The sequence below is a fragment of the Toxorhynchites rutilus genome, chromosome 2 (genome assembly GCF_029784135.1).
Source record: "Toxorhynchites rutilus septentrionalis strain SRP chromosome 2, ASM2978413v1, whole genome shotgun sequence".
Lineage (NCBI taxonomy): Eukaryota > Metazoa > Arthropoda > Insecta > Diptera > Culicidae > Toxorhynchites > Toxorhynchites rutilus.
Genome location: NC_073745.1, coordinates 186,311,388 through 186,383,340, shown reverse-complemented (window position 1 = coordinate 186,383,340; position 71,953 = coordinate 186,311,388). Strand labels below are relative to the sequence as shown.

Below are 71,953 nucleotides of genomic sequence, written 5' to 3'. Positions count from 1 at the left end.
GCTGTTTATCGGGCGGGAGACGACAGCAAAATAAAATCGACACGAGACTGAGTCAGCCACTCACTGCGGTCTGTGCAATAGAGAATTAAAAATCCCTCGATGAGTGTCGTAAGATTTCAGTTGATCGTCTCTTGTTACACTTTCCGATCAAGAACTCATCATCCGCTCTATGGAATGGGATTAATCGTTTGTGGCTTGCACTCACGATAAAAATTGAGTAGTAGAAGTAATGCCTCGAGAGTGCAAGCAGTGGGGATTCCGCTCTCATATTGCTTTTTTGAGATCTTGGTAGCTCACCGTTCCAAGTATTCTCTCTGTGTACATATGAAGAATAAAAGAGACTCGCCTGCTGGGGGTGATTTAAAAACATCCGACTAGAGGGATATACTTATTCATTGATCGTTGAATGTGATTTTTTACCATCCCTGCTGGCGAATGAGCACTCTCCGAAACACAGATGAAATGTTTGGTTGTCAGCGCCGTTCTTATACCCAGTTTTAAGCTGAGTTTTACACTGAAAGGGCCTGGCCGGGTAAGGAAGTAAAAAGTGCCCCCAAACCAAATCACTAGCCGTATGGCAAATATTGTAAAGGATATTAAATAAGAAATTTTGGCGGTTTATTTGAACCCCTATCTGGTTTGACGTAGGATCTATAGTGAAAAACGTACTTTTCGTTAATTTCACGCCATCCTCAAAAGATCCGAGATAAAAATTTGAAAAAAATACTGAATGTGCATCTTACTACGATGTATCAAAAAAAATTATCAAAAAAAAATTTCATCAAAAATTTTAGTACTAAAAAAAATAATGAAATCTTGAAAATTTTTTTTTTGGGATTTAGAGATTCAGTACTACTCTAATTCATATTTTAATGTGTTTCTACGGCTTTTCTAGATATGTGTGATTTTTTTCAGATTTTTTTCAGTGTTGCGCGGTATCAAAAAATTTTTTTTTTATGTTTCCAAAGAGTGGTTAGGTAAGGGAGTAAAAAGTGCCCCCAAACCAAATCACTAGCTGTATGGCAAATATTGTAAAGGATGTTAAATAAGAAATTTTGGTGGTTTATTTGAACCCCTATGTGGTTTGACGTAGGATCTATAGTGAAAAACGTACTTTTTCGTTTATTTCACGCCATCCTCAATAGATCTGAGATAAAAATTTGAAAAAAATACTGAATGTACATCCTACCATGGTGTATCAAGAAAAATTATCAAAAAAAATTTCATCAAAAATTTTTGTACTAAAAAAATATTAAAATTTTGAAAATTTTTTTTTTGGATTTAGAGATTCAGTACTACTCTAATTCATATTCAAATGTACTCTTACGGCTTTTCTAGATTTATAAATATCTTCAAACTGTTTTTTTTTTCAAATATCTAATACTAAAAATAAAATGAAAAAAAATACACAGTACAAAAAAATGTTATAGATTTTCTGGCATTTCGAAATTTTGAAAAAAAAAATATAACTTTGAGACCCACTCCTGCTCAAATTTTTATTTAAATGCGTTCGTATGTGTCTTTTTTCTACATGTGGCGTAATTTTTCCTGAATTTTTAAGAGCATTGTGTGACACAAAATAATTTTCTTCATCGTCTGCATTATTATTTTTATTTTTTTGAAATCGATTATTTTATTGTATTCGTGGTTTTCAATTGAAAGATTAAAATAAAAAAACAAATCGAATTTGTGGTCTCAAAGTTATATTTTTTTTCAAAATTTCGAAATGCCAGAAAATCTATAACATTTTTTTGTACTGTGTATTTTTCTTTTTTATTATTTTATTTTTATTATTAGATATTTAAAAAAAAACAGCTTGACGATATTTATCAATCTAGAAAAGCCGTAAGAGCACATTTAAATATGAATTAGAGTAGTATTGAATCTCTAAATCCCAAAAAAAAATTTTCAAATTTTCATAATTTTTTTTTAATACTAAAATTTTTGATGAATTATTTTTTTGATAATTTTTCTTGATACACCGTGGTAAGATGCACATTCAGTATTTTTTTCAAATTTTTATCTCGGATCTATTGAGGATGGCGTGAAATGCACGAAAAAGTACGTTTGTCACTATAGATCCTACGTCAAACCACATAGGGGTTCAAATAAACCGCCAAAATTTCTTATTTAATATCCTTTACAATATTTGCCATACAGCTAGTGATTTGGTTTGGGGGCACTTTTTACTCCCTTACCTAACCACTCTTTGGAAACATAAAAAAAAAATTTTTTGATACCGCGCAACACTGAAAAAAATCTGAAAAAAATCACACATATCTAGAAAAGCCGTAGAAACACATTAAAATATGAATTAGAGTAGTACTGAATCTCTAAATCCCAAAAAAAAAATTTTCAAGATTTCATTATTTTTTTTAGTACTAAAATTTTTGATGAAATTTTTTTTTGATAATTTTTTTTGATACATCGTAGTAAGATGCACATTCAGTATTTTTTTCAAATTTTTATCTCGGATCTTTTGAGGATGGCGTGAAATTAACGAAAAGTACGTTTTTCACTATAGATCCTACGTCAAACCACATAGGGGTTCAAATAAACCACCAAAATTTCTTATTTAATATCCTTTACTATATTTGCCATACAGCTAGTGATTTGGTTTGGGGGCACTTTTTACTCCCTTACCCGGCCAGGCCCTTTGCTCCGTACTTGCGCCGTATTTCTATACTGCGCGTTTGAATCTGGATTGCTCTCTCTGTTGAGGTATTTTGACGTAGGACTACGTCTTTCATTTCTATACGGGGGTGTAAAATCAAAGTTTCGAAAACGAAAGCGTTACGCCGAAGACCAAGATTTTGAGCGTTAATAGCTCTTAAACAACTGAACGAAATGGAATGATAAACACTTCATTCGAAAGATAAAATGTCTACGCGTCATATACTTGTTACTTTTTCATCCAAAAACTTGTTTCAATAGTCTTAAAATTGCTTTCAAAACAGGCTATTGAAATCACCAATCGGTATATAAGCGAGCGCCGCTCGTAAACCCATTCAGTTATAATTGAACAGCGATTGGAGCATGTTGTCGCTGTTGTGGTGAAGCTAATTTCGTTTATCATGAAAGCGCTGATGAACGGTGTCACCAAGAGCCTGTTTGTGCACCTTAGGCCAGAAGGAAATCCATCAGGAGGAGAGTGATGCCACGGTTCCACTTGAGACATCGGAGCAGCCGCCACACACACACATACACGCACGGAACTCTCGTTGCTATCATCGTTGCTGAAAAATAATCTGCCAGTTTCCCTGGGAATTGAAAAATACATTCATGCGAAAGAGTTTATTTTAATGTTTTCTATCCATATAACACTGCAACCAAATACATTTGGTTTTGTGATTTTTTAATGAAGCGCAATTAACAGGAAAGCTTCTGAATATTTTTTTCCCCATCAGTGGAAAATTTTCGTATCCAATATTGGATGTATAACATGAAAAACGAAAAATGTTTCACATCGTGAAAATCAAGTCATTTTCGAGCGATTATTTGCTTTCTACTCATATAATGCTGCGACGTTTCGTTTTGGATTTTTTCAATCAAGTGCGATCAACGTTGGACCACGTCTTTCGGCAATTTATTAGAGGTGCAATGAATCTTTAGGAATTCCCGCTCTATGCGCGCTGGCAAACAATGTTTACTCAACAATTTCTCAAACGAGAAATGGGTGTTGTGAGAAAGGATTAGCGAACGCGATAACGACAAACGGGAGAAAAAGATGTTTGGAGGTTGAATGAAATTAGCAGAAAACTTATTCATTCTATCATTGGAATAATGCTATTCATACCACTTCGTTTTGCCAGAAAAAGATTATTAATGCTCAAAGGAGGAATCGAGCGCAAATTAGAGTCGACTATCCTGAAACCTGAAAAGGGCCGTTGATTATATGCTAAGCTAATATAGCACGTTCCCCTCGGATACGATGGGCCAGCTGGATGTCCTTGGGCATGATGTGACGCGTTTTGCATGGATAGCACACAAATTGGTATCTTCGCCTCCTGCAGCGTCATAACCCCGGAACTTTGGAAGCGCATGTCGGTTTTGAAGTCCTGAGCAATTCCACGTACCAAATGCTGCAAAGGTAGCTTGCGGATCAGCAATTCGGTCGACTTCTGATAGCGACGAATTTCATGCGAAGTTCCCGGTCGATAGCGATGTGGCTTCTTCACGCTTCCTGCTGCTGGTGCGCTTATCCGAGCTGCTTTCGTGTGCCTTACCACCGAAAGACTAACGAGCTGTTTGCTTAGTCCTGATGAAACGAGTCCTCACGGTGCGAGAGTAGAGTAAGAAATGAACGAAAGCATGGGAAGCGTAATTTTATAAAACATAAAAGTATCGAATGTAAACCCCACCCTCTTTTTATATAAGCTTACTGTATACTTACTTCGATGTTATTCGTTTCTCCCTCAGGGTAAGCTACGAATATAATAAGGGTGGGGTTTAGATTCTATACTTTTATGGTTTATAAAATGACGCTTCCTTTGCTTTCGTTCATTTCTTACTCTACTCTCGCACCGTGAGGACTCGTTTGTTTGGGACCAAGCAGATACCTCGTTAGTCTTTCGGTGGTAAGGCACACGAAAGCAGCTCGGATAAGCGCACCAGTCGCAGGATAGGTGAAGAAGCCACATCGCTATCGACCGAGAACTTTGCGTGAAATTCGTCGCTATCAGAAGTCGACCGAATTGCTGATCCGCAAGCTACCTTTGCAGCATTTGGATCGTGGAATTGCTCAGGACTTCAAAACCGACTTGCGCTTCCAAAGTTCCGCGGTTATGACGCTGCAGGAGGCTTATTCGAAGATACCAATTTGGGTGCTATCCATGCAAAACGCGTCACATCATGCCCAAGGACATCCAGCTGGCCCATCGTATCCGAGGGGAGCGTGTTATATTAGCTTAGCATATAATCAACGGCCCTTTTCAGGGCTCCAAATTTGATGGATTAGAGTTCAGAAAAGTTTTTTACAGGCCGAACTGAAAGGAGCATTTAGCGAAAATCGTGGTGTCGATGATAATTCGATACCGATAGGTGCCATGGATATGGATTTCATAATAAAGAATATGAAATATATGACATGATGTAGTGAACATATCCCCATATCGAAGAAATCACTTTGATGAAACTGTTTATCGTTTGTCGTTTTCAATTGTTGGGAAAGGGCATTTTTTTTGCTGAGTTAATTCCAAAAAAATCCATTTCTTCTTTAAGCGTGATTCATTATGCTTCAGATCAATGGAACAGTATGATAATCATTTCATACAAAAGATAAAATGTCCAAGAGTTATATGATTGCTATTTATTGAGTCGAAAAATTGTTTCAATAGCTTAATGATAGCTTCGAAAACAGGTTATTGAATTCATTCGTATCCGTATGTAGCGCGCCCACTTGGAAACCCATTAATCTTATTGGAATGTGAGATGGGGAAGCTCATACTTACGTCTGCATTATGCTGTACTCTTCAATTAGAGCCCCCGCACACTACAGACTTTTTTTCAGCCGACAGTTTGGTCGGATCGGCCTACTGGTGCAAAAACCGACCCAACTGAATCGGTGTAATGTGCGCACATGCATACCTCTCCGTACTGATTAAGAAGCCGACCGAACTATCGGTCGACAAGTCAGTCTGCAGTCTGCGGGGGCTCTTAATTTCGTTTTTGCAGGCCGAACTGAAAAATTTTCAGTCGAGTTAACTCTCTTTTACAGTAACGCTTTTGAATCCGGACACTTTGCATTACATTCAATATCATACCACAGCCATAACATTTTTTCATGTTGAATTTATGCGATTAATAGTTACTAATATAGTTAATGATAGTTTCTTGATAAAGTCTGCTTCATTTAATATTGGAACAAATTCTTTTGCTCATTGTGGCGCTCTTAGTGGACGGATTTGGAAACTTTTTTCACCCACGTGTCGGGAAATTCATTACCTTTCACCATGTATTTATGTCATAACACCAAACGATAGCATTTTGTAAACAACCGCCATGGAAGCCGAACGGAGAGATAAAATTGTGCACAGTTTTCTTGAAAATCCATTGTTGTCGGCATCTAAGCTAGCTAAACAGCTTAAAATGCCCAGAAATACCGTATGGCGTGTTATCAAGCAGTACAAGGAAACATTGACGACGGCTCGGAAGCCGCATTCGAAGCGTCGGAGTGGAACTGTCGACCGGAAACTGCGTGGGAAAGTCATCAAGGCCGTCAAGAGGAATCCCAATCTTTCAGACCGCGATTTGGCCAATAAGTTCCAGGCCGCTCACAGTATTAATTTTTTGATGATGATGATGGTCCCGCCACCTTCCCCTACAGAGGTTTGAGCAAGACGAGTTATCTAGAAGATATTAACTTTTTTCTTAGCTTTGAAATCAGTTTACCAAAAAAAAAACGAACTGATTTTACCTACAGATATAAATTCAAAAAATGTTATTTTATTACATTATCAAAAGAGAAGCCAATACTCAGTCTCATCCTCCACTGAGCCGATACGGTCCCGACGAGGCCCTTGCAGCCAATTGGTCCACCAGAGCACGAGTCCAACCGCCAGCCTAGTTTTGGACAGACAATGACTATCCCCATCCAGAGAAGTCGAGAAATTTTCCATTACGGAAAAATCCTAGACCGGCTCTCACAAAAACTTTTATTTTATATCCTTTATATCTGTGAGACGCGCGCGAGGCTCAAACTTATGTAGACTACTTTTATTTTTTTTAAACTAATACATAAGAAAACAACAAAATGAAAAATAAAAATAGTCCATCATCACCAAGATCATGACAGACATAATACTGATAAATACAAATTTAAAAAACAAATAATATTGAAAAAAAAACAAATTCCACATATAGTCCGTTAAAAAAACTTCGTCAGATAAAGTTTTCATTAAAAAAAATATATAAATAAAATCTACAATAAACTGTCCACACAAAGTTATCCGTTCGTATAAAACTTCGTTTTTTCTTATTTTTGACTATAATTCGTCAAAAATAAGAAAAAACATTATTCGGCTGTTAAGAAAATACAGCTTTAATGTGTGAAATACAGTGCCTCTTGAATTCTGTTAGTGTCGTTGCGCATTTAATATGTCTTGGCATCGAGTTGAAAACATTTATTCCTTTGAAATACAACGAATTTTGTGAAGCACATGACAAGAAATGAGGTGTTCTTAATTCATTCGCGTTTCTAGTGTTATATCTATGAAAATCACTTCCTCTTTCAACTCGATCACTCAAATATCGAGGCAGCAAACCGTTTACTACTTTAAAAATGAACACCATAGTTAAATAAACAATTCTTTGCTTCACGGATAACCATTGCAGAGCGTCCAGCATCAAAGATGAGGAAGTGAACCTATTACATTTTAGAATCAATCGCATTATTTTATTCTGCAAGCGCTGTAATCTCGATATTTGTGTGTCATTGGTACGGTGCGACGAATTCGTCTCCGGGAAGGAATAAGGCCATTCCGAGCCAGCAAACAGCCAAATCGGACGCTGAAGCAGAACAATGTGGCCAGAATCCGTGCTCGAAAGCTGTACGACCAAGTGCTGACCAAGTTCGACGGATGTATTCTGATGGACGATGAGACCTACGTGAAGGCGGACTTTGGGCAAATCCCAGGTCAAAAATTTTATTTGGCGACGGCTCGGGGGGATGTACCTGCAAAATTTAAGTTCGTGTTTGCGGATAAATTCGCCCGCAAGTACATGATTTGGCAGGGGATATGCAGTTGTGGACAGAAAACCAAAGTCTTTCTCACTGACAAGACAATGACATCAGAAGTCTACAAAAAAGAGTGCCTACAGAAACGGATTCTGCCGTTTATTCGTGCCCACGACCGTCCAGTAATGTTTTGGCCGAACCTCGCAAGCTGCCATTACAGCAAAACGGTTATGGAATGGTACGCAACGAACGGGGTCAGCGTAATACCGAAGGACCTCAACCCCCCAAACTTCCCCCAGTTCCGGCCGATAGAGAAATACTGGGCAATCACGAAGCGGAGGCTTAAGGCAAAGGGAAAACTTGTTAGGAACATGACTCAAATGAAGAACTGGTGGAATCAAATCGCCAAAACGGCGGACGAAAAGGGTGTGCGCCGCCTAATGTGCCGTATTACGGGAAAAGTACGAGAATTTCTTCGAAACAGCAATGAATAATTTTTTTAATTTTTTTTTATGAAAGAGTAAAGAAAATGCTACATTTGTATGCAAAACAAATTATGAATTCGTTAATAAATGACTGAACTACACGCAATTGTTTGTGTTCCAATATTAAATGAAGCAGACTTTAGTTACTAATTAATCGCATTAATTCAACATGCAGAAAATGTTGTGGCTGCGGTATGGTAATCAATGTAACACAAAGTGTCCGGATTCAAATACATTACTGTATACTTACTTCGATGTTATTCGTTTCTCTCTCAGGGGAAGCAACGAATATAATAAAGATGGGGTTTAGATTCTATACTTTTATGGTTTATAAAATAACGCTTCCTTTGCTTTCGTTCATTTCTTACTCTACTCTCGCACCGTGAGGACTCGTTTGTTTGGGACCAAGCAGACAGCTCGTTAGTCTTTCGGTGGTAAGGCACACGAAAGCAGCTCGGATAAGCGTACCAGTCGCAGGATAGGTGAAGAAGCCACATCGTTATCGACCGGGAACTTTGCGTGAAATTCATCGCTATAAATCCGGATTTTTAGCGTTACGTAATTTGTGCACGCCTGAGGACATCGACAAGACGACAACGTTACTGAACGAGCTGAACGGCGAGGGATCGAGGGATTCATTACCTGGCCTGACCTGACCTGAAATGCAATCAGTTTGTTTTAACTGTGAGGGAGCGCAGAAAAGCCGATCGATTAGAAGGAGAAGAGAAGGTGACCAAGAGAGTATCAGCATCGAAATACTGTTCCTCGGGAAGACATCGAAGCAGCCGCCACACACACACTCACACACATACACGCGCGCAACTCTTTTCGTTTGCTGGTTATCGAGAAGAAACCTGGAAAGAAATGATCGTTGCTGAAAAATAATCTGCCAGTTCCCCTTGGAATTGAAAATTACATTCAAGCGAGTTTATTTTAATGTTTTCTATCCATATAATACTGCGACCACATACATTTGGTTTTGTGATTTGTCAATCAAGTGCAGTTAGCAGGAAAGCTTCTGAAGATTATTCTTCAGAACAAGGTTTTTTGTATCCAATATTGGAAGCATAAGACCTTGAGCCTCCAACGTAACGCTCTCGTATTTGAAGTCCCCCAAACATTCATTTATTCATTCATTCAGAATGGATTTAGATTCAACTTCAAACAAATGATCTCTAAATCAATGATAGACCTACGTCACCCTTGCGGTTATACCCACTTCCTGTTTTACTTCCAACAAGCGTATACGGTTTAAATGGGGGCGCGCTGTTGTTTATATGCTTTGCACCAAGAGAGAATACGAGTTTTCTTTGAGCGCGCGCTGATGAAAATTAAACTCAACCGCAGCGCTGCGTTTGTTACTGGAGACTGCTCTCAGGCTAAGTCCCAAAAGGTCGATTTTTGGCCAAAAATTTTTTTTCGAGATGACACCAGATCTTCATGTTTCATGCAATTTAATATCATTTGGCATCGAAAAAAAAAACGATTTTCCAAATTTCCTTTACTTGGAATATTTTCGAGGATGAAAAAATCAAAACTCTGAGTGCTTTGAGGTACCCCTAAGTCATGTCCGATTGAGCTGAAATTTTGCACAGGTCATTTTTTTGTACCAATACACAAAATGAAAAAATCAAAACTCTGAGTGCTTTGAGGCACCCCTAAGTAATGTCCGATTGAGCTGAAATTTTGCACAGGTCATTTTTTTTTGTACCAATAAACAAAATGTACATGGTCGGTTTTTGAAATTCGATGATGAATTTTTTCCCATACATCCATTGCCACCCTAATGCACATCCTATACGATATCTAAGGACGCCTGAGCGGAGCTAGGATGAAAGACACGACCGGAAAGTTACTCACCGACCCCACTGACCAGCTGGTTTGAGCACTTCGAACAACTTCTTCAAGTTCCGACGTCTAATCAGCCATCGGCAGGATCCGCCAAGGGTTCGGCGCACGTGATCGAAACAGCCATCCGGTGTATGAAGTCCATCGCATATCAGCAGAGATGCTCAAAGCTGACCCTATGCTCTCCGCACAGTGCTGCATCAACTATTCTCGAATATCTGGGACACCGCGACATTTCCGGCCGACTGAATGCAGGGCGTCTTAGTGAAGGTCCCCAAGAAGGAGGATATGACTATGTGCGACAATTGGCGAGACATCATGTCTTGTTCCGAAAGTTCTATGCAAAGTTATCCTAGAACGGATACAGGAGAAGATCGACGCGACTCTCCGACGGCAGCAGGCAGGATTCCGCGCCGGACCATATTGTCACGCTCCCAGATAAAATCGTCAACCTCATCGAAGCGCAGTACTAAACTTTCACGTGCAGAGTCCTGCATAATTAAGCCTTGTCCGCCCCGATCCGGGTGGTCGCTGGTGTGAGGCAAGTATGTATACTATCCCCGTCCTTCCGCTCCTCCGATAGCTTTTCTGTGTCCCAGATCCTGACTATCAATCGGCATACACTCTACAAGTTTTCTCGAGACCATCCTTACCAGCTGCTTTGCGGTTCTTTAGCTGATTGATGGCCTCCTTAACCTTGGTTTCGCCGACTTGGTTTCCTGTCTGCGCGCTGTTCATGTGTTCATCGTAGTGCTGCCTCCATCTTTCGATCACCTCGCATTCGTTCGTCAAGATCCATCCTTCCTTGTTTCTGTATAGAACTTCCGCGATTATCGAGAACGATAGAGCAGCTCCCTCTCCTCACACTCTTTCTCTTCCAGGCGGCGCTTTTTCCCGAAGGAGATATGTTTGCTGCCTTCTCTTCAGTCTGTATCGTGATGAGCGCTGACGTCTTATGTTATTGAAGACCTACGGTTCAGAACACAGTTTCACAACCACCAGGTAGTGGTCTGAATCGATGTTAGCGCCACGATTGGTTCTGAAGTCGATGATATCCTAGAAGTGAGGTGATCTCCAGGTGTAACGGTACTGGAGGCTATGCTGGAAGAAGGTGCTACGTATGACCATGTTCTTGGAGACAGCGAAGTCGATAAATCTAAAGCCATTTTCGTTGGTTCGCGGTTGGGCGCTGAACCTACCAATTACCGGTCTGAACTGCTCTTGTTTTGGATAGTGATCGTATTCACGCTCTAGCTGCGCATAGAATTCTTCTTTATCTTCATGGGTGCTAGCTAGATGGGGACTGTGAACGTTGATAATGCTGATGTTGGCCTCGTGTCCTCAGTCTGCACATTCTTTCATTGAACGGTCACCAGCCAATCACCCTTGAAGGTTAAGAGTTGTCAAATTGATGATTCATGAGTATGAGACGAAATTGAAACTTAGGATTTTCGGATCAAAAACTGCTCGAATGTGTTCTTCATCGATTCATGTACACCGTACACATATCCCACATAAATATAATTTCGTTTTTCAAACTATTTACTTACAGGATTCATCCGATGAATCATTAGTTTAAAATTTATATCAATATCACAAATCTCATGTGGATATTAAGTATAAAGTCTTTATCGTTCTCTTTTTCATGGTATAAAAACTACTAAAGTACTTTTCCAACCTCAGCCTTGTTTGAATTTGTTGCATGTTTGCATTTGTTCTTTTAACGCTGATTAAGTTTTCCTCTAAAAGCATATTCTTCTAAGTACTATAAATGAACTAAAAAACAAAACAAGTGAATAGACAATGATAAAGCCTTCAAACTAGAGCATAGCAGTGATATTGCATATTGGATTGTATTGAATATTCTAGAGTTTCCGTTGTGTTTACCGGAAATCTGTACAGGTTCGTTCACGATATTTGCACTTGTGTGTTGATTTATCCCGAAACTATGAACATCAATTAGATATTTCTGCGTCTCTGAATGAACGGATTTGTAGGTACCAAAGTAAAACTAACGCTGTATTACGAACTAAAGGAACCATCGAGTCAACTGAAGTTGGCACAAACATTTGTGCGAAATCAACTGGAACTCATATCTCATGCAAGGTTTATTCTGTTTTATTGTGTGTTTTGTTCGTGTCTGTGTGTTGAATATCTTTCGATCAGTTTTAAGTATGGTCGATGTTGAACATCTTTGGTATGGCATTTATGGTAATCCTGCTTTGTAACTTATTCTTCTGCACGTCAAGTATCTATTCCGTAGATTGGTGGATTTTTTACTGTTTGGCATGACCAAATAATTGATCATCATCTCTATTCATGAATGTTTAGCATTCATTCCACAGCAGCTCAGAAAATGTAATAAATATCAGTGAAACTATCCTAATTCCCCATTGGTACTAAAGTATACACCTCAGGTGTACTGGTAAAAATGAACTAAGAATATAGTGATAAACAATTCCCTACCGCAAGCCACAAGCGATGTGAACTTGCAATCGAACGAACTTGCCCAGAGCTCTAACACAAGCTAGAACCGAAAATTATTCCTACAACTAATCACATAAGTTAGCTCTGCCTATCTACAAATTATTGCTAAAGTTTGGAGAGATTTCAGTTTTATGCAAATGATTTATCATAATCATTACGCTAGTTTTCTCTTTAATCGCACTTTTACAGCTGCCGCTATAGAGAGTAGTGTGAACCACTTTTCGATAACACCATTGCTGGAGGCCGTTCCAGTTACAGGTAGTAAGAGCTATTTTTTGTCACTGGGAAGCTTACGATAGGAACCGGCTATGCTCTCGATGTCATCCAGTAGATACTGTTTGTCATCAGTTTTCGACTTTTGTAGTAGTTTGGTGTCGAAGCAGGGCTGGAAATTACATTAAAATGGGATTATTTGATTATTCAAAAAACGCAAAACCATCAAGCCAGTTACCGTTTCACAAACATTCATGTTGCAGCAGTTCTCTATCGTAATCTCACACTGTGTTGCTGGACGAGACGTCATTGGTGTATGGTTAGTGACTTTGAACCGCTTGGTGATACGAGGCCTTCCTCCTTCGTAAAATCGTCGCACCATCCAGAAGATAACCATCAGTATGAACAGGGACGCAGTGAATGCAAGCGATGCGTACACGACAGTGCGGTTGAATGAGTTTTTGCAGTAGGTAACTTGGGGCTCCATATGATGTGGGGTGACAACAACTCTGTACGATAAAACAAAGCGCGTGAGCGGGAATTTTTATACTTTAAACCAACGAATCTTACCCCTCGCAATACTGTCTCAGTTCTGAGTTACCATTATCGAGCGAACAGAACTGTTTAGGAATTTCACATCTCTTCCCAGTATAGTCTTCTATACAGCGACACTCGACCAGCATCGTATTGTTGTTAAGTACACATTTTCCATCGTTGAGACAGTAATTATTGCAAGTATACTCCTCGCAGCGTTTTCCCTGATAGCCTGCACTACATTTGCATTTAGGGACGCCACCTTCCACGAAACATTCGCCGTTGTAGCAATAGTCCGATGTACAGATTGCCAATTCGCATCGAGCACCAGTGAAACTTTTCGGACAGTCGCAAGACGTCGCACCGGAAGAGGTAAATTTGCAATGTCCGTTATTGAGACAGTATCCATCGCATTTATTGCGATCACACCGTTCACCTTCGAACTTCGCATTACACTTACACATCGGCCGACTATCGGTGCCCACAACACATTCGCCGTGAACGCAGAAATTGTTGCAAATCGGTATCTCACAAAAATTACCCTGATATTCAGGCATACAGATGCAACTATTCGTGTTGTGGTTCAGAATGCCATTATTCAAGCAAATGATCATCTCTGCCTTAGCCTGACTGGGTTTGTCGGCTTGGGGCTGTTCTCCTGCGGTATCTCGTCTTACATTGTCAATAATTTTGGAGGTAACACTTTTACAACTGGGGTTGTTCTTTTGAAATTCTAACAAAAGGCTCGATCTTATAATGACGGCTGACGGACGATTACCCCTGAAAACAACACGACTTGCGTTCGGATTGGATTTCAGTGTTTGGTGCACTTCTCCATCTGTCTGATCGATCCAATATAGGAAATCATTGTCCAAGGATACGTGTGTTGGAACTTTATCCATGCCAGTGAGGAAGGTTCGCTGATCTTCCACTTCTAAGTTGGCACTCTGAATAGTAAATGCTCTGCCGTACTTTTTCTCCACCCAGTAGATGCGATTGCTATAATAGTCAATGGTAATCCCTTTCGGTTGATACACATCTTCCGTATGATATTTCACTATCGAACCATTCATCGTTGCTTTGACAATATTGGAAGATCTCAGGAAACTGTTGGTCCAGTAAAGGTACCTGTTACACTCATCGATACTCAATGCAGCTAGATCGTGGTCCTCTTCTACCGTTGCTACTAAATTTATGAGCCTTCGGCTATCATTCTTGTCAACTCCTATTCTGTCAACCTCAACCGAGTAAACGGAGTGCGTACCTTTCTCAGTCCAGTACAGCTTCCGGTCGAGATGATCGAACGCCAACCCCGTAATGTAAGCCGTTTCGTCCGACTTTGGCAGTAGCTTTGTAATTTTATGATACTCCTCGTGGGGATTTACATCGAGCGAAAACAGCCGAAAGGCTGAGTTATTACGGTCGCTGAAATAGATTTTTCTTTTCACTTCATCATAGGCGAACGCGGATATGTGCTGGAACTGGTGACCACCCGATGAGATCTGCGTCCAGTTTCGATCGAAGAACAAAATTCCGCTGTCTGTGGTTATAACGGCATCTACACGATGACGAAAGGATAGAGAGATGACGAGTATAGATAAGTGAGGGGGCTCAAAACAAAAAGCATATATGTACGTGCGAAAACGCTTATCTCAGTGAAAAATAACACGCGAGTGATAAGATGAGCAAAATGCCGGCATATTTCGCAACATCTAAACACAGCGCGCCGGCAGTCGATCGTCGATGGAGTTTATTAACAGATACAAGTATTTTGTTTTTCCACAGAGTGTCAGGTTGCTTCTGGAATTTATAGCATAGAGGCGTCAGATTGCCGTCTCACGAAGTCACGTAGGCATCCACGAATATTAGAAGAAATCGAAGTAGAAGAGAAAGTGTGAAACGTATTACAGATATGCCTACGTTTGGATTAGCTGCAGCTGATAAAAACACTCGTGCCTAGGCAGACGGAAAGTTTTTTTTTTTTTTTTTTTTTTTTTTTATCTGTATTATAGTGACTTTCAACTCATTTGGCTGGTTCGTCACTTCTACTTCCATTTTTGGAAGAATGTCGGGAGTGAGAATTGAACTCGTGACCTTGAGCGTGAGAGGCATGGATGTTACCACTACGCCAGATCGCCTCCACGAGACGGAAAGTTGATTTGACTACTTCCTTCTTCTTTATGGCTCAGCTATGTTGCATATAGAAACTTCGCCTTCTCAAACTGCTGCTTGCATATTTTCTAAAACCATTTGATTGAGAAATGAATTGATTATAAGCTCAACACCGTTAATCTCTCTAACACGAGATGATTATGACCAACATTTCCGGGTTAAACAAACAATAAACCTGCTAATCAAATACATTCAAACCGCTATAAACACACGTTTTCCTAGGTAGATATTGACAATGTGATAAATTTATTATTATTCTGGAATTCCGTTTTTATTAAAGACGTAGAAAACGTTTTTATGAAATAAAGTTAACATTAATAACTATTTTCACAGCGAACGGATTCTGATGATTTGCATATCGATCGAATTGGAAATTCATTACAATTCCTTAATCCCTAAACGTTTTAAATTAATGAAAACTGGAAGCATTCCCATTTTTCCATACATTTGATCTCCCGATTTGTGTGCTTCCCGTACCCGTACCGTTAATAACGAGCAACTAATACATTTCTTTCTGCCCGTTTCCAACTTATTTGGTAAAAATGAACCATCCACGATTTGAACCCACACCACTTCTTGTTTGGTGGTCATCGGAGCAACACCGTTGCTGGCGAACATAGGAAGGAGGAGTATGGAGTAGAGTTTTTTTCCACAGATGGAATGAAATGAAACCACAGTTGCGAGCGAGGAGTAAGTAAGTGCAACACAACGAGCGGACATCTCTCAGACCTAATGTTGATTTCACAAACGTAGAAACGCACAGCTCGATGCAAGAATGGAAGACATTGCGAAACGGCAATGCAATTTCATCCGCATTAGCTACACACTAGGATTGGGCGATCTTTATAAAAAGATCGATCTGGACGAATCTAAACGGTGTATGGATCGATTCACTGATTAAATCGGTACAAAAGAATCGATCTTTGCCAAACCGATCCTTAAAACCCGAAAGCATTTTTTTCCAATTTATCTACTTATATTATACGAGTATCGTCTTGCCTTCAAACATCGAATAAAAATTTCATGACTCTGACTCAGCTTCTCAACATGAAACCCGCAAAAATAATTAGATCTCCAAGGAAAAGCATTTCCCAGAGCATTCGTCTTGTACCATCATGGAATCATTGTATTAAATAAATTAATTAAAAAAGTATCATTAGAAACTCAACAACAACCATTATTAGCTGTCGCTAGTTCTGATCCTGAGAATTTGTACGGAATTAAATCGAAATATGATCAAAGTGTCTTTGTTAGCAAGCCAAATGAAGCGCTCCAAAGCGGTCAAACGTGAACATAATGGCGGTTGTCATTATGTTCATAAAATTTGTCAGATGATCTTTGGTGAGATTAAAACCGATGTATATTGAAAAACAAATCTAAGAAAAAGTTTGTCTTAGATAAAAAAAAATCGGAAGGACAAAAATCGAAAAAAAATAATCTTCTGAATATGGATCTAATATCGCCCAATCCTAAATCAAACATACACACAGCTTCACCTAGATTCACTATCACTAATTTGACATCCTCGAAAGCGATACAAACGTTGACATTATGATTATAAAATTTGTCAGGTGTTGAGATTAAAATCAATGTTCACTAAAAACTAAGATCGAAAAAATCGAAAGAAAAAAATCGATCTTTACTTTTTTTTCGGGTACAAAAAGAATCGATCCAAAAAATCGGAAATCGAAATAGAAAAAATCGATCTTCTGAAAATCGATCCAAGATCGCCCAATCCTACACTACACACCGTCGAAGAAGAGGATGGTTCCAATCGTATCAACGAGCGCTCGTTACATTCTCTTATTTGATTCATTCAACGCACACAATAATATGTTTTAAATCACTCATGAAACAGAAAACTGACGTGTCAACGAAAACACTGAATGAACACAGCGTGAGAGTTATCGTTTGGTATCTGAGCGCGTGTTCATCGATGCTCGCTTGTATCATTTTATGATTCGTTCGTTAGTTTCTGCCGGCGCTTTACTTTCGTTTCCTGATCCGATTAGGTGCTTAGCCTCGGAGCTTTGGATCGATTCGCTTTGTGATAGAGTGGTGTCGCTCTCAGAAAAGGATTGAATCGCAAGACAAAAATGCGATGCGATGAAAACATAACTTTTCGATGTGCTAATGCTCGCAGGCTTAGCACCTAACAGTTGTCGTCTAATAACTTTTAAAAGGAAAGCCAATAGGGTTCAGTTTGCTCACCAAATAGTAACTATATATAACCTTCGAAACGCAATTTATAAATACTTCGAGTTTTGCTTGTCCAATATTTATTATAATACAAATTGTCAAATGCGGACTTTTCGGCACAAATTCGCAGCCTATGGGGCAAACGATCGCACTTATTGAAATAAACTTGTATCAAAAATAAATGATTTATCATTAGTAGCGTGTGTAGGCACCATCTAAGAGGGGATGGGTAGTTGATTACTTGCTTTTCCAGATAATTGAATTATAAAAAAAAGACGGGTGGGTAATGTCAGGGACATAACCGGAGTGACGTAGGACTATACAAAGGGGACAGCTTTTATTAAATATATATTTTAAATATATTGTTTTATTTTCTTCTCCTACGTGAATACCTACCTATCTACCTGAAAAATGGATTAGTTTACTGTTTACTCTTTATGAATATGTTGAGGGTTGAAAAGAACCTTTGGTGTTGTGTTTTTGTTATCACTCGATATTCCCATCTTGTTCGGTTAAACCTTCCTGTTTAGCTATTACGTTTGCCACTCGCCACAGCTTTCACAGTTGGAAAATTTCTTCCTATCCAGCTTGTGACATATTGTTCAGTAAATTACATTTAATGCGACGTGCCGGAGAAGCAGTTTGCCACTCACTGAAACTAATTGTTGCCTTGATGAGCGCCGAACCGAAGCTGCTCTGTTCTTGATGCGGGTTTTCTGATTGTCGTGAGCAGCTTTGCAAGCCAACTCGAGCACTCCGACGGCCGAAACTCTATAATCGCTGTTAGGTATACTGGTGCTCCGGCACCAATCCGTTCGGCCTAGTTACCCTTGCGGAGCAATCAGTGAATGCGACCAACAGAGAACTGGAGACCTGCACGGTTCGAGTGAGACTTTGCCTTTTCCTTAACTTGTCCTCCTTTGTTACGTCCACGGTGCCGATGCCGTACAACCACACGGGTTTACGGTTTGAAAGAAAATAAGATATTTTTTTGGGGTCCGCGTGTTTTATACTCTAGCGGTACACACTCACAGGATAGAGACAAATCGGCAGACTCAGCCAGAGGGGCGAGTCCAACGAGACGAACGAATGAGCGTTAAAAGGGAGCGATGGCAAAAAAAATACATTCATTACGATTTGTTCGCTCGTTGGATTCACATGCAGGCTGAAAAGGGTCCTTTTCAGGATCACAAAATTATCTTCAATCTAAAGAGTTTATTGTTTTGTTGTCACTCGATATCCCCATCTTGTTCGGCTAAACCTTTCTGTTTAGCGATTGCATTTGCCACTCGCCTCATCTTTCACAGTTGGAAAATTTCTTCCCATCCAGCTTGTGACATATTTTACAGTAAATTACATTCAATGCAACGTACCGAAGCGCCACTCAGTGTCGCATTGGAGGCGATTTGAACCTGTAATTGAACATTTGCGATGACAGTGGTACAGTGTCGACTTTCAATGTGCGGTCATAATTTGGATCTCTATGTTTACAAAAATGTACAACTAAATAAGTCGCATTACATGTCCGTCCAATTAGCTAAATGTCGAACTAATTGTAAATTACTGTACTTTCAATCTGGAAACAATTTAAGAGTTGGTGAAAATTAAATAATCTTGAAAGTCCCCAACTATCAATAAGCTCAGAACTACTGCCAAATTCACATACTCATCAGATCCTGGCAAACAAATTATGAAAACATCAATTTGTGTTTTATTATTATTTTGGATAATGTTTTAGAACGCATTGAACTTTATTTCCTAAACTCTTTTTTTGGAAGGTTTAATGGCCCTGAAAAGCGCCTTGTTTTATGGAATGGTTCCACTTTAGAAAACTTAGTACTCGTGGTTTTGAAAAAAAAACCATTTCGAACGCCCTCGATGCCGCCTTGTTCTGGATTTGCCACCAAAGCAGATTGTAAAAAGAACAAACTTTTTTCTTCTGCTACCTGCTGCCGTTTTGCGATTGCGTTTGCCACTCGCCACTCGCTGCAACTGCCTGTTGTTGTCTTGATGTGTTCTGTTCTGAATGCGGTTTTTCTTATCGTCGCGAGCAGCTTTACCAGCCAACTCGATCACTTCGGCGGCCGAAACTATATAACGGCGGCGACTGGTGCACTGGTACTAACGCGCTCGGCCTAGCTACCCTTGCGGGGAACTCCATATCAACACGGTTCGAGCGGGACTTTGCCTTTCCCTTCACTTTTCCTCCTTTACCATGTCCAGACATGGGTGCTTGGGTTGGTTTGTTGATGTGTTGTGATGCGAACCGATGTGGTGTACGGTTTGAATGAGAATGATCGTTACGGCAGCGGAGCGGGGATTTTTAAGCTGACTGGCTGCCTCGAGAATTACGCATGTGTGAGACTGCGACCAATGTTTCGTTCATTTTTTTCTTTTTCCTTTCCAATCGTGCTTCATTCTATTTCGCTGCTGCTCTGGTTGCCCGTTTTGGTCGGTACGATTTGAGGAGCACAAAATGGACCAATCAAAAATGGGCACATAGTGAATTTTGAGAATGCTTGATATTTCACAATTATTCAATTATTTATCTCAAGAAAAATGAAATGTTATTCGTTATGATAGATGCGTAGATATATTTCCTATCAATTGATGCAAAAACCTTTGCGATCTATTGAGAAATGCTCGAGTTATAAGCGTTCCAAATCTTGCATTTTTTCGTACTTGTTCAGTGCCTAGATTTCCATTTCACCCCCTATATCTTCCGGTTAGACGTAGTCCTACGTCAAAAATTAAAAGGAAATCTTCCGGTAAACGTAAAATAACTATGATTTGTACTGACTTATTTGTATAATGCAGTATCTTAGCCACAAATTGACTAGCGCCCCATGAGGGAGGAGTAATGTTTTGAAATTCGAAAAAAAAATCATTGCCTTGTTACAGCTCATGAACCGAAATATTATTGAAATGATCAAGTCCAAATACAAGCAAAAGCTTGGCATCCAGGAGCCAAGAAGAGTTCGATGAGATGGTTAACCGAATCAACGTTAGGGATGCTATGTTTTGGGTGGCCGAGGCTTGGGACAAGGTATCGACTGATTGCATTGTGAAGTCAAGGAAAATGTTGATATCCCGTTGTTGACTGTAAAAGAACGCATTAACGGTGATTTTATGGTTTTCGGAAGACTCAAACTTTGGCGTCTTTACGACAATAGTAAGTAAAGTCTGAATGAGCTAAAATGTTGTATAGTGTATTTGTTCGAGGTAATCAATACTTTTCAGGAAGTCCCATTCGTAAATTTGAGATGACCATTCTCACTGGAACTCTAATGCACATCGTTACTCATGAATTTATTTTTAAACCGAAATAAATAATAATTTGCAAGAAAAAAAATCAAATTAAATTATATCTATTCTGCGATAATATCGTAACATATGAAGATGCTAAATAGACATTGAGAATCCAATAAATCAAAGGACTATCCAAGCTGATTCAAAGATTTATCACTTATTTTGTATTGTTTGCAACAATCTCAACACTCCTACCCCAACTTTTACTTTTTTTACTACATCCATGATTATTCGAAAAATCATATTATATATGATGCACTGTGGATAACCGAATTAAAACATACTAAACAGACCCTGCTCATCCTAACTACATCCATGTTTCATTAAATTATCATATTAGGTATGTTTAAATATTAAATCGATGTATTCATTTAAACTTGGAATTTCCAACGTATATAAATCTACTGCAGATAATCGAAACTAGTTGTATTGACCAACCCCTTTTACATTCCCTCCTCTATCTAGCTTCGTACAAATTTGTTCAAATAATCATATTTATAAAATATTGTAACAAACGAATTGTCACATATTAAGAAAAAATATTTAAAAAAAGGAACTAAAACAGGAGATAGGGAAAAAACTAGTTTTATTTCAAAATTGCCCATCCAAAACACCGTGCGCAAACGAACGTGTTACAAAATGCGTTGAGTGCGTTGAGGCTCTCTCTTGAAAACGCAGAAAAAGCTTCCGACGGTCATACTCGGAAGCTTCCTGGCGCGGAAAAAAAGAGGTCTCGCGCTCTAAGTTCTGAACCTCTGGCAGATACGGACGCATCAAAGAGTTGGACGAAAGAACGCGATTGTAATCGGTGCTGGAAAAACGCGGGATTATTCCACTTGTGCGCCTTAGAATACCGATCGTGAGTCAAATATATTTGTTGAACGCGAAAAGAAAACGAATAGGGAATCGCTGGTGCCAAAAAGCGATCCCAGTGGATCTCGAAACGACAGTGCCGAGTTCGCGTTGAGGTGGCCGCAAAAAACCGCTTGAAACGCCGGTGGAACACGGGCCATCCTAATCGCTAGGCCGCCCCTGAGTGCTTACGGTGAGTCTGCATGCTCATGGGTTAGATAACTAACCCCTACTTACAATATATTAACAAATTATTCAAAATTTTCGATAAAAAAAATCAAAACCAAAATACTTCGGATGATAAAGTCTAAAATTCCGGATAATCGAGTCCGACCTGTACTTACTCTTTCTTAACTAATATTAAAATTATTTCAATATATCCCCAAAAAATCATAATTGTAACCTTTTCTGTTACTAAGTTCATAACAGAAGAAAAACTGTTCAATATTCCTTGCAGAAAACGTGATACTCTATTAATATGTGTTCTTCATCTTCACTCAGTTTTTAAAGTCAATTAATTCATCCTCTTTAAAACAAAATTATTGATTGTCGGCCTGGGAGACCATTTGCGCGAGTATATTAGGGTTAAAAACGTTTTGTAGAGAAAAGTAATGGATACAATCTGGAACGTAACGTTATTTGATTGTGTGAAAAGTTCTTTCGGATTTACATTAGAACTTCATTTCTTTTCTGAAGAAACATTCCGCAAAAACTGAAATATGTATATTCGGAAGATTACTGTATCGTATTTATTTTCCATCGATTGGTGAAACGCTATACTCCATGCGAAAACTGATAAATATTGACCATCCGGATAACAGAAAAATTCTTGCTATCAATTTCATATCACATCTGTGTGTATATTCGCATGCACCAGACTTTTTTATTCGATGTTTTCTTCTTTACGTTAGCCATGTGGTCCTGATCTTTTGTCGTTAAAAGTTACCTACTGGCGGTTTTCCAATTTCCTTTAATGCTGCAAACAAACAAAAACAGACTACTGTACCACAAGCATTTACAAAACATAACATCTTTTATCGCATATACAATTAGCCCACATTAATCTAAAATATGTATTACACCTGATAAATTTTAAGAATAAGTAGGGGACATTCAAAAACAACTGATCGAATAAAAATCGCAGCTTTGCTCCCTGCTTATCAATTTTTGTACGGTATGCATCACAATATACAGATATTTGCTGCATTGACCCCTAAAACGCTTGCTGTCGGTATGATAATTGTTCAAATGAGTGCAATCACGGGAAAATTATCGCTTGGCGATCCTTCTCTGTCTCATCCACACACAAATACGATCGATGGAGAGTGAATCATTGGTCGACTGAGCTGCTGTTCTTTCTACTTACGAGACAGAATGAACTTGTCTACCACATGTTTGGATTCGCTCACTCACTGAGTGGTATCGTATGATGCGAGACCAACACGTTGATTGAAGAAGCTGTTTTCACTTGCTGAAAAAATTTGGTTGCTTTCGTCGATTCTCTCGTCAATCACCAACATTGCATAGAAGCATACGGAAATTTTTTGTGTTAGTGCTGATATGGAAGAGTATCCAGAATTTTGTAATACGGACATACACTTCATTTATTTAAATACAACGTATCTTTCGTGTAAGTATGCTTTGAAATAGACCCCTAAATTGAAAGCTAAGACATAGTCCCACGTCAAAACAAGCGGATTGAATAATATAATTCCGTGGTTCTACGTCAAAAATGCGGTCGTGTCTTAGATACAATCCCTTATATTTTTTAATAGTTGAATATAATTGGGGTTTAGGGATTACGCGAAGCTCCACGCTCGTTCACGGTGAGGGGGGAGGGGGTATAGGTAATGTCCACGTGAACACAATATAAATTTTTTTACTGATGTATTCACATCTTCTCAAAAATAAATAAAATCTGCCCTGTATTTTCATGAATTTCAAGGTGTTTGTCCACCTTGAGATTTCCTTATTTATCTATAAACTAGCTGACCCGGCAAACTTCGTCCAGCCCAATGAACCCCTCTTCTCTCCTTAGAGAGGGGGAGGAGTGTCCATTCCTCCATATGCTCCATATGCATAATTTGGTTTAATTTGCCTGATTAATTCTCGAGTAATGCAGAAATTTGTGTTTCATTTGTATGGCAGCCCCCCTTATAGAGGGAGGTGTGTCCAATCACTATAGAATAATTTATTGCACCCTAAAACCTCCAGATGCCTAATTTGAATGCATTTTATTGATTTATTCTCGAGTAATGTAGAAATTTGTGTTTCATTTGTATGGTAGAAATCCCCCCCCCCCCTAAGAGAGAGGGGAGGAGTATCTAACCACCATAGAATAATGTATTGCACCCTGTTGCAACCCCTTCCGAATTCTTCAATTCACCGGATCCAATAGTGATACTAATTCCTGGACGTCCCCGTGATTTTGTATATTTTCTCATTCCAACAGGGGGCGTTGCGTTACGTACGGAATGCGTTACGTGATACGGGCAGCGATAAGAGACATAGGATGACGAATAACACCGACACGTAGTGAATGAAGACGTATTTTATTCGCAGAGTGCAAATATTTGATTAGACAAACTACCAAACTAAAAATATTTCTTGAACTATTGAGGACAATAAAAGACTGTGTTCAACGATGGCCGTGCTGAGAGAATGAATTCCTACTATTACTACTTTTTACTACTAAGATGGAATAGTGTTACTTCTCCTGACTGCGTCCTGGTTTTGTTTAAGCTCTGTATCTACTATCAATTGTAACACACCCTAAAACCTCCAGATACCTAATTTGGTTGCATTTGTTTGATTAATTCTTGATTAATGTAGAAATTTGTGTTTCATTTGTATGGCAGCCCCCCCTTAGAGAGGGAGAGGGGTCTCAAACTATCATGGAAACCTTCCCCGGCCCAAAAACAAAAAACCCCTAAATACCAGTTTTCATGTCATTCAGTTCAGTAGTTTCCTAGTCCATAAGAATCAGACAGACAGACAGACAGACAGAAATCCATTTATATATATATATATATATATATATATATATATATATATATATATATATATATATATATATATATATATATATATATATAAGACTTAGTAATCGCTTTCAATGTTCATATATTCATATATTCTACAAATATGTTTCGACGCTCTTATCGACTGATTAGCAGCGGCCATGGCCAATCAACTACGCTCGATGTTTTGTTCGTACTCCACCCCATTCGAAAGATAGAATACCTACGCGTTATATAATTGTTACTTATTGATCTTAAAACTTGTTTCAACAATTTTAAAAATGCTTTCAAAATAGGCAATTTAAATCACACGAATCTGTATATAAGCGGGTGCCCGCTCGGAAATCTACTCAGTTATGATTGCGCAGCAGTTTATGTATGATCGCTGGAATCTGTGTGTTTCCCTAACATAGACTTCAAAACCAATAAGCCTGGGGAAATCGGTGTTGCAAAATATTATATATGCAAGTTGCGAGTACTTTCGTACCTGCATACATTTCTGCAGACCGGAATGAGTTTCCCCAACACAGATTTCAAAACCAAAGAGTCTGAGGAAATCGGCATCGCAAATATATACAACGTACCTTTGTACCCGCATGCATTTTTGAACACAGTTAGAGCCATTTTGGTGATGCGATATCTCACCATAACAATGAATTTCAAACGCGTTTTTCTCCAAACTAGTTTTTTCAAACTGGCGTACACGATATCTCATGTTCTACTGAACCGATTCATGCCGTATTTATACGGATACAATCTACAGGAATCTCTCTATCGCATGAACCTCTAAAAAATATTATTATTTCAGATAATCAGAAGGGCTGGAATTGTGTACGCTATGGCATAACTTTTTTTAATCTCACTTCATCAGCTCATAACTATTCTCGTTATGAATATTTTTTCTCCGTACAATTTTTGTTTGTTTTTGTTAAAAGATAGATGAACAAATAATGATATAATGGATGGTGAAAATATTCTTTCTTTTATTTTTACGGAGCTCAGATAAACGTCCGAAATCCGTGTTTCTACACTAGAATACCGCCTTAATTCAATAATTTAATCAATACACTCAAATGTAGAGATGAAACGGATATCCGGTATCCGGCCAATATTTGCTAAATTTTGTGTGGCGGTTTCCGCTTCAAGCACTTCAAAGTGGTATAACTTGAACCTCGGGTCTAAAAAGGTTGCAATCATATAACTTCGATCACCTCCTTTGTAGTTGAAACGACCTCTCTAGCGTTTGAAGATGCTATCATACGAAGTAAGTTCGGTGTTCTTTGTGCAGTCTCGACTTTGTCCAAATACTTTTTTGATTAATCAACATGCGGAATTACATCGAATATATAAAAGCCCAACCCATTACTCCATCAAACCCAACTGTTGTTGACTGTTTTGGTCCCACCTGTTCGCCATGTTCGACTCACTACATTAAGAACCTAAACGCGAAGAACTTCGCCGATCAGTTCCCTGATGCTGTCGAGACAATTGCCGACAAGCATTACGTCGACAATTACCTAGATTCCACATTTACAGTGGTGAGACCATAAAAAGGGCCAGCGAGGTTGCGTTCATCCATTCTAAAGGCAGGATTTACTTTTCGAAAATGGCTGTCAAGCCAGAGTTCTTGAAATATTCCGAAAATCTCGCGAACAACCAAATGATCCACTTTCATTGTGATAAAATCGGCGGTATGGATTGAGTTCTGGGGATGTCCCGGAACAAAGTGAAAAATACTTTTATGTTTGCTATCGTTCTGGGCGACGACTTGCATTTTGTTTATGGAACGAAAGCTACTAACCAAACGTATTTTATTTAGTATCGTCATGAGCTTTTTTGAACCCCTTTGCTTGTGGACGTTGTTCACTGTATTTGGAAAAATGATCATCCAGGATCTCTGGAGAAACGGCTTGGCACGACATCCTTGATGAAAAATCGGCGAAGAAGTGGTTCAAGTAGATTGCTGTGCTCCCAAAAGTGCTACTTTCCTGGCATTACACCATCTGATTACCAGAACCTCGAGCTTCACATATTTGTGGACGCCAATAAGAATGAATTGACAACCAAGGATAGCACTAGTGTCCACTGAAGCTAAAGTTGCTCATTTACCGCAGAGGAAATTCTCGCGCCCAGTATAGCTTCTTTCTGGGTGCAAGAGTGTTCTTTGCGGTAAAGTCCAATAACTCGGTGCAGGTGAAACGTCTCATGATTTACAGATTCCGCAACTGTACTCTCTTGGATTCACTCCGATCACAGAAGGTATAAGCAGTTTGTGGCATATCCCATCGGACGCTGGGTTCCGTCGAAGAGCAACGTATCTTACGTTCTAACCAAGTGGGGAAACAAAGGACCACCACTTGAAACTGGCTAAAGGTGGGACAAAGGATGGCCACAACGGAGACTGCTCAAACCGGATGTGAGAGAAGAGCTGCGGGCGTTCCATTCGTTCCGTAAAATTTTTTATTTCCCGAGCCACTGGCAGATACCACACGTTTTTCGCACTGGATCATTTTGGTGTGATGCACAGCATGCGTTTTTCGTTTCATATAAAATGCCACAAGGCCAATCAAGATCGTTCAAACCACATTAGAACGAACATTGAAATTATAAATTTTATTGGACTCGATATTTTAGTTATTTTTTTCAGATCACAAATGTGAAAACATTTGAAACCAAGGATTGGTAAATATCTCTAAAAGTTGATCAAATAATTTGTTCGGTAAAGAAACCGATGAACAGACATACTAATTAGAGGCGAATGAACCCCAAAGTTTAAAGCTTCTTACAGAAAAAAGGAAAAAGAAGAAGATACACTAAGTACACTAAACAGTGAGTATGTTATATACCTACATTGTCATAGAAATAAAGAAAATAATTTTCAGTTTTGAGCTACCTATTACAAAAAATGGTTTTCAATTTCGATCCGAACATCAATTCTAGTAAATTCTGTTCTAGATTATTGCTTCGCAGAATAGGCGATAATAGATATCTCCGTGGACTTTTTCTTATCGTCTTCCCAAACCTACTGATCGTGATTAGATACAAAATGGACTACGAAACATGAAAAATATCATTGATACCAACGAAAAAAAAAGTACCGTTGTATCGATGCGTTTAGTCACCGTTCACTTCTACACAATTCATGATCAAGGTTAATCCACCGAAAGCGCAGCTCAATCGGTCAATTTTTCGATTCCGTTGTTGATTTCCGCCTTTTATATCCGATGTAAATGATCGCGCACGAAACCGGTTTCCTTCATTAAACCCATTGCGAATCGTTCCGAACGTAAACCCCAAGCTCTCGGGAACGAAAGTACGGCGCGCGTTCTCCACAGATGTTAGTAAGCATGTTTCCAACCGGCGAACCAAACAAAGATCAGTTCTAGTTGTCCACTATTTCCGTATAACGCTCTTCCATAGCACACGAGTTTATTTTTTCATTAGTTTCCGTGGTCCAACAACAACCGGTACAAATGCTGCTTTCCTATAACTGTGCACATCGCGACAATCCAACAGCACGAGTTTTTCTGATGCTGTACAAGGAACTATTTATGCATCACTTTCGTTACAATCAGGGAATTATTCCAATACCGGTGAACCATTCCTCACCTGTCGTTTGGAAACGGTTGTCCGCGTTTTCTGCTTGTCACGACCGAGTTCGAGATGTTAATTCAATGGAATCGTGCTTCAATTTAGCACAAACTATCGTTGCCGTATTTATTATAAGCACGAGTCGCTGCCCTCAGATTCGCATTCGCCAACGAACTATTTCTACTTCCTCGTAAATTGACAGGTTAGAGAGCTTGATTGAAGAAAAAAACAAATCATCTGCTTCTCCAATTGGAGAAGTTTTTTGAAGTAACTCCATCGAGCGATTAAATAACGGCGCCAGTAGGAATTGACAAACAAAATTATTTCGACTTGTACTCTCATCGGTTTATGCTTATCTTTATGTTTATCACTCAAAATACGTTGGTGGCATGTCATTTGATAAGAAAATATCATATAAAAGTGCATGGTAATAGTAAGTTCAGAGGTACATATGTAACATAATCGTATTATTTATTCTGGTGTCGCTATTCTTCAGTCACACAGAAAATGAAACCTTCGACACTGAGTTTGAATCTTGTTTAGGGTCCGCAAATTCAGACACATGAAATTGCTAGTATTGAACGAATAAATAATGTCTATGTTTCATTTGAACCATTGATCGATTACAACTATAAATTAAAAATAGTATCGCTCGAAGGTTCACGACGACTCAATCAACAAATTTTGATTCTATAGTCGAATTGACGTATTTCAAATGGTGAAGTGTGACTTCTGTGACTTCTCTACGGAGACCTTGCTTTTCCAATAACTCATAACAAGCCACATTGCCGTTTCGCAGAATCAGACGATCATCAAGTATGGACTGTAACGAATTGATTATCCTCGAACAAGTAAGGGTCAAGAACATCCTTCAGACACAGAACATGCCACCAAACTGCCATTTTTTGGGGTAAGAGATGATGTTCTTGAATCCGCTTTGAATCTTCGTTCGCCTAACTGCGAGAATTTTGTTTAATGACCGTTTCATTCAACGTGAAATGTGTTCATCGACGCGTTGATGTTCAATAACCCAATTAAGAGACACACAACATGCGAAATGGTCAAAAGTCAAGAACTGGCAATTGGATCTTGTTGAGTTTTGATCAACGATTAAAACCATTATCCGTAATTCGGTATGGACTGGTCTAAAACACGCCTATTGGTTGCATTGATGAGTTACGGTGAGGCGACTTCTAGCGGCAATCAGCGAAGCAGCGTACACGCCAACGAGTTTTTCTGGCTTTTCGTTAATATCTCGAGAACCGGTGGTCGGAGGTAAGCGTTTATTGTTTACAAATATATTATTAGAATGCCTTCAGAAGCGCCTGGTACCCTTCCTCCGGTCCCACGAAGGTGATAATCTGTTTCAGACGTATCTGGCATTGTGCCATTACGCGAAACCGATGATGAAGTGGTACGAAGCCTACGATGTTATTCTTGTGCCGAATTGCCTCCTTCGCCCAATAGAAAAATTATGGGCGATTAAGAAGGGCAAGCTCCGGAAAACAGGGAAGGTCTTCTACAACGACCAGGATTTGGAGAAAGAGCGGACGAAAGTGTGTAAGAAAGATGGAGCGAAAGTCGCACAGGATTTGTTGGGTGGTAGCGTCAAGTCCATGGTGAGGGTATTTAACCTAGGAGAGGAGGTTGAATAAACTAATTTTGCGAAAACATAGTTAATATGCGATTATTTATTACCTGAGAGTTTCAAAAATATACTATGAATTTTGGGTGATAATTTTTGTATGTTGCATCCTTTTTCGAGTACGGTCTTTAGTCTACGTATCATTCATCGTTTCAATGATATCATTGAATGTCACCTCTATAAGAAAAACCTCGAATACTAAGCTTGGCAGATTGTTTAAATGATCGAAGATGATGACAGTTACAAGGAACATTCTTGGCACGAGACACAAAAATCACACAAGTGACTTTAGCACATGAATGAATGAGCAAATCGTGACGAAAATAATCAATGTCGAATAGATAACATTATCTACTAGCTGACCCGCTAAAATTCGTATCGCTCAAAGTGGATTTTTTTTTGTCATCTATACCTGCAAACAATCACGTTTTCTCACAAAGCGAACATCCATGGGTCCTTTGATTGATCTTTCCTTTTACTATAAGTTTCCTAGTACTTCTACCAAAACTCGCCATTTCAATATCAAATTATTTTTTTGGCGAACGAAGGCCAATTTCGTTGCGCAAACATCAAATAGACTAACAAAACTTATCACGATGTAATTTTGGAACACATAGGAATAATTTTCCGAATTTTCCCATATTCTTTTAGAGTTCTTCGTTTTTTTTTTTAAATTTTCATGTTTGGCTGGAATATGGGTTGGTTGAAATATGTGTTTTTATGGGAAAGGAGGGGTGTTAAATGTAGCCTACAAGCCATAGAATGGCAAACTTTATTAAACAGCGAACGAGATGTCAACTTAACTGTACATATTCTTCACGAAATTCTGAATAACATAATATCAGAATTTGTGCCGAAGAAAAGAAGACGAAGAAATTCAACCAGCAAATATCCTATTTGGTTTAACGTTCAAATAAGAAATCTAAAGAATAAAAAACAAAAAGCACATAAAAAATACAAAATGGACAAAAGTCATCAAAATTTGCTTGAATATCAAAATATTTCCCAAGAATTAAATTTTGCAATTAAAAGTGCACACGAAGAGTACAATAGAAAGGTCGAAACTGAAGTCAAATCATGCCCGAAGAAATTCTTTAATTACGTAAAGTCTAAGCTCAAAAGCAATAATTTCCCATCGCAGATGCATCTCGATGAGGATGTGAGGAATTCTTCGAACGAAATTTGTAATCTCTTTGCAAATTTCTTTCAGGAAGTATATACCACATTTTCCGAAGAAAATCGCGATCGGAACTACTTTTCATTTTTACCGGATTATCCAAATGACATATCGGTGAACTATCTTTCACAACAGGAAATATGCCATGCACTAAAGAAATTAGACGGAACAAAAGGACCAGGACCTGACGGAATAGCACCTATATTCCTAAAGAACCTGGCTGAGGAACTCACCCTTCCCTTACATTGCATTTTCAATATGTCACTACAAACTGGAATATTCCCAGAAAAATGGAAACAATCTTTTTTGGTACCTATCTTTAAATCAGGCGCTAAATCTGACGTACGTAATTATCGTGGAATTGCCATTATCTCTTGCATTCCTAAACTATTCGAAGCAATAGTCAACGAAAAAGTCTTCCAACAAGTAAAGAATAGAATTACATGTATGCAACATGGCTTCTTCAAAGGCCGTTCAACTGCAACTAATCTGTTGGCTTTTGTGACTTTTATTTTGAATGCAATGGAAAATGGCAAACACGTAGAAACTCTTTACACTGACTTCAGTAAAGCATTTGACCGCATCGACATTCCATTACTACTCTTCAAATTGCAGAAAATAGGAATGGAACAAAGACTCTTAAACTGGCTCAATTCTTATCTAACATACCGTGAACAAATTGTTCATTTTCAAATTCTCTTTCAAATCCAGTAAAAGTCACATCGGGAGTCCCACAAGGCTCTCATCTTGGTCCTCTTCTTTTCATTCTGTACGTTAATGACATCTCCTTCGTTCTCAAGCGTATCAATGTACTTGTGTATGCCGACGACATGAACCTTTTCGCGGAAATTGGAAATAAAAACGACATCGAAGCATTTCGAAACGAAATACATGTATTCCATACTTGGTGTGATAAAAATCTACTAACACTGAATGTGAAAAAGTGCAACTCTATAACATTTAGCAGAAAAAACATGTACCAAATATTGTAATATGTCTTGGAAATTAAAATGTAGAAAAATGTGAAATAGTTAAAGATCTAGGCGTCGTCCTGGACTGTAAACTCACATTCATAGAACACTACAACTCTGTAATAAATAAGGCGAATAGTGTGTTAAGTTTTGTCAAACGCTTCTCACATAACTTCCAGGACCCATACACAATAAAGCTTTTATATATTACATATGTAAGGCCTATTCTGGAATACTGTAACATCGTTTGGAACCCGTATATGGTCGTACATGAAGAACGCATTGAGTCAGTCCAGAAACAGTTTCTTCTATTTGCACTTCGTAAACTCAACTGGACCTCATTTCCACTTCCTTCATATGAAGCACGTTGCATGCTCATAAACATCCAAACACTAAAAGAACGCCGTGAATTTGCAATGCTTTCTTTTGTTAATGCCCTAATTTCGCAACGAGTACAGTCAGCTGAATTACTAGAAAAACTAAATTTCTATGTACCTGGGCGTCAACTAAGAACGCGAAATTTGTTTCTAACCAAAACATCCAGAACAAATTATGCAAATAACGCCCCTATCAATCGCATGATGCGTATATACAATCAGCACTGCGAAATAATTGACACAACAATGAATAAAAAACAGCTAAAAAGAAACATGTACCGCAAAAATAATATTTAACCTAAGAAAACATTGTAACATTAGTGTATAAGTGTGTAGTCTACATTTGTTTGACGAAAATGAATAAATAAAAAATAAATTTAGTAGAAAAAAATTAATAAATTTAGTAAATCATTATAGAATCATTTATTGACCCCTAAATGCCAAATTTGGTTCCATTGGCTTGATTAACCTTCGAGTTATGCGCCACCCCTCCGTAATTAGGGAGGAGTGTTGAACCACCATAGAAACATTTATTGCCCTCTAAAACCTCCACATGCCAAATTTTGTTCCATTTGCTTGATTACTTCTCGTGTTTGCGCCCCCCCGTCCTTAGAGAAACATTTATTGCTGGTTCCTAGGAACTAGGAGGAGGTGTGTGGAACAACCATAGAAACGTTTCGTGCCCCCCAAAATTTCCACATGCCAAATTTGGTTCCATTTGCTTGATTAGGTCTCGAGTTATACAGAAATTTGTGTTTCATTTGCCCCTCCTTAGAGAGGGGGAGGAGGAGTTGATTTGCGAGCCAAACCAGAAAAATGCGTTCTCAGCAGTCCAGAATCAAGACAATGTTGATCACGTTCTACGATTCCAAGGGTGTTGCACACAATGAATTTGTTCCAGAAGGTCAAACTGTTAATGGAGAATACTATTTACTAGATTTACAGGTTCATTCAGATTAAACGATCACGCAACATATTTTAATAACTTCTACGAAAGTAAACCGATTTTAATTTTTTTAGAACCAAAATAAAGCTTATTTTAAGACATTTTCGATGTGACACCCCCCCCCCCCTCCCCCTTTTTTTAATACCGCGTTTTTAACGGTGAACAAAATTCTACATGCACAACTCTAACATTACGACTTCGATGCTGTTGGAAATCCGAGTTATTTCTTCATTACGGTCCTTCACGTACCCCCAGAGGAAGTAATCGACGACGAGAAATCTTTACCAAAAGAGGACAAAGTTTCATTAAGGCTTCGGTTGCACAAGGAATACAATTTCACTAAAAATACACGTTTATGTAAATTGTACATCTTGACACTAAAAACCATCCGATCAGACTGTAGTCCTAGTGTTTGCGCGGAGTGTCAAATCACCATAGAAACTTCTAAGGTTTCGGAGGTTTCGAACCACCATAGGAACGTTTCGTGCTCCTCAAAATTTCCACATGCTAAATTTGGTTCCATTTGATCGATTAGTTCTCGAGTTTTGCAGAAATTTGCGTTTCATTTGTATGGCAGCCTATCCTTAGAGAGGGGGAGGAGTGTGGAACCACCATAGAAATGTTTCATGCTCCCTAACACCTCCACATGCCAAATTTGGTTCCATTTGCTTGATTAGTTCTCGAGTTATGCAGAAATCCTATCATATCACAATAAAGGGTGGAACGACCAAAAAGTGCTTAACGTCAACGTCGCATTAATCCCATAATCGATTACTTGAAGAAAAATGAGTGGGTTATATCTATGATATAACCGCAAGGTTCACGTGGAACTACCTTAGCTTAGCAATCATTCGTTTGTATTGATTAAATTCTTGATTGAATGAAACAGTTTCCAAATTCAATTGAGTTCAATATATTTGCTCTGTGAGTGAAAAAAATGAACAAATGCCGTGTAAAGTCAATTCATTTATTGTGATTGATTGTTCTTCGTTACAAGTAAATTTAATGACGGACCTTTTACGTTTGGTATGATGACTAGAACAAAATATATGTACGGAAGAATTATCAAACGTTTGATGAACCAGCCTAAGACTGAAAATCTTTCCAATAAAGACAAAAAAAAATTATCAAACGATTATTTTATTTTACATTTCCCTCTGAAGTTTACATCCCAAAAGTGTACATACTTCTCGAATCTCGAATTTGCTTGAAACTGGGAAGTTCATTCGCTTCTAGTGGCTGCACGATTTTCCCAGGTTCCTAAGTTTAGAAGATCATGTTAGGACAGACATATTCCACTCTGCACAAAGGCAAGCGAGGACAAAAGTACTCGTAGTTTTCATTTATTTGCAGAGCCGATTTCCCCAGAAACCTCGGTTTTGAAGTCTGTGTTAGGGAAACACATTTCAATCGGAACAAAAATACCCCCGATTTGTATGAATTCGCAATGCCGATTTCCCCACGCTTCATGGATTTGAAGTCTGTGTTAGGGAAACACATTCCAGTCGGAACAAAAATACCCCCGACTTGCATGAATTTGAAATACCGATTTCTCCAGGCACCTTGGTTTAGAAATCTCTATTAGGGAACACATTTCGGTGGGAACAAAAGCTCCCCCTACTTTCGTGTGTTCTTTTTCTTCTTTTTGGCTTTAAGAGGGTTTAAACTTTTCAGTTCACTCGCCTCTAGGCTCTTTCGTGTGCTTGCAATGCCGATTTCGCTGCTTGGTTTTAAAGTCTGTGTTAGGGAACATTTTTCGATGAGAACAAAAGTCCCCCTACTTTCATGTATTTGCAATGCCGATTTCCCCAAGGCTGCTTGGTTCTGATGGCTGTGTTAGGGAAACCGTAAATCGGGCCAATCAAAACGATGCAGATAGGGCGTTTAGATAACGCCTAATATTTTACAGTTATTCAATTGTTTATCTAATGAAAAACAACATTTTGTTAGTTGCGATAGATGCGTAGAAATATTCCCTATCAAGTGATGTAAACATCTCTCCTATCCAGTACGAAATGTTCGAGCTATAAGCATTCGAAATCTTTCATTTTTTCCTGCATGTTCTGTGTTTAGGTTTTCATTTTACCCTCCATATATTCCGGTTAGAGGTAGTCCCACGTCAAAAAAATGGAAACCCCTATTTTTGTCCACATAGGTTTTTTTTCTCTATGTGACTTTCAACACATTTCGGCTGATTCGTCACTTTTACTTCTATTTTTAGAAGAATATCGGGAGTTTGAATTGAACTCGTGATCTCTGCGTGAGAGGTATGGATGTTACCACTGGGATTGGGCGATCTTCATAAAAGATCGATCTTATCGAATCGATTTTCCAAACGGCGTAGGGATCGATCCACTGATTAAATCGGTACCAATGAATCGATCTTCGTCGAATCGATTTTTGAAAAATTTAAAGCTTTTTTTTATTTATCTGCTGATTCTATATGAATGCTGTCGTTTCTTTGAACAGGGAATACAAATTTCATATTTCTGTTCAAATATCAAAAGCATTTTGTTTTGTTTCTCAGCATGTGGCCCACAGGGCATTCATCTTGTGCCATCAGGTAATCGATTTGTTTGAAAAATTAATTCAAAAAGTATTATTAAAATTTCATCAACCGCCCAGAACTCAGCTGACAATGATCCCATAAAAGCCAATCGTGCCATATATATGTCATTTAGTCGAAGCCGATTACTCTCGTGTAAAGAGAAGAGCAGCATTTTTGTAACAACCGGCACCCTCAACCAGGAAGTTTACGTCAAAGAGTGCCTCCAAAAACGACTCCTGTCGTTCCTGCAACAGCACACGGGTTCGGTGCTGTTCTGGCCGCATTTGGCCTCTACGACAAAAAGGCCCTAGAGTGGTATGCGGCCAACAACGTCCAATTCGTACCTAAGAATAAGAACCCGCCCTAAACCCCAGAACTTCGCCCGATAGAACAATACTGGACCATCGTAAAGCAGAACTTACGGAAGACAAAAAAAAGTCGTCGTGAGCGAGCAGCAAATCAAGACGAACTGGCGTGTAGCAGCTGTGAAGGTCGACAAATCGACTGTACAAAATCTGATGCAGCATGTGAAAATGAAGGCCCGAGCATCGTATTTTCGCCGCAAAAGAACCAACAATTTTTTTTTTAAATAATGTAATGTATGAACTTCAGAAAGAAAAAAAAACATGAATTTTTAAATTAAGAATAAACATACTCTAAACGTTATTTTGTCTTAGCACTTTTTGGTAGTTCCACGCAAATTATGACGGAACTATTGTTGCAGTGCTTTTTCAATGGCAGCTTCACATATTTTTTACAAAAAAAAAAAAAAAACAATATAAACCTAATCTAATCTAAATAGTATTGTTCTGATTATTTAAAAGTATCACTCAAATTGTCGATTCTCGTTCTGTGTGGATTGCCTTCCGTTAATGTTATTAACACATTAAGGACCGTTCATTTTGGGGCACACTTGTACGCTTCATTTGTTCGGATTCCACGAAGAGATCGTTTTCTTCGGCGTGGATGAGACGAAGGCGAGCCATCGGTAGGCCTTGTTAGATTCGTGGCTGACCAAGGATTTAACCATCAAGTGTAGAAAACACGAGTTATTTCGTGATCCATCCGTAATAGACGGAAGGCGAAACACGAGAAATATCGTGAGCGGTCCGCAATATGTTAGGGCGCATGTTTCCGAGCTGCTATTACCAATTCCTACCTGTATCCATTGATTCTCTTTTCAATTTTTTTCTTTCTCAATATCGATATCTTAATCTCTTTCTGATTGCCCATTCACTTCGTTTATAATTAGACTATCCGAAAGTTGCGTGTGACACATTCTTTTTCTTCGAGTACCGGTGCCGTTATTGGATTAACGGGTTCAGGTTCAGGTTGAAGGAGAAATTTGGTCTCTAATCATTAATATATCGTATCACACCTTTTTGGCTTCCATGTACACTAGAAGTGACGTATCATCAAAAAAATTTCAACTATCCAATTTATATTAATAGCAGTTTACGAGCTGGTTACATGTATTTGCGAAGCCACATGTATACAACCATTCCCAGCTTACTCCATTTTCCATTTAAAGTGAAATATATATTTTATATTAGCAATTAAGCTAAATACCAGAATAATTCTGTGTTGTATATGTTGTATATGTAGATGAACAGCGTCTTCTTAAGATTGCTCCGGTCGGATGCATCATGGCCTAACTGCAACTTTGAAGTGTGGGCCCGAAGTGGTTACTTCCCATAGCATTCAAATAATATGACTCCGTTAAAAACAAGACCACAATTATTTGAATTCACCGCCGATCAGTGTTTGCCAAATGATCCACTCATTGAAACAATCGCTTTCGTTCGTTCAAATATGATCTTTCAGGAAACATTTCCCCCAGCGGTATTCTATTGTTGTTATGTGCTGCAAATCACGACACAAAAGAGAACGAGACAACTCTGCATCGGCTCGCACTTCATTGCACACCAGCATGCAAGCAAAGCTATCATATACGCTTTCGGTGCAGAAAGTATTTTCTTCTTTGCCTCTAACATATGCATATCGACCTCTCCATGCATCATGAAACAGCAGGATCGTACGGACAATGCAAAGCGAAAGATTCATATTCAGCTAATGTAGCAGATCCTGATTTTTAAGTCTCAGAGAGTGCAAACTATATGATTATTTAGCTCGATAGAGGCTAAGGGAAGGGTAGTCAGATTATATTTTCCATTTTTAACGCCTCTATCCCTTGAAATGTGTATATTCATATAGACCGCATAGTATTACTAGCAACACCGCTCTCTTTCCCCATTTGTTGCTCTCCACAAATGGTGACCGAATGATGACGTAATTTTTCTTGTATCATTTATTGCTTTGCACTTGCCTGTGCAGTGGGTTTCGCTATAGTAGAGCGGGACGATATAAGCGCGATTCACATACAACATCCACGTCACGTTCACGTTCCGTCACGTCACGTTGCGTCAACTATTCTTCCATGCAATTCATATTGAAGCATTCACATACACCAGCAACAGCAAGTCGAAGTTGCCGTTGCCGGTATATGTGAATGTTTGCATAAGAACAGCTTGGAAGAATAATTGACGCAACGTGACGGGACGGAACGTGAACGTGACGTGGATGTTGTATGTGAATCGCACTATATGCGGTTCAAACTTGTATGCAGGCTTCGAAAATGGTATGCGATGTTTGATACAGATCGGATATGCAATCAACAGTCTTCGTTCCTCTCTCAGTTTAATCACTAAATATTACACAAATGATTACTGACATTCATACAAGTATCTGAATGATCCTCTCATATTTGGTTATATGTTCGTGAGAGTTTTCTTGCATGACACATTGTGTATCATTCGATTTTGATCGAAATCCAAACACTGCCGCCGATTAATCAGAATCTACCACTCCAGAGATTTGTTCATGGGCTTTGGAATAAAATAAACATTCCTTTAAATTTGAAATAAAATGATATTTTTCATATTGTTTTCTAGTCGTTGTTATTTGAATATGATATGTGTGATTCTCGTTGCACAGTTCTCAGCGATATTTGCAACGATCAAAATGTCCTAATGTATAGAAAAAAACATGAAAAGCCATAATGAAACACATAGGCAAGCATTTTTATTCCAAAGCCCACGAAAAAAATTATTTTTAACATATAAAAATATGTTAAAAGAAACATGTCACATTTTTCTCAATTCGCAAATCTGTGAAATAATGATGACAATTATTTCATTGGAAGGACATATGTACATACAAAAGATAAACTGTAATTTTAATACTGACACAAGAAATTGTGTCAATTTCAATTCAATAACAATTATTTTTTTTTACTTTCTAAGGCTAAGATTGTAACACCTGTCCATGAGAATCTCTTTTTTTTGTAATCTACCCGGATTATTGCACACACTGTTTATAAAAGGCAATCAGAAGGTAATCAAACAGACACGGTCGCTGCAGGCAAGATAGCCTCGTCATTCGAAAGTGACAACACAAAAACACTGCTGCCGGCACATGTTTGTACTTTCGTAACACTTCATGGCGAATTTCTTTCGTCGGGAGCCTTGGCATACAGCCTCATTGATAGTGATTTTTTTATGATGAAATCAATACAGTTATAACAAATGGAAGGCATGTTTGCCATTATATTAACAAAAGTGTGTGGCCAAAACAATAATTAAATGCATGTATCGTAATATCGTTTGTCGTGCTTGAGCATAGCTTCATAGCATCAGCACTGATAATCACAACAAATTCAAGTTAATACCATGATAGCAAAAACCTCAGGCGATTTATTACTAAGGCTTTGCGCGAAATAATTGTCACAATGCGAACTAAGCTATATTCGTAACACAGCGGTAAGGAATATAATTTGCTGACCATGCGATCAGCAGTGAATAAAAGTAAATTTTTAATTTTATAAACTTGCCAATTACTCAGCAGAATTTTGATCGCTACCCCGATGCTATGATTATACTCCGATCAAATAGACATCCGGAATATCCCAGTATCAAACTAGCATTCGTTTCCGCGGAAACGCAATTTACACCTCAATTTCGTCTTTGCTTTATGCGAGATAATATTCCAGACCAAGACAACGCATACCTGCTGTGTTCGGGAATTAATTTGACGTCGTTGTACGTATAATAATGCGTAAAACCCGTACAAACGAGTGGCGCCGATTATGCATATGGACGTTCCTACCGGCGTTCTGACGTAACGAGTGAAGGTCGAGTTTCTGTGTTATCATCATGCGGTGATCCTAAACAGTGCTACATTTCTACATTTCTATTTATAGATGCGTTGTTTTCATGTTATTCAGGCAATTAGATGTAGTGTCGAGAAAAAATGATGTCCTGGACGAACAAAATTAGCTATTTCAAGCTTACAAAAGAAGTTTCTCTCTAGCCTCGATCACAAATCTTCACGTCAACTTTATATATTCTCCCATGTGCAAAAAAAATAGCGAAAACGGCTTCGGTTTTTGAATAATATTTCAAATTCCACTCGAAGCTCAATATTGTTGAGCATGAAATTGAACGCTCTGTTTAGCATAGTTATAATGATATCGCACCGTTCAGTACGAAATCTTATCTTTCTAAGGCCACTTAGCCCTTTCTCTACAACTTAATATTTAATTCATTCGAAAACTCATATTTCTATTCTGTGCTTGAAGACATAACTGCTCTACCAGTTATCTCTGTGAGAATCACTTGCAACATTTACGTTCCTGTTCTTGACATATTTGTATTCTAGAATGAATACTTTCGACAAGTATCTAAAAACAAACAAACCTTGTTGTAGACGGTGAATAATAAAACATAAATATTGCTGGGGAAACACTAAAAACCCCCTCATTTTGTAATTCCGCATTTCAAAGGATGCGATCGTTATATAATGATTCGCGGTCGAAAGTATTTAAGTAAAACTGATAATCAATAATTTCCGTGATTGGTAATAAGGGTAATAAGGTAATAAGTTCGCTTTTTCCACGAATACCAACAATCTTGCCTCCTGTCATGGCCCATCCACAGGACTCCTGTTTCAATTCCATTTCAAACAGCTTTTAAACAATTTATATGGACGGTTTTTAACACGTTAAACCCCCACCGAGCAGGGGACCATGTTCTGTCTGGCCCGGTGTCGCTCCTTGTGAACTAAGAGATGCCCATTCTCAAAATCAAATCATTCACTGTCAGTCCACAGGGACCAGACGAAAATTTCAATGTCAATCCCCACACCCGGAATTAATTTTTAGCACATGTTTTGTCATCCCGATTTATTACATGAAATGAACCTAAAAATAACAGAAAATGTCATGACTCCCAAATACTGGTACAGCATTTGTATAATATATATGGTATTGCAATATAAGATCCATCTGAGCGAACGAAACAAATTGGCGCGAGACACATTGCAAAAAGGCACGCATCAAAACTTCTCGCATACTTTGTCGCATACACGGCCCAGACCGAGATAGATATAGATTCACGTTAAGCTCTCCTTTTTACTCTTAGAAAACACTTTCCAACTACAATTTATAATGAGGTGTAACATTTTTTTTTTTATAATTCGTTTATTTTTACAGGCTCAGTTACTTAAGTTTAAAGGAGCCGAATTCTTAAATATATTTTTAAAACTATATATATATAGAAACAATTTTCTTACATCTGTGGTTAGTAAGGTGGAAAACCGATTACTCGCGGTGTACTCGAGTTTAGAAGGGTGACATATTTTTAGGAGAAGGATGGGATATAAGGAAATTGTAACAATGTTGATGAGCACTCAATTCTTAAATCTATTCGTATATCTATAGTTTATTTACATTTCAACTTATTCTACTATTTATAGCAAGGGGACGAATTACCCGCAAAGGAAGGAAAGGAGGGTATTAGGATGTAGGGACAATCACACACGAAGATCTATAGCTTTAAGGAAAACATATATATGGGACATGTAATCAAGGTCTAACCGAGCCAACACATCTCTCACCGGCACATTGGGCTGTCTTCCTCGGGCCCGAAGGGAGTTTTCTAAATTCGATCTGGCGACCAGATACACCTCGCACGACCAAACAATGTGCTCGATGTCGTGATAACCTTGGCCACAAACGCAGAGATTGCTGCTGGCAAGATTGAAACGAAAGAGTAGTGCATCTAACGAACAGTGATTTGACATGAGTCGGGAGAAGGTGCGGATAAAGTCCCGACTCAAGTCTAGACTTTTGAACCACGGTTTGAGGCTAACCTTAGGGATAATCGAGTGAAACCACCGGCCCAATTCATCTTCGTTCCACTTACGTTGCCAGTTTGCGATGGTATTTTTGCGAACTAAAGAATAAAATTCATTGAAGGCGATTTGATGCTGATAAATATCGCCTTCAATTGCACCTACCTTTGCCAATGAGTCAGCCCTCTCATTACCCGGAATTGAGCAATGTGAAGGGACCCAGACAAAGGTAATGACATAACAGCGTCTGGATAAAGCACTCAAAATTTCTCGTATTCTCTCAAGGAAGTACGGCGAGTGCTTTTCCGGCCTCACTGAACGGATAGCTTCGACAGAGCTAAGACTATCCGTTACAATGTAATAGTGTTCAACAGGTCGTGAGGCGACGTTGTCCAGCGCCCAGTATATCGCTGCCAATTCAGCAATATATACCGAGCAAGGATTCTGAAGACTGTGTGAGGTGCTAAAAATACGTTGAACACTCCAAATCCTGTGGACTCATTCATAGAGGACCCATCAGTAAAGTATATATTATCACAATTGATACGCCCATACTTTGCATTGAAGATTGTAGGAACGAACCCCAATCTAAGATAATCTAGATTTTCATGGATTTTCTCCTTCATGAACAGATCGAAATGTACAGAGGAATTGATGTAGTCAGGAAAACAAACACGGTTGGGAATATACGAAGAAGGAACAACCTGCATAGAGGTGAATTCATAATATGAATTCATGAATCCAGAATGAAAATTTAGCTCGATCAATTGCTCAAAATTTCCGATCACCAATGGATTCATAACCTTACACCGGATGAGGAACCGAAGAGATAATAAATTGAAGCGATCTTTTAGTGGGAGTAGGCCTGCCAAAACCTCGAGACTCATGGTATGCGTTGAGGGCATACATCCCAACGCAATACGGAGACAAAGATACTGAATTCGCTCGAGTTTAATGAGGTGTGTTTTGGCAGCTGATTGAAAACAGAAACTGCCATACTCCATCACTGAGAGAATAGTTGTTCGATACAACATAATAAGATCTTCGGGATGGGCTCCCCACCAGGTGCCGGTAATTGTACAGAGAAAGTTTATTCTTTGTTGACATTTTTTACTCAGATACCTAATATGGGCCCCCAAAGTACATTTGGAGTCGAACCAGACCCCAAGATACTTGAATGACATAGCATGAGTGATCGGTTTACCCAAAAGTTGAAGCTTTGGTTTTGCTGGTCTATGCTTCCTAGAAAAAACCACCATCTCTGTTTTCTCCGTGGAGAATTCGATCCCTAGCCCAATGGCCCAGGTTGAAAAATTGTACAAAGTATCTTGTAAGGGTCCTTGCAGGTCGGATTCGTTTGATCCTACGACAGACACCACTCCATCATCTGCAAGTTGTCTTAGGCTGCAATTTTGTGTAAGGCAATTGTCGATGTCGCTTACATAGAAGTTGTACAAAAGGGGGCTTAAACATGAGCCCTGGGGGAGGCCCATGTAAGAGACCCGACTTACTGCCGAATCTCCGTGAGAAAAGTTCAAATGTTTCTCACAAAGCAAGTTATATAACATATTATTCAATAGAGGCGGCAAACCCCGAGAGTGTAATTTGTCTGACAAAACCTCTATTGAAACAGAATCAAAGGCCCCCTTTATGTCCAAGAATACTGAAGCCATTTGTTTTTTTTCGGCGTAAGCCATTTGAATTTCTGAAGAAAGCAACGCAAGACAATCATTCGTCCCCTTGCCCCTGCGGAACCCATATTGTGTATCTGAGAGTAGGTCATTCGTTTCAACCCATCGATCAAGGCGAAACAAGATCATTTTCTCCAACAATTTCCGTATACAAGACAGCATTTTCCGGGTTTTTGAATAGCTATAACTCGTACTTGTCTCCAATCATCTGGAACAATATTATGCTCCAGAAACCGATTGAATAAGTTCAACAAGCGATGTTTCGCCACATCAGGGAGATTTTTCAGCAAGTTGAACTTAATTCTATCCGATCCCGGAGCAGAATTGTTACATGAAAGGAGAGCAAGAGAGAATTCTACCATCGAAAACTCGGAATCAAGATCGCACCTATCTTGTGGTATATCTCGAACAATTTTTTGCACAGGAGCGGAATCAGGACAAACCTTCCGTGCAAAATTCAAAATCCATCGATGTGAATATTCTTCGCTTTCATTCGTTGAAGAGCGATTTCTCATGTTTCGAGCCACTTTCCATAATTTTTTCATTGACGTTTCTCGTGACAAACCACCCACGAAATTTCGCCAATAAGCACGTTTTTTCCCTTTGATCAAGTTTTTAAATTGATTTTCAAGGTCCAAATACGTCTGAAAATTTTCAGGGGTTCCACGTTTCCGAAAAGCTTTAAATGCATTCGATTTTTCTACATAAAGCTTGGAACATATGCTATCCCACCATAGATTGGAAGGCCTTCGACGAATAGTGGAACCTGGGATGGGTTTCGTTTGAGCGCGAACCGCACTGTCATAGATCAAACGAGAAAGGAAGTTATACTCCTCCAATGGAGGTAAACCATCTCTGGAATTGATGGCTAGAGCAACCGCGTCCGCATATTTTTTCCAGTCAATGTGTCTTGTGAGGTCATATGCCATGTTTATAGATTCAGAAGAATTCGACCCAATGGTGATGGAAATTTTGATTGGCAAGTGATCACTACCGTTGGGGTCCTGGATTACATTCCACTTGCAATCTAACGATAGTGAATTCGAGCAAAGCGAGAGGTCAAGAGCACTTGGGTTAGCAGGAGGTTTAGGCACACGTGTTGTTTCCCCAGTGTTCAAAACATATTGAAGTTGTTACAAAGGTCATATATCAACAATGAACGATTGTCGTCGTACTGTTCCCCCCAGGCAGTTCCATGAGAGTTGAAGTCTCCCAAGATCAATCGTGGCTCAGGAAGGAGTGAGCACATGCCATCAAGTTGTTTGCGGCTAACCGCAGCTCTCGGAGGCCAATACAAGCTGACAATACAGAGGTCTTTGCCTCTGATGTTTGCATGACAGGCAACAGCTTCGATCCCTCCAATAGGTGGAAGGTCAATTCGAAAAAATGGGTGGCACTTATTGATCCCCAAAAGCACCCCTCCGTATCTATCATCACGGTCCAAGCGTATAATATTAAAATCGTGGAAAGAGATATCATCTCGCGAAGAAAGCCAAGTTTCGGACAGAGCAAAAACATCACAATTGAAGTTATGAATTAAAAATTTGAATGTATCCAATTTAGGGATAAGACTACGACAATTCCACTGAAAAACAGTGATATCTCCGACCTCTCTATCTAAATTAGACATCAAGAGAGATAATCATTGCAAGGAGGGGCCATGTTTGCATCAATTGCTGTAAAATTGTCTTTAATACTGGAAGCATTGAGATGACAAGGGTTCTGATGGAGTCGGAAACATTAAAACACTTGAAGATTTGATCCAAAAGGTCAGACAACTTTATAAATCCCGATTGGGAAGTTGAGCTGGACGGAAAAACAGGGACAGTTGGGGTTTTTGATGTCCCCTCGAGTGCTGGGTCGTTCGAAGGTGAACTATTCCCACGGAAGCCAGAAGGAACCTGATTTTGCTTGTCCGCTGCACTCGGTTTTTTAGGCAAGCTAACTGGGGGTATCACCGGGGGGACTTGTTCTTGAACTTTGGGAGTGGTCACATTTTTGCGCCGGGGATTCCCTTGGAAAATAAACGGTGTGCCCCCGCTAGCTGTGTCCGCTTCCATTTCATCAACTGGCAACGTGGAAAAGATATTGTGTGTTGAGATTGGTTGTTGTTGTTGTTGGGCCAGTGGAGAAGCGCCCTTTAAAATATCCGCAAAAGTGCGCTTCGAGCGTTCCTTTAAAGAGCGCTTCTGTTTCTCCCAGCGACTCTTGTAAGTTTCACAAGCTGAGAGCGCGTGTGGGGATCCTCCGCAATATGGGCACTTATGTTCAGTCGCACTGCAGGATTTCCCCTCATGTTGCTCTCCGCAAGTGGCACAGCGCTCCTTGTTGGCACAATAATCTGAAGTGTGACCAACTGACTTGCATTTGTTGCAAGTCATGGGCTTTGGCACGAAGAGTCGCACAGGTAGTCTCAATTTGTCCACCATAACGTAGTCAGGGAGGGCGGCACCAGCAAAGGTGACTCGAAACGAGTCTGACGGCGTAAATTTAGTTTGGTCCTCATCATGGGAGAGTTTCCCGAGTTGGCGACAGTCCAAGATCTTTACTTCCATTGAGGGAAGCTTCTTGAACTTGCCTTTTCCTTCTTTTTTTATTTGTTCGCTCGTCAGACCCGTTTCAGTTATCACCCCCTCAATTTCTACGTTATGGGAGGGTATAAATGTTCTATATTCGAGAGTGAAGTGTTGGTCAGCAACAATCTCGTTTGCGTGTTTCCGTTCATTCACGACAACCCGCAATTTGTTGTCTTATTTCTAATCTATTATTGATTTTAACAATAATCTCAAAAAAAAAATAACAAAACAAACAAACAAAAAATTATGATGATAATATTAATCAATGAACATATGAGTTGAACAATAATATTAATATTAAATATGTGTACCTTAATATAAAAGTTGTTCCGATACTGCGCTCTACTGCCCTAACCAGGGAGAGACAGAGGCTACGTGCTATGGATCAACACAATAGCGCAAGAATAGCTCACACGGTCACGTGATGATAATTCCCGTTAACGACAGCCACACGATGGCGATCCCGTTATGCCAATGTTCAACAGCCGCCAAGGGCTGCAAGCTGCAAGAGCGCTGCTTCCTTTGTTCCACTTCACAAAAGGTCAATTCGAAAGCGGACAGCAATGACCTTCACTCGTACACTATACCAATCGCACAATAGTAAAAGTGGCAACGCACAATAACGAAACTAAACTTTACTCGTCAAGAGTTGGATAGCGAATGAGGTGTAACATTATCACGCATTCATACAACAGCACCAGAAGCTATGTGGATAGCGTGGTCGTGTAAAACAGCCTTGCGTTACAGTCGGTCTTGCTCCGATCCTCGTTAACATCGTTCGGATTTTTTTGGGTGCAATCCCAAAAGAAATAAAAAGAGAAAAACGAAAGAGATGTCTGATCCCATACATACAAACATTTTAAAGCTTTTAAAACAGGTGTTTTTTTGCTCATTTGACCCTCCAGGACACGAAAAAGTTTTTTTTTGCTGCTGAAGATGAGATGTTTTCTGCCAACACTAGTTTGGGTGCAGGGGCCGACATGGGGCTCAACGTGTTAATGAATGATTGCACGTTCAGATAATTTACAACTGTAAAGTGAATTTAAAGGGGAGATCTAACTATGTTGATCTGCAGAGTCTACTGCGGGATACTCTGGACGGTCCACATTATTTTATTCACAAAAATAAGACGAATAAATGGTTATTTTTTTCCACTCAATATAGGTCACTCAGGCTATAGCTACCAAATCGATATCTCGAAAACGCGTTCGAGCATTGGTGAGCCCACAATGGGTGTAAAAATGAAGAAACAAATTGGCAAAATTTGTTTGGGACGATATACAAATACAGGAGATGATGTTCCAAGCGAACAGGACTGATACTCGCAAAACTGGATTGATATCAAACGTCATCGGGAGAGAAATATCTCGGATGGATTAGGTAAACCATTCAGAGGGAATACTTATGGATAAAATTTTCAACATTACTCTAACGATTTGAGAGGCAAAACATGTCCCGGAAACCCCAAGCTGAGTACTGTAATTGACTTTGTTAGGCAACACATTTCGTCGTTTCCCGTAAAAGTATCCCACTACACCACCGTCGAGAAAACTACGAGAAACTACGCGGAACAACAACTATTTCGTAGGAAAGCAGTGGCCGAAAAACACCCAATGGCCAAAAATCCACTTTAAAATTTCACAGATCAATCAGTTTTCTCGATCGCAAGACTTCAAGGACAGGGCGGTGGATAAAATCGCATACGTGACGCCAACAGCAATACTTTTCGGCTTCAACAAGTATGTCACATTGGTGCTCCCGTTGGCGAGTGATTTGCGTCCCACACTATCATGTCGGGGGTTCGGGTTCCGTTTTTTCCGACTTGCATTGTGGTCACGCGTATACCTTACCACTCCAGAGTACATTCAAGGTGTTTTATTCGGCATAGAAATCTCAACCAAGTACTACTAATAAAAATGACGCAAGTAATACTACGTTGAAAAGGCAAAAGTTTCACTGGAACGTTAGTGCCATCCACGAAGAAGAAGTATGTCACATCATTACAAAGCGAAGACACTTGGAATTCCGCGATAGCCTTCTGAAACGCTTACTTGAGCACTTGACTGTTGATTGGAACCGATGATCCGGTGGTAAATGTGATGACAACTTCGAAACAAAGTGTAATGCAGTACTCAGTTAATATGTGATCGTCTTACGTCCAAAAAGTGAAGATACCATCAGCTTTTGAGTCTTTTCAGATAATTAACGCTGCAGGGAACAATTAAAAAACAAAAGCATGAATGTGGTGCTGGATGATGAAACTAACGACAAAGATGGCATCATTCAGCTCCCTGGTCTTGAATTTACCACCGCATTAGAAGGTGGCACGGTTTTAACCATTAACCCCTTCACGTATAACGTCGAACCACACTCGTGGCGATTAGACTGTGCCAGAACGTACAAAATCGAACCTCACTCGTCGTCTATCGATGTGAAATGGATACATGCTTCATGCGTGTGATGATGCGGGACTGCTACGATCGTAAAAAACATACACTCAGCAGAGTATCGAAGCGACTCACTGTGCTCGTGTTTGGGTCCTGTTGTTGGAAATTAATATCAATATATTTCCCGCGATATCAATATATTTCAGTATTACAATTTGATCATGTTGATTTTCTTAAATGGATGAACCTCAAAATAAAACTTTCATTCGTCAGACTGTTCAAGAGCGCTTCCAATGCATTCAATGATTAATACGTTAGGCTGGTTTCATCGTACCGACAGTGGACTTTTTGTTTAGAGAGTGTCAACAGGAAACGACAGCAACAAAATCGGAAAATAGATTTTTATAAGGATTTGATTTTCATAAAGATTTATTTTTAAGATTTTTATAAAGATTTATAAGAATAAATTTTTTATAAAAGTCCCCTATTGATCCGCAGGGACCAACGTGAGTCAAACGAAAAGTTCATCTTTGGTCCTCTAGCTCGGTCAGGGCTTAACGTGTTAAATAAGCCGGAAGAACTAGTGAATGCTGGACAGGAAGAGGTAGGGTTGTTTGATAAAGTATCGCAAATGAAGCAAATGTTGGCCGGAACCTCAATCATGGCTGATGAAAAGATGTATGTCGATATGTTCTTTTACCTTTCCGTGGCTTCGGTAGTCAGCTATCTCTCCATTTGGCCATTCGCTTAAAAGTTTTCTCTAGGCCGCAGGTGGGGTGTGTTGGGAAGGTTGGCGGTCTACGCGACAATGTTTATCTCCAGCCGATCCATTATCCATTTTTCAGTGATCTTTTGGCATAATGGGGATCCCCGTTTCGGCATAAAAACCACATCACCTTCGCAAGTTTCGGCAAGCACTTCGTACTCGTTCCCTGTTCACTTCTCGTCTGTCAGAGAAGGACCTTCTTCGAGAACTTGATGTGGATGATATATTCGACGTCATCGCTTACCTGGGCAACGTAAAGTACCCGGTCCCCGGCCATTCGTTGAATTCTAGCATCAAGCACGTCTCGTCTTCCATTATGAGCACGAAAAGAAGTTTTTCACTTCTTTCGTCGGAAAGAAGTTTTTCACCAGCACCTGAAGTTACTCCTTCTGGGTGATTGCCTGCTGCTTAGATACTGCCGGTCTCGTCTAACGCTTCCGCATAAAAATGTCCATTTTGGCCAAATTCTCCTTCACCGTGTGGAGAGAGGAGAGGATGTTGTAAATACCAGATCGGCTATGTCTGGCGGACATAAAGTGTCTCAGGATGTCCAACTCCTTTGCTGTGGGGTGAAGCTGATAGTATGAAAAAATCTTGTCCCCCCATCTCACCGTCGCCCACCCTCGAAAGCTAGTCGAACGCCAGATGCTATCCCTGGTCATTATGCACAATGCTACAGTGCGTGCGGCAACTCTCGGTTGAGACAACGATACCTCATATCCATATCCCCAACCTGACCCGTCCCACAAAAATGTTGCCCTTTTATCCTCGAGTAAACCGCGAGTATTCGGTCGAATCCTACTAAACATAGAAATTAGTTGAAACTTTGTATAAACAAACCTTGAATTAGCGGCTCCGCAAAGCTTATGCGATTGAGCCTTACAAATAAATGAACTGGATAAAAAAAAAATGAAAAAATCTTGAAGTTGCTTGACAGTGCTGCTGCTTATCAACAGCTTTGAATAATTTTCGTTGTAGGCTTAATAAACGTAATATTCAAGGAAAAAAATTTCCATTAAATAATTTTTTGTAATTTTTTGTCATGGCCATCCGAAAATAGTCCATTTTTTTAATGCATACGTTAACACTAAATTGGATGAAAAATGGATTGAAATTTTCGAGCATTCCATTAGGTAATTTGAAGACAATTGTTGAATTTGAATCGTGCTTGCCAGGCTTTAATGCTATAACTGAGCCAGTGATTTTCAGGCGTAAACAAAATCTAAACCACCGAAAAATTACAACTGAATGACGATACTTAGAAAGAAATAATACAGATCAGATTTAATTGCTAGGACACATGAACAAGTGTTTCACGAATAAATGAGACTCGCTAAACTATGATTTATTTTCACATAACGTATCACATAACGTATAACGTAATCTACCTACCAATTAAATATACAAATTTATGAAATAATCACGTAGATCAACACGTAGAATGTATGTATGACTAGTATAGGAATACCACCGAATTAGTCAACTCACTCAAAAAATACTCGTATTTACTAGTTACTTCTAATTTTACAAATGCTTCCTATGCGAATTAGCGCAAATAACCGTTATATCAGTAGACCATGAAAAGCATTTAACCGGTTTTTGGTTGAATCTTATTTGATTTTGCTACTGTCGTCTCGTTTGCTTCGCTCAACTCAGTCGCCAATCCTGGAATCTTTCATCAATTGGTTCTACTCACGAGATTGATTTGGTCAGTCAGAACTAATTGGTTAATGACACATAATTCTATAAATCAATGTTACTTTTACCGTCAACATCCGCTGTCGGACCATTGGAACGAAACAACAGCGTCAAATATTCTTCGATACAATTCTTATAGCAACATTCGCACATTCTAGAAAGACACGGAACACGTTGGAAACGTCGTTTTCCAACAGGATTTGTGGAAAAGAAGCAGTTAGATGCAATGAGTGCAAGATCGTCTTCCGAATATCACATTTCAATATTCCAAGAATTATGCGAGAACATGAGCGCATCAGCTGTTTCATAATACAGACCATCCTATAGTATTCGCAATGTTACCACACCTTGCGTTGGTGTGTATGCACCCGGGCACGTGTTGATTTTGTCTTCCGCTCATGCTCATGCACTAGCGAAAATCTAAACAATCAGAAAGCGAGAGAGAAGCTCAGTGCATAGAGCTCGGACTAAAATTTTGGACTACGTGACTTGTCGCTATGCTGCGATGGCGCATATATGTAGTCTTTTTCGCTGTTATTGATAATTCCAGCGAGGAATGAAAAAGCCGGGAACGAAAAAAAACATCCACTCAGCAATAACGTTTGATATCGCTGAGCTGTGTGGAATCTTGGTAGTTTTCCTTCATTCTTGTCGTTAGAATGGTTGAACATTTTCTACATATTTTTTTAATTGTTGATTGCAATATAGTTTAAAAAATACGCGTAGCGTAGTGTCCAAGTTAGCGAATATATCCCCAATGCAATACAATCTAGTGACGTTCCTAGAGGTTTGTTTATTTTCCGAAAAAGAGTATACTATCGTCACTGCCATCGTAATCATGTGGTTGTATTAACTTTCGGAGCCCATAAAATTTGGGGAGCTCGCATTGATTAGATGTGTTCGAAAAAAAAAATTTGCCTTCTACACAGCGTTGTCAAATTATTTTATGGTCAAAGGATATACAACCACTTGAAATTACTTCACTTTTTCGTTAGTCAATCACGGTCACTGTGTTCACGTAAGATAAAAGTGCGATTATTTTTAGATAAGCTTTTTTTTCGCAAGTAGCACATGATATGACGAACTTTCAGTTGGATGCTTACCCCATTCAAGACCAGTGACATAACCAATTAGCAGAAGACTTGCAAGCAGAGGAATGAATTTATCCATTTTTTTCGGGAACTTCACCATACCGTCACAGTATCACTTTGATAGGACACACGTTACTTAATATACCGCCGCCTAAGACCTATACATTTAATTTATACACTCGCGATTTTCGTAAAGGTGTTAATATGTATATCTGATACCTTCTACATAAGGTAACCTAGCGTAAGGACATTCAATGCAAAAAATGAGGACACTTCACAGTATATTCAGTATCAACAAGAGAAAATCTAAGCTGCTAAGTACGACCGGATGAGTCGAAATGATTGAACTCGCACGAAACGCACCAGTCTTGTTGAACATTCGGATATCGACTGAGGTGAGCTTGATCTCGGTAGCCATAAATGAGCAACATTCTCTATTCACTAGAGTTCATGACGTATCATTGGCATTGATGACGTTTATCATACCAATACATTCCGATTTGTGAGTCAGAATGTCACATCCTACAGGAAGGATAACAAATCATACATGTATAATACGCAGCGAAGTTGTAATTGGGTTATCTTCTAATAATAATGTGAAAATACGTCAACTCGTTGAAGTTGAATATATTATCAATTTCATACAATAGAATTACCTACCTACATACAATACAAGCTCTGGAGAGAGAGAACGAAATTGCATGCGGTCGGTATTCTCTCATAGCTCACTCTCACAGCGCCCGAAAACCGCGTGTACAACCAGTGCTGGCAAAATCAATTGATTTGACCAACAAATTATGAAAAATAAAAGTTCAGCATACCTGCCTCGTATAAAAAAAACTGGTAAGGGACTGTCGACATACCACGTGGACATAAAATGTACGATTTAAGACTCCCCCTTCTCCATGGACTAGCGTAAACAATTGCTGTATCTCTCCTCCTGTTAACCATGTGAACATTTTTCCAATTTGCCATTAAAAAATCATGGAAATAATTGCGTTGCGCCTATATCTCATTTTAGTTTTGTTTCATTTAAATTTTATGTTTTTTAAATTATAAAAATGATTAATAAAATGATTCAAGTAAATAAATTGTAAGTTTAGGAAACAAAGACTCAATGGAGCCATCATTCTTTAGAAGTAAGGCAATATTGCTTTGGTTTTGGAGACTGTAACGTTAATCTTGTTTAATAATAATCTAATAATAATCTGGAATCATTAATTGATAGATCTTAATTAACTGTAGCTTGATTTTTCAAGCAGAGTTTTGTGGTGCTCTTCATTTTATTCATTTGTGTTGTCTTGGTTCTCTAAATCAAACCCTTGCATTATAATATAACCTTCATGCACAATTTACTATGTAGCAATTCCACGCTAAATCGACTGGTCGCCGCCTCGGTCCATTCCGATATTTTGTTTCAAATTTCGTACATACGTTGGAGGCTACCCGAATCACAAGATTCACTGTAAGTTTTTATAAGGACGTATCTACAATTATTTACCTTTACAAAAGCGAAAGCCAGCTGTCTGTTAAATATGATGTATTGCTCTCTTTGTAAATTGGCGATGTTTTTCTTTGCAAAATAAATTAACTTTTTGAAAAACAAAATGTTGACCTGTCTATTCAACTAAAAAATTGAATTTGATGGCTAATGTTGTATGAAAAATCTCAGAAGAACGTGGATATTATTTTTTATTAATTTATTAAATATCGATACTTTGCAAGATACACATTTGCAAGGAGAGTAATACAATAAACAGACTCTATATGAACAACTGTAAAAAGATTATTATCCTAACTAACCGTTCTCGAAATATTCTATAAGTCATGTTTTTGGCATTTTTACACAATTTCGACAACTTAGTCATAACATCCAGCTACACTTTGTGTTTTAAATTATTTATTTATATATAACAACTAAATCATCTTCAGACACCAAAGTTGTCAGACATATCCGTTTAAAATGCAACTGAATTTGCGTTAGTCGACATTCCAAAAAATAATAATTAAATCCTCTGGTATCATATATTGTGTGTTGAGAATCTTTTAGGGCATGATAGATTATTGAGGATCAATGAAATTGAATATCAAATCAAACTACGCTTGTGGTTGATTATTTCTAGAGTTGTTTATTTTTAGTCATGGTCATTTTTATTGTCACCGAACTTTTCTAGATTTGAACTTTGTCTAAAACACGTTTGAAATCAAAATGTAAGTTTACCTCACCTTTTTTTTTGTAAATGAATAATTTATCAAAAATTTTATCTGCTTCGCCGACGACGTGGACATAATCGGAAGAACACATGCGACGGTAGCCGTTATGTGTACGTATGAGAAAATTCCAATTACTCTAGGTGAATAAGCCTTGTCCATTTCATACATGTACCTACTATTTCAATAATGATTTAAACAAATTTAGACAAGAAAACACGCATAAATCTATCCCTTCTAGCATGATATGTGCGATATGTACTTTGCAATTAACTTCATTCAGTTTTATTTATACACTTCATTCATAGTCATTTAATTTAGCCACCTAATTGATTCTCGATCTGTCGGACCGTATGCGCGAGTATAGGAGGGTTAATTATCCGCAGATGCACCTGCAGTATCGTGTTCGATGATTTCGTTGATTTATAATCCTTGATTCTTAAAACATGGAAAAATTCGTGCGGATTCTAGGGACAAAATCAAAAGCATAACTTTAATATACATACATTTATTCGAATTTAGATACACCGTTTTGTTCCACAATATTTCAGCATCCTCCACGCAACTTAAGAATTACATCCTCTCAGAACTTCTTTTTTTTTCTCGTCAAAAAACTGGGCAAGCGATTTCTGTACTATACAATGAGTTGAACATCTTACAGGAATCTTTACAGTTGATAATATGAAGATGCAGTATATGGTAATTACGGCGGGTGGAGTTTTAGAAGCGCCCTAAAACCATTCTGGATCGTTGATTTTAATACGTTCAGCTACGAGCAGTAGGGGAAAAGGGGGGAATTTGGGCCACCTGAGCAAATCGCCTAATATTTCCAAACCAATACGATCTAAATAAAAAATGTCGCTTTGTACACTGAGCTACACTTGTTTTCTCTCAATCAATAATGTCTCTCATACTCTCATAGAAAATGCCGCTTGATCGATCGCCGCCTCCGGGGAAACAAACCCCTCCAGATGAACAGCAACCATTTCCAACAGATCCTCAGCGTGGCTCTTCTGAAAACAGCGAATCATTTCACGGGTTCCATGATTGGGAAGTCGAATTAGATGCAACAACCGTCAAAGAATTGACAGGAATTTTTCGTCAACGAGCCCAAGTGCAAAATAAAGTGATGCGAATCCGCAATACACTCCAGTCCCAACAGCAACTCAGTTTGGCACAATTGAATGTGATGTCGTCGAAAAATTTATCCGCGACCTATGCTGAGTTTAGTACGTAAAACAAAAGTGGCAAAGCGATGCCACTCATTCCGAATGAAGCGATTGATCAACAAGAGGAAGTGTATGCTGAATTTGAAGAACTTCACAATTACGTTTCCACAACTGTAGAAGAGTTAATTCTGACAATCAACAACACCGTCTCCCAAGCCAAACAAGCACCGCAAATTATTGTGCAACAGCAGCCTTTGAAGGCGCCGATCCCGACGTTTGATGGCAGTTACTCCAACTAGCCAAAATTTAAAGCGGCCTTCCAAGACCTAATGACGAGCTCTGGCGATTCAGAAGCTTTGAAGCTGTTCACCTCGATAAAGCCCTTGTCGGTGACGCAGCAGGAGTTTTGGATGCCAGAATATTGAGCGAAGGAAACTATCTGCATGCTTCGAATGTATTATCTGAGCGATTCGAAAACAAACTGGTGATAGTCGAGTCTCATCTCCACGGATTACTGTTACTCAAGCCTATGCGTCTTGAATCTCACAAGGAATTACGTGCCCTCCTGAATGAAGTTAGCCATCATGTAGAGAGTTTGCGCTTCTTGGATCAGGATATCACCGGTGTTTCGGAACACTTCATTGTGTATTTGATTATCATCGCCCTCGATAAGTCCACACGAAACGCTTGGGAATCGACGCAGCGGAAAGGAGAGCTCCCAAAATATAAGCATATCATAAATTTTCTGAAATCGAGATGTCAAATACTAGAAAGCTGCGAGACTGCATTCCAGCGTCAAGTGCCAGTTGTACCTAAGGCGAAGCAGTTTTCATCACTTCCAAAGTACCCATTGCAGAAATGTCATGCGGCTTCCAACAGCCCATCTAAAAACGTGTGCGATATTTGCAGCGGTGCACATCGTAACTTCCAGTGTACAGCTCTGAACAACCTCACTGCAGTCCAGAAGAATAATATGATTCGAACGGCTAGATTGTGCTTCAATTGCCTGCGGAAGGGACATCGCTCCAAGGACTGTCCTTCTGATAAAATATGTCGTAAGTGTCAGCGACGACATCATACTTTGCTACATGAAGTAGAAGTATCTTATGCGCGGCCGAATATAACACCTAATGTCTCTGTCCCCATCAAAGCAGAAATTGAGCAGCCATTGCGAATTCCTGAGATGTACAATCCAGCGACTGCAAAACAAAATAGCTCAGTCTTACAAGATATTTCGACTTCCACACCATGTTCCTGTTACGTTGGAGAACCAACCAAAACCGTACTTCTACTTACTGCGGTGGTGCATGCTCTCGACCAGAACAACCGACCTCATCCATGCCGAGTACTATTGGATAGCGGCTCTCAGGTGAATTTTGTGACAGAGGAAATGGCCAATCGACTTGGAGTACCGAGAAGTTGAAACCATGATGCAACAATTCTGGCAAATTGAGGAAGTGTCAGATGTTCCCAAATTTTCTGCCGACGAATTGGCATGCGAGGCGCATTTCGTGTCCACGTATAAGCGAGACCCAAACGGACGATTCATTGTAAAGCTACCTCCAAGGCGCCTAGAAGTATATCCTAAGGTGGGCCAACTTGCTAAAACCACTCTTCAGCCATCTTGGAAGTCTACTGTGTTTTGTTTGTAAATAAAACACAATACGCTTGTGCCCAAACTCGCTCGTGATCAGTCTGTCTCTTTCACACTTCAAGGAAAAAATTCCCCTTCTGCTTTCTTCCGTACTGTTTTCATATACCGCTCCCCTAACCAACTTAGTGACGAAACAGCCTCACCTAGTACCATAACCCCGTCTTGGTCGAGCCCTGGCACTGAAGCGATTTCTGATGTTGGAAAAGAAGTTGGTGCGCAACCCTGAGTTACAGGTGCAGTATATTCAGTTCATCTGAGAGTATGAGACTCTTGGTCACTGTCACGAAATCATCGAAGCCAATGACCTGCCTAATCAACGCAATTTTTACATGCCGCATCAAGCTGTTATGCGGCCCTCGAGTTCCAGCACAAAATGTCGTGTAGTCTTCGATGCCAGTGCGAAGCCCACTCCTGATAGTTTATCATTAAACGATGTTCTCCACGTCGGGCCTGTAGTACAAAGCGTATTATTCTCCATTGTACTAAGATTCCGGAAACAACCAAATTGCAATATCGGCGGACATAGCAAAAATGTACCGCCAGGTATCAATGGCAGCGGAAGATCAGAACTACCAACGAATATTCTGGAGAGAACATCCGGCACATCCGCTGCGAATACTGGAATTGAAAACCGTAACGTATGGAACAGCTTCCGCCCCTTACCAGGCCACACGGTGTTTGGTGTAGCTGGCAGAAGAAGAAGGACGTGATTTCCCCGTTGCCGCGCGCATAGTAAAAGAAGATATATATGTGGATGACATACTCACTGGAACTGAAAGTGTGATTGATGCTATTAAAGTTTCTTGGTCGAGGCGGTTTTCTCATACATAAGTGGTGTTCGAATTCGAAAGAGCTACTGGATACCATACCGCCGCAAGATTGTGAGAAATAAATACCTATGGAGCATTGTGAAGCAAACCAGGTAATCAAAATTTTAGGATTGCTGTGGGATTCCCATGAAGATGCTCTTTATATCGCCAACCAACCTAAGCAACCAATGATACAACCACAATCAATTACAAAGAGGATTATCTACGATGAAGTGGCTAAGTTTTACGATCCTCTTGGTTTGTTCTCGCCGGTAATCGTTCTGGCAAAATTACTTGTGCAACATATTTGGAGAACTAAGGCAGGATGGGACGAGTCGGTTGACACCGAACTGACCCAGAAGTGGCATCTATTACAGTGTTCGTTGTCACAACCCAACCGAATAAAGGTTCCGAGATGTGTGACTTTTAACAATGCAATTGCTTACGAATTACATGGATTTGCCGACGCCTCAACTGTAGCCTACAGAGCATGTATTTATCAACGAAGCATATTCAGCGACGGAACAGCCAAACTTCGCATGTTATGCAGCAAGTTCAAACTTGCTCCCTTACACGACCTTTCCATACCCAGAAAAGAACTTTGTGCAGCTCTCTTACTTACGCGACTTCTCCAGAAGGTGATACCAGCCCTTGGAATGACGTTCCAGGACATAGTTTTGTGGAGTGATAGCACGATTGTTTTAGCTTGGATAAAGAAACCTCTAAACCTACTTCAGTTGTTCGTACGGAATCGTATCGCCGTCATCCAAGAATATACGAGTGAGTACCGATGGCATTATATTCGTTCTCAGCAGATTCCTGCCGACCCCATATCACGTGGTCTGCTGCCAGAACTTCTGGAAGAAAACATGCTTTGGTGGGACGGCCCCGAATTCCACACAAAGCCACAATACCAAACAGAAAATGTTGAAGATGTTCCCAATGCTACCAGAAATGAAATCCGCTATAGCTACAGCAGCCGTGAGTAGTCCTCATTTCGCATTTTTGTATAAATTCAGCAGCTTCCGTAAAATACAAAGAATAATGGAATACGTCCTGCGGTTTGTTGCGAACTGCAAAAGGATTGCTTCTGAACGAGAACGATCCCACTTGACGATTCGTGAGCTGTATCAATCGTCAGAAACCATCATCCGCATAATACAACTAACTCACTTAGGGGATGAAATTGAACGAGTTTTTGCTCATGAGCCCTGCAGAATAATCTCCGGCCGATGTACAGTACCGGTCTACTGCGAGTTGGTGGTCGCCTGAGTCATTCCACATTGCCGTTCAACAATCGACACCAAATAATTTTACCTGACAAAGACCCTATAGTTCGACTGATGATTCGAGAAATGCACATCGAATTGCTTCATATCGGACAGACTGGCCTGATGAACGCAATGCGTCAGCGATATTGGTTGTTGAATTCCCGATCTACTATTCGACAAGTCACTCGATGCTGTGTTAAATGTTTCCGTACGAATCCATCTAAGACGACGCAGCTAATGGGAAGTTTGCCGCCAGCAAGAGTTGTACCATCGCCTCCATTCGCAGTTACTGGAGTAGACTATGCTGGTCCATGTTGGATAAGGCATGGAACTCGCCGCCCCACATTAACGAAGGCCTATATAGCAGTTTATGTGTGCATGACTACTAAAGCTATTCATTTGGAAGCTGTCTCCGACCTAAGCACCGATGCCTTTTTGGCATCCCTTAAACGTTTTGTGAGCCGAAGAGGATTGGTTCAACAACTACATTCAGACAACGGAACCAATTCCCAGCATGAGTTATGTAACCGAGATTTACACTAACTACGGTTCGAGAATTGTAAGCCCCTTGGTCGTAGCGGAACGCGATTACGATGCGTTTTATCTGTCAACGCATGACGGAGCGCAATATGAGGAAACAAAGAAAGTCTCATTCTATAGCACGAGGTAGTGAACTGAGTACGCAAAAATATTAAAATTATACATTGGCTAAAATATTAGTGTACATTTATCACGATTTTCCAAGTGAGTCATTATATTGCAAGTTAAATTACTGAATTTAAATTGAAACATATCTATATAATGAATTACAGAGTATTTATATCTACCCCTGAAATTTATATTGATTTGTGGATATAACCTATAAGGGAGGATAGTATTAATGTAAGTGGATATAAAATAAGTATAATCCTTGAACTACAATAAATATTATAGCTTTTAGCACTATTATCACCAAGAACGCACGGTCTTTGATTGCTTAAAAGGATATTTACTCCCGTTCCAACAAGTTACATTAGTTATATCGTCAATTCCGGAATCAACAAGTAGTTCAACGTATTCAGCAGTACTGCCAGACTAAAGAAATCGAATGGCACTTCATTCCACCAGATGCCCCAGAGTTTGGAGGGTTATGGGAAGCAGCAGTCAAGTCCGCCAAAACCCACTTGCAGCGTATCGTTGGTCCTGTTAAGCTAACCTACGAAGAAATTGCAACAGTCCTGACTGAGATTGAAGCAGTGTTGAACTCTCGCCCACTTTATAGTATTTCGAACGATCCTGCCGATCCGCTGGTAATTACGCCTGCTCATTATTTAATTGAACGTCCTCTCATCGCTCCAGCCGAACCATCGCTTGAAGATATCAAAGCAAACCGCTTAGATCGCTGGCAACATCTTAAGCTAATGCGCGAGCACTTCTGGCGTGCTTGGAACCAGGACTATCTCAACACGCTGCAACCACGGAAGAAAAATTCACAAGTGATGCCCAACGTTCGTGAAGGTATGATTGTTCTTCTACACAACTGGACCCAGCCCCCTCTCCACTGGAAATTAGGTCGAATCTCCGCAGTGTATCCAGGAAGTGACGGTCTGATCCGAGCAGTTGATGTATCCGTGGATGGTTCGACTTCCCGAAAACCTATCAACAAGGTTTCAATTCTGCCCATCGAAGACAACAATTCCAGTCGAAGTTCATCACATCCAAGCAGATCGTAAGTCGTACCGAACGGGGGGAGTATGTTCGGTATGCCACCGAAGCGCAACGGAAAATAGGAAGAAAACATGTAACATTTATGTTCACCCAATGACGGGTATAAAAAGGCAGCATCGTCAGCTAAGAAAGTCATTCTTTGTGTGGACACCGACTGGACAACATCGTTGCTGGACGAGCTGGACGGCGAGGGATCGAGTGCCTTTCTCAAGGCAAGAGGGCGGAGGTGGTAGCGCTGGAGTAGAGTAGAGTAGAGTTTTCAAAGGGCCTTTCTCAAGGCTAGAGACGAATGAACTGCAAAAGTTTAAAGTCTCTATAATACAAGACCTTCCTTCCTTCCTAAGAAAGTTCATTCTTTGTGTGGACACAGACTGGACAATATCGGTGCTGGACGAGCTGGACGGCAAGGGATCGAGTGCCTTTCTCAAGGCAAGAGGGTGGAGGTGGTAGCGCTGGAGTAGAGTAGAGTAGAGTTTTCAAAGGGCCTTTCTCAAGGCTAGAGACGAATGAACTGCAAAAGTTTAAAGTCTTTATAATACAATACCTTCCTTCCTAAGAAAGTCAGTTTTCATTCCAACCATTGTACCAGTAACATCGAGGAAATAAATATATAAACCTATCCGAACAGTGTTAATCTATTAAATGAAGTGTGTAGATACACATAAGAACCCCACCCGTGGTAATTCTGTGTGGACACCTACATGCAACCTAAGGTCTATTGAAACCGAAGTTACAGTCCACCGGTCCAACTATCCTGCGTCCGATTCAGGATAGAACAGAGCTTTTCGAAATTTCTCAGTGGGTGGTATGCTCTTGATCTTTTGTTTTGGCCATGGCTTTCACATTGTCTGTCCTCTGGTATACAAGACCGTGCAGATGGATAATTTAATGAACTTTGCATTGATAAAACATGCTGAGATATCGTTTTTTCGCGATGGCATATTATTTTCAGCCCTCTTTTGCTTTATCAGTGATTTTCAGTATCCGAGGTGACGTTGCCAGACTATTCCGCGGATAATCGGGGTTCTACTGTATGTCACATTTTTCTTTCGATATTGAACTTCAAAAATATGTTTTATTTTAGTTATATTCTGCAAAAAAAAAAATCAAAATTACACGAGTTTCGTTCAGTGTATTAATATATCATATGAGAGACGGTTTCGGCAATTCAAAAAAGGTGATTTCGATCTGAATGACAATGAATGGTTCGGCCGAAAGTTGATGCTCTGTGTTTGGAGGGACCAGGAGGGTATGGCTACTAGAACCGGGTGAGACGGTTAGAGAAATTCCGAATCGATTACTATGCTAATAATCAAAATCCGTTCTCGGCTAGAATAGTTATCGACGTTCAAACTATTTCTTCAAAACATGACATGTTTTCTGATTTGACGTGGAGAGTCGATTCATCGTAGTCTTCCAGGGTAAAACAATGATATCTTGAAACTGCGAGCGATAGGGTCGAAGGATGCCTTTACCACAGTTAGAAACCCTAACTAGCAATACGAAGATAAAAAAGATTACCCTCGTAGTATACGGTCTATTTTATATGACAGATTTTAATTGTACTCTTAACGGGCGATGTGATAAATTGTGAAAAAGGGATGATTTTTTTTCGTAACGCATTATATTTGGCATAACTTACTCTTCGAAAATAAAACCTCACTCCCGCGTTGAATAAATAAACATTCTTGTTAAATATCATTTAAAATTTTGTTTTTACATCTTTAATTAGCATCTGCTTAGACTACTAATACAACTTTGCTCATTGACTGAAAAAATAAAAATTATATCCGTTTCAATGATTCTTTGGAGAATAAAATAGTGCTCATAAGCTGAAAATATGCGATCCAACACAAAGTCATTCTGATCATTTCTGCTCTATTCTGGTTCCTCAAATAAGCATATTCCCTTGTATTGAAATTCATTTCAATGTTTTTAGATACTCCAATATTTACTTTAAAACCATACGATAGATGTATAACAAGTATCAGAACTATCCCGCTAAAAACCATAATTTGTTAGATGATATCTCCAGCCTAGGACAAGTACCTACGTATCATACAGCTCCCGTATGTATTGATATGCGATCGAACGTCAACACTGTTACAGATATCTATAAACAATTCTCTGTGGAAAACCCTTGGAGCACTTAATGATAGTATTTGGTTCGCTGTCAAATTTTATCTGTACAAACATTACTTTATAAATTATCAAACGATTTTGTTGCAAAATAAATCGTTATATCAATTACATGCCTGAATAGCTAAATACTAAATACTAGTTCAATTTTCAAACGGAAGATTTGAATAAATAAATATTGATCAACAATCTCATCTGATATGAACCAACTCGTTTATCGTATAAGACCAATTCCACGCCCAGTTAACCGAAAAACTACCAATTCTAATCCGACCCGACTACCCGAAATTATTAGATGTTCAAGTATTGTTTTACGGATTTATAATGTGTGACGAATGTCGTACTGTGGGCATTATGTTGAAGTTCTGCAGTTTCATATTTTTATCAAATATGGTCGAATTTTGTACCGGAAAAACTCCATTTGCGGGCAGTTTTATTGCATTATTTTTTTCTAGACAAAAACGTTGTGGAGGCGATTTGGCGTAGTGATTAACATCCGTATCTCTTTTTTCCAGTAATACCTCTCTCGCTAAAACTTAAACTTTGCAGTTCATTCGCCTCTATAATGTCTAAAACTATCACTTCTATCATTATAACGTTTGAACAAACATCTGAAGCGAGACGACTGGATTTTTTACCATTCCAGTCGTCTCAAGGAAAGATAATTTTACGGCATGCCACATGGAGCTGCCAAGAGTTAACTTAATAGAATGCACTGGAGGCTCTACCTCATCCATGCATTTCGCCTTCAGATTAATATTTTTCCGGCCTTTCCTGGTGAAATAAGAAAACAGCTCAATAACTAGATCGCTTCAAAACGACCAGACTTCTTCCAGCATGAAATATGTGTATTGTCTGAATGATAGGCTGTGGCTTTGAATAAAATTCCAGCATGTTTTATGTGCCATAAAGCCATAAAGGGAATCGAACCCAAACCCCCATCATGATAAGTAATATCATGACCAATTTTGATGAAAATTGTAATTTTGGGTAGCAGTTGTAAAAAATTGGAGAGTCGGCACAGCGTTCGGGTAATTCAGCGGGGATTTGCTCAAAATGCAGATAATACCTGTCTCTTCTATCTCGATACAATTGTTATTAGGTCTAGCTTAGTCATAATTGTGCATTACTGCACCGCAGTAATTTGACTACCTCGCTTATTGGATCACGATACTAATACTAGTATTTACGTTGTCACACCATCAGTTTTCCTGGGTAAAAACAAACCTGGATATGGTTCGATAGTACACCCAACGAAACACGCTCCTGATACGCCCGTTCATCCAGGAGCAGAGACCACCTGCCGTTACGATTAATGAACACCAGTGCTTCAGATAATCAGTATAGTTGGTGGTTAAGGACAATCGTTTTTCAGAGTTGAATAATTAGAAGATTTTTTTTCCAAAATATCTATAACAAATGAGCAACTTGTGAGTCTGCCACAACCTCCGAATGCCGGCAACAATAGCAGTGTTTATAACAGATTTACAAGTTTGCTCATCAAATGATAATGTTAATTTATTAGTATAAATGCTTTATAGAATAAGGCATGATTATTGTAAAAGTTTGCAATTCTATTTTACTGATAATTCGTAACATGCTGGAATATTCTAGTCTAATTCTATCGTTAATTTATAGTCATGTTCTTAATTCCCGTCCTAATAAAATGATAATGATTTAACTGCGAGCTGGTTGACCTGTTTAAGGCAGCTATCGGTATTCCGGCAGTCTACGATTCCACTTACTAAAACCAACCCGAGTAAGAACGCGCTGCACTGATGGTCCTGCACTAGTGATCTGAGGACATCAAAAGGGAAATTAAGAAGCGGAGAAAGTTCCTGCATGGGGCCAAGCAAATGCCGATCGATGGTTTGGGGAAGGAAGCGGCCATTGATAAATACCAGGCGAAGCACTTAAAGATGCGGCGGCAGGATGAGACGAAGCTGGACAGTTGGACTGGCTTCCTGAAATCCACCAACGAAGGGCAGACCTCTGCCGACCTATGGAGACGTATCTACACATTGAATGGAAGGAAAAGATTCCACAATCCTATCCTGCAAGTGAATGACACGACCTACAACGACCCCGTCGACACCGCGAAAATACTAGGCTGAACTGTCCTCAATTTCAGGATGTGATTCTGTGTTCTCCTGTCAAGAAAAAAGCGCACACGAGCTCAGTCATCCGATTCGTGGTTTGAAAAACCGTTCAACAAACACTTCTCCGTCGAAGTCCACGAAAGCCACTCTCCTCGACATCTTTCATTACCTCTGTTTGAGGTTTGAACTGCCCAGCGGGATGGAGTTCCAGTCCCAAGCGTCTCTACGAAAAAAAATATGTACCCACTTAGTACCCACCAGTAATCAAACTTGTTCCTAAAGGCATAGACATCAGCCGATGAAAACTAATTAGTATCGAAACGTCACAAGTATGGAGAGATCGGTGTCTCGGGAATGAGGACTTCACATTCGCTCCATCACCGAGAACCTTCTCGACAAGGTCTTTGAATGATGAGCTTCTGATTCCCGAGTCTGTATTTAGCTCCGTATAGCATTTCGCCATTCTGGATGCACCTGGACTTTACAACATCCTCATCCAGCTCGTTAAGGCCAGGGTTCCCTCCTGCTTTCTGAGCAGCTCTCCTTCTGCTGGCGAATCCTTTTCTTTTTTTCCGAGCAGTTTCGAGGGTGTTTGGATTTGGACAAAGCGGTCCTTGTCGAAAGCTTTTGGTTCACTTGTCCGCACGTTGCGGAGGAAATCTAGCGTAGGGGTTAACATCTGCACCTCTCACGAGTAACGAACCAGCCGAAAGACGAAGAGTCACTATAATGCAGCAAAGAAAAAAATGTCCACAAGTTACGGTAGACAAAAGTAACCCCAATAATGAAATCGCCACAGACCCTGAGTTAGTGATAGCCTTGTTCGATAGCCCGAGCTTCTGGTCGACTATCCCCTTCTTGTGTTGAAATATTCGATGGCTCATATTACTGTCCAATTTTTATTCATTTTGGCTTAACGTCTTTAAAACATGGCCTGATTCACAATTCTTCTTCAATTAACTCGGTTCGTGACTATCTCTCTCCAATTCTGTGGACACTCCGTCTCACCATGTTCTGTTCCACTTGGTCTAACCACCTTGCTCGCTGGGCTCCTCGCCGTCTCGATCAACCAGATTCCCGATGAACACAATTTTTGCAGAATAGTTGTGCGACATTCTTGCAACATCTAGCAGGCTTTCTTAGAGTATTGTCCACGTGTCATAGGGGACAACCGATTTCATGAGCGTTTTGTACAGGAAGCATTTCGCACGATTGCTATGTCTGTTTGGCCTCAAGTGTTTGTGGAGACCATAATAAATACGACTCTTATTGATAATGTGTCTCCGGATCTCGCAGCTGGTATCATTGTAAGACATTACCATTGAGCCAAGGTAGACAAATTAGACAACTATACTACCTAGTCGGGTCCTGTCGTTCTCGGATCCGAAAGCCAACATGTACTTGGATTTAGACGCATTGATTTTCAGTCCAACTCTCTCTGTTTCATGCTTAAGTCTGGTGTAATGTTCAGCTACCGTCTCAAATGTTCTGCCGACAATGCCTACGTCATCAACGAAACAGATGAATTGACTGGATTTATTGAAGTTAAACGCCGCTCGTCTCATAACGCAATGTTGAGCAGCAGGCAAGAGAGACCATGACCTTGTCGAAGTCCCCCGCGGGACTCGAATGAATTTGAAAATCCACCCGATATTCGCACACAGCACTGTATTATATCCATCTTACCCTAAATCAATCTTGTCAGCTTTCCGGGGAAGCCATTTATGATATTGAATTATATGCGGCTTTGAAGTCGATGAATAGATGATGCGTTGGGACTCTGTACTCACGGCATTTCTGGCAAGGTGAAAATCTTGTCAGTGGTAGACCGACCTTCGATGAAGCCGGTCTGATGGCCTCCTACGAATCTGTTTGTAATTGACGATAGACGACGGAATATGATTTGGGAAAGCACTTTGTAGCGGCATTCAGGACGGTGATTGCACGAAAGTTTTCTCTGTCTAGTTTGTCGCTTTTCTTGAAGATAGGACAAATAACTCCATCGTTCCACTCCTCCGGTAGCTGTTCAGTTTCACAAGTTCTGACAATCAGTCAATGCGGACAATTAACCATTTTTTCCGGGCCCAGTTTGATCAGTTTTGCTCCGATGCCATCTTGTCCAGTTGATTTGTTCTTCTTAAGCTGCTTGGTGACATTCTCAACTTCACTTATCGTTGGGAGTGGTACATATTCATTATTTACTGCACCAACGTAATCGCTTCCATCGTTATCTTGGTCCTCTGCCTGTAGGCCATTCAGGTGTTCATCGAAGTGCTGCCTTCACCGTTCGTTCGTCAGGATACTCCCATCCTTATTCCGACACACTTCTGCTGGTGACACGAATCCTTTTCGGGTTACTTTCCAGTTACGATCAACAGTTATTTTCCGTAGGTAGTCAGTCGTCCCAATAAGCGGCAATCCACAGCACACTCCTTCTCCTCTCTACAGTATCCCGCCTATGTTTCACTATAGTCTTGAAATATAAAATTTACAATTGACAATCGCTAAAAAAAAATTGCAGTAATATTATTTTACCTATAACACAAAATCTTTGCTAAGTTACTGAGTTAATTGAGAGAGCATGCAAATTAAAAAAAAAATGCAAACATTTCATCTAGAACCGAGTACAATTCATACTATATACAATGATAACTGAAAAACCACTACAGCAAATGATTAGAGAAAATAAGCATTTTGGAATAATCAACAATTTTGTTTTGAAAAGGATATTATAACGACCACGGTGAGTGCCCTCCATTAATGTATGACACATAAGTGAAACCGTCTTTACATTTCCCCCGAATCGAGTAGTAATAAGGTAAGAACGAATGCAGAATGAACCTATTGCGAAAATAGAGTTAATTTATATAGTTCCACTTCATGTCTGGCGAATAAACTTACCCTCTTCGTTCATAGAAAAGTATAGCCGTTTGATTTGTAGTCAGTACATGGAGAAATATTGCCTTGACTTTGTGTCGCTCTGCTATGGTGAGGTGGTTAATTAGTGAGTCCAGAAGTAAAGAACCGATACCATTTTGGCGGTATTTACGATGAACACCAAGTGATAAAATATAGCCTACATCTGCATCTCGTCCCATTGATTCTGAAAGTATCCCACGATCCTGAAAGCGTATTGTTATTTCGCATTTCGCATTAATACAAATAACAAAATTGAATCACATCATTAAATGATTGTGTCAATTACCTCCTTATTCAGCTTCGAGTACGACTTTATCTCCGCCACGATTAACCCAATAATAGTAAAATTATAGATCGCCGCCAAGGCGAAAAAGCGTGTGCTCGAAGTGATATCCTCATACCAGGACAGTGGATAATCAATCGGAAACCAATCCTGACAGAGTGTCCGAACCTCTTCTAAATCATCCGGGCAGAGAAATCGCAGCTGCACATCATTTACCGAGCAAAGGGGAACAGATTTTGCCTTCAACTGATCGTCGGTTTTTATCGTTCCAAGGTGGTTGTGGTGGTATCTGTCAATTGGATAATATCTATATAATCATGACTCGCGTGACACTCGAAGCGGTATGGATTTTTATTTTATTTAAATTCAAACAACTCACAGGCGCATGTCGATTATAATAACAAATAAATGGCGTGTGAAGCGAGATTCCTGCACCGCTAGTCGAGCCGAACCATCGTTTTATATGTAAAAAACGCCAGGAAACGGTTGCTCGATGTCCACGCACTAGAACTGGCGGTGGAGAACTGGTGGATATTCCCTGTAGCAAGAAAGGTAATACAAAATAAATTCATCAAACATGTCATAGTGATGAAGTTACATATACTCTGAGTCAAACATAAATAAAGTTAGCGTCAGCATCACAAATTCATTTATTCATTGACCATGCGTTCATATCACATTGCATTTTGAAAAATTGTTGAATTATGACCTCAAGATCTCAACATTTCAACCACTATCCACATGGAAACTAGAATAATAATTGGCTTCAACACACTTTTTATCGTTTGAATCAATTGATATTTATTAATGCCGTGAAAAAAATAATACCCCCGTAGTTGATTCAATTGTGTGGATGGCGAAGCATGATTAAATTATGTCAGTGAAGTGTTCGCTATGTGGATAAGTTCATTTTGCTATTCTTACCAAGTGAATGACTGAGTCATTGTTGTGCTCAAATCTCTACAGGACAACAAATTGGTATTTCATTCACACACCTTTCTAACACCTTTTTTTGTACCAGCAGCTGCTGCGAAGCAGTACAATTTTCGCACCAATCAAAAATGCTTTGTTTTGGTTTTGAGCAGAAATATCGCCGTTTAGGCATTTTCCTTCTATGAACTAATTCGTGACAGAATTCTACATTGTTCGACTCGTTTGACTTTGAAGCAATAAAATGTAATCTACGTGATTTTTATACGCCAAAACACAAAACCAACCTATTATGTACACATCAAATGACTGAGAAATATAAACAAATCTATGTACTGCCAGATACCGTATATTTTGGTTTAATAATTCGCTTGAGCTTAGTGTACTAAAATCCAACTTTCGTTAGGGTTGCCAGGCGCGTCAATTTTCAGAATAGCATTTTTAATATTTTGACGTGGGACTACGTCTAACCGGAGTATATGGGGGTAAAATGAAAACCTAACCACAGAACATGTAGGAAAAAATGAAAGATTCCGAATGCTCATAACTCGAACATTTCTTACTGGATCGGAAAGATGTTTGCATCAATTGATAGGGAATATTTCTACGCTTCTATCGCAATTAATAAAATGTTATTTTTCATTAGATAAACAATTGAATAATTTTAAAATGTTAAGCGTTATCTAAACGCCCTAACTGCCTCATTTTGATTGGCCCGATCTACGGTTTCCCTAACACAGCCATCAAAACCAAGCAGCCTTGGGAATATCGGCATTGCAAATACATGAAAGTATGGGGACTTTTGTTCTCACCGTAATGTGTTCCCTAACACAGACTTAAAAACCAAGCAGCGTTGGAGAGATCGGCATTGGAAATACAATTGGGGAAATTGGCCTTCCAAATACATGTAAGTCGGGGGCTTTTTTGTTCCGACTGAAATTTGTTTCCCTAACACAGACTTCAAATCCATGGAACGTGGGGAAATCGGCATTGTAAATACATGGAAGTCGGGAGTATTTTTGTTCCGACTGAAATGTGTTTCCCCAACACAGACTTTAGAACCAAGGTGTCTGAGGAAATTGGTATTGCAAATTCATGCAAGTCGGGGGCATTTTTGTTCCGACTGAAATGTGAAATCGGCTCAGCAAATAAATGCAAACTGCGAGTACTTTTGTACTCGCTTACCTTTGTGCAAACTAGAATATGTTTCCTTAAACAGTCTTCCGGGGGTACTTCTGCACTCTCACGTTTTTTTGCACTCCGAAAAGTGTTATCGTAACACGGATTACGAAAGGGGGACGAACACCACTCTTTGGCTCGGTTATTCAAGATTGCATTAAAGGATATGCCTTCATATCTTCTGCTCACTGAATTCCTACGCATACCATTTGATGATCAGGCAAGATGTTGATAACCAATTGCTGCGATGACGCCTATTGATTAAACAATATGCGTTCGACGTACATGTCAAAATCGAAACTAAGTGCCTGAAGTTCATCAAATCAAGCATCAAACTTGTAACGAAGAACATAATCTATCACAATGCATCTTTTTACTCACAAAGCAAATATATTGAATTCAATTGAATTCGGGAATTGTTTCATTCAATCAAAAGTTTAATCAATACAAACAAATGATTGTTACGCTAAGATAGTCCCACGTCAACCTTGCGGTTATATCATAGATATAACCCACCCATCTTTTTTAAATTCTTTATTTGAGAGGTTTTCAACCTCCCAGCTCACCAGTAATTCAGCCCACGTCTTATATGTATATATATATATATATATATATATATATATATATATATATATATATATATATATATATATATATATATATATATATATATATATATATATATATATATATATATATAAAGGATAAAAAGTGTGTTGAAGCCAATTATTATTCTAGTTTCCATGTGGATAGTGGTTGAAATGTTGAGATCTTGAGGACATAATTCAACAATTTTTCGAAATGCAATGTGATATGAACGCATGACCAATGAATAAATGAATTTTGGATGCTGACGCTAACTTGATTTATGTTTGACTCAGAGTATATGTAACTTCATCACTATGACATGTTTGATGAATTTATTTTGTATTTCCTATCTTGCTACAGGGAATATCCACCAGTTCTCCACCGCCAGTTCTAGTGCGTGGACATCGAGCAACCGTTTCCTGGCGTTTTTTACATATAAAACGATGGTTCGGCTCGACTAGCGGTGCAGGAATCTTGCTTCACACGCCATTTATTTGTTATTATAAGCGACATGCGCCTGTAAGTTGTTTACAGATACCACCACAACC

At 39.3% G+C, this 71,953-nt stretch overlaps 2 protein-coding genes across 5 annotated transcripts; both read right to left on the bottom strand.

The window, feature by feature from the left end:
- Window positions 1-11,509: 11,509 nt before the first annotated feature.
- Window positions 11,510-52,851, bottom strand: LOC129765023 (protein cueball). Its single transcript, XM_055764805.1, has 4 exons — window positions 52,460-52,851; window positions 13,279-14,800; window positions 12,947-13,217; window positions 11,510-12,880 (listed from the first exon to the last, which is right to left on the bottom strand). Exons 1-4 carry the CDS (start codon window positions 52,545-52,547, stop codon window positions 12,764-12,766), a joined length of 1,998 nt encoding a protein of 665 aa, XP_055620780.1. The 5' UTR covers window positions 52,548-52,851; the 3' UTR covers window positions 11,510-12,763.
- Window positions 52,852-62,057: 9,206 nt separating this feature from the next.
- On the bottom strand, window positions 62,058-69,957 carry LOC129765024 (N-alpha-acetyltransferase 60). 4 transcript variants are annotated; one of them, XM_055764807.1, is made up of 6 exons: window positions 69,633-69,957; window positions 69,088-69,246; window positions 68,712-69,015; window positions 68,408-68,628; window positions 68,237-68,347; window positions 62,058-64,748 (listed from the first exon to the last, which is right to left on the bottom strand). In XM_055764807.1, the coding sequence occupies exons 2-6, from the start codon at window positions 69,093-69,095 to the stop codon at window positions 64,610-64,612; spliced, it is 783 nt and encodes a 260-aa protein (XP_055620782.1). In that variant the 5' UTR covers window positions 69,096-69,246; window positions 69,633-69,957; the 3' UTR covers window positions 62,058-64,609. The 4 variants fall into 4 exon arrangements, with proteins under 4 accessions (XP_055620782.1, XP_055620783.1, XP_055620784.1 ...); XM_055764808.1 differs by having other exon boundaries at window positions 69,704-69,957; XM_055764809.1 differs by having other exon boundaries at window positions 69,926-69,941.
- Between the last annotated feature and the right edge of the window lie 1,996 nt (window positions 69,958-71,953).

Excerpts from the sequence above, each read along its gene's own strand:
- LOC129765023 (XM_055764805.1), bottom strand. The coding sequence starts at position 52,547 with ATGGTGAAGTTCCCGAAAAAAATGGATAAATTCATTCCTCTGCTTGCA. Across the intron at positions 14,801-52,459 it reads TGTCACTGGTCTTGAATGGG|ATGCCGTTATAACCACAGAC; the intron begins GTAAGCATCCAA and ends GTCATCGTGTAG. Across the intron at positions 12,881-12,946 it reads ACATGAATGTTTGTGAAACG|CCCTGCTTCGACACCAAACT; the intron begins GTAACTGGCTTG and ends TGTAATTTCCAG.
- LOC129765024 (XM_055764807.1), bottom strand. Across the intron at positions 68,629-68,711 it reads ACTCGAAGCTGAATAAGGAG|GATCGTGGGATACTTTCAGA; the intron begins GTAATTGACACA and ends ATACGCTTTCAG. Across the intron at positions 68,348-68,407 it reads CTTTTCTATGAACGAAGAGG|GTTCATTCTGCATTCGTTCT; the intron begins GTAAGTTTATTC and ends TTTTCGCAATAG.